Source organism: Tripterygium wilfordii, chromosome 1 (assembly GCF_013401445.1).
Source record: "Tripterygium wilfordii isolate XIE 37 chromosome 1, ASM1340144v1, whole genome shotgun sequence".
Lineage (NCBI taxonomy): Eukaryota > Viridiplantae > Streptophyta > Magnoliopsida > Celastrales > Celastraceae > Tripterygium > Tripterygium wilfordii.
Genome location: NC_052232.1, coordinates 3,629,419 through 3,701,507, shown reverse-complemented (window position 1 = coordinate 3,701,507; position 72,089 = coordinate 3,629,419). Strand labels below are relative to the sequence as shown.

Genomic DNA, 72,089 nt, shown 5'->3' with positions numbered 1-72,089 from the left:
ACTAGCTCTTTTCTGAATGCATATCTAAGAAATCAAAAATAGTTCAACAACCATGTGAACAATACATCAATAACCATGTCAATATTACATAATAAGAATCAATTTTTCAGAATGAATGCAGCTCCAACAAATCCTAGTTTGAAAGAATGAGTGCAGCTCCAACAAATCCCAGTTTTTCACTTTGAGTGCAGCTCAAAAAAAATCTTAGCCAAACTGAAAAAAGCAAAACAAAAGCAATTTTAGTTTTTTAAGACAACAACAAATATATATTTAAGAAAGATAGAATACCTATAGAAAACGTATCATTAACATACGCAGGAATCCACTTGAAACGGACGTCGTACATTAATTTTAACCACTCATTCGTAGACAACCCACTATGCTCGATAACCTCAGCCCATGCAGCCTCAAACTCTTCTGGACCCTCTGAATTCCATATGCATTTCTGGAATTGCGGATAATGACCTCTCCATTTGATTGCATCTAACTTCTCTAAAAATTTGTTCATGATATGCCACATGCAATATCTATGCACACTATTTGGAAAGCATGCATCTATCGCTTTGGCCTTTGCAAGATCCTGATCAGTGATAATCATATTGGGTGGACCTAATGGCATAGCAGACAAAACCTGTTCAAAAGCTAGACGAACGAATCACTCATCTCGTCGCTTAAGAATGCACAACCAAAGAGGGTAGTTTGATAATGATGGTTGACTCCAACAAATGGTGCAAAGATCATACTATAACGATTCATGTTATACGTAGTATCAAATACTATTTCTTCCCCAAAAGCTTCATATGTTTTTCTACATTCTACATCTGCCCTGAAGCAATGGGTAATCCTGTTCTCTGTGTCCATTTCAATTGCAAAATAGAATTTTGAATTTTTTTCTTTTTCAACTTAAAAGTACTCATACAATATTTGTGCATCATGTCCAGCATACAATTTAATCTCATCTTGGCAGCATTATAGAAATCCTTCTCTATACACCCAATATTTTCTATTCCCCCTGCTCCTACCTCCATAATACTAATTTGCTGGTGAATTGGCACATTAGCTGAACTAAGTTGTTGTGTCAATAACTTCTTCGCAAAAGACATTGAACGGTGAGACCGTAGCAAATGTACTTTTCTTGGTGTTGTAAGGACATGATTATGTGCTTCGTGAAAAATCGACACAATGAAACTGTTTTTTTCACTCTTTGTAAGAGCTATCTTAGCACTACATCCTTCTCTAGTAAGACCACATTTTCGAGTAGGAACATATTTAATTTAACCGCATCTCAGATCCCTTATTTGTAGCAAACAAATTCCTTCCTAATAATTTCATTGCTCGTGTTTTTTTATCACTCCACATTCGAATACTAAACCCAGCAGCCTGTGCATATTCATTGTAAAAATTATGGGCTTCAACTAATCAATCAAACTCTTGCCTAATTTTCGGAACTAGTTCAACCTTACTTGAGGAACATAATTAAAGTCATTAGACGACGACGAACCCATGTCCGTTTGTGATTCTGCAGTACATCCGGCACTAATATCATCCATAATTGGACAAAAAATCAACAACAAGTAGCACAACATCACAATAAGAATAAGAAAATCATGTCAATAAACATAAATCCCCAACTTTCACATATCGAAATCACCAACAGTCCAATATAATGATTGTAAACATAATTGCCAACATGAATTCCCAACATGAATTCCCAAAATTAATCCCCAACTCAATCATTATATGTTCATAACCTAACATCCAATTTTTGCCCAAAATCCATTTATTTTTTCAGATATTTGTATCAGATATACAAAATAATAGGAGGCAAATGATTCATGATTACCTTTAGACAACTTGAAGATGAGAGAGTGTGAGCCTATTGTTCCGCATCGACAGTTTTGTCAGTTCGAGCAAGACAAGTTTCTCTCCGGCTAGGTCTTCTAGTGAGAGAAGCAGGAGGTCGCCTGGGTGATTTCTAGAAGAATTGTGGTTAATTTTGGGAAGAGAAGGACTGGAAAGGTCGGCTATGGTGGCTGGTCTCGCGATAGAGAGAGAACGAGAGAGAGCGAGAACGAGAACGAGAACGAGAGAAGAAGACGCGCGTGGGAGTGAATGGAGAGGGTTTAATTTTGAGATCTAATATGGTCCTTTGGTTTAATCCAATGGTTATTAAGCTTGTCCTTATTTTGAGTGCTTATAAGAGAAAACCTGAATACATACATATATATATATATATACATATATTCTATATATAGATATAGATATGCATACTGTCTGTGTATATATATATATATATATATATATATATATGTATGTACAATATATGCGTATTGTGTATATAACGCGCAAAAAACGTATCCAATAAATTTACACCATTGTACAACTCCAAGAGAATCTCTTTTCCATTATCTGTCACATAAACAAAACACGTCTTCCAATATAATTACATCAGTAAAACGCAATTCTCAGTGCATTATAATGTCCCAAGCAAAGAGCAACACTTATAGTGGTGCAAGTGTTAATGTCCCCAACAAAATTAATTCTGGGTCCCACCTCTATTACTGAAAAAGTAAGTCAAACACATATTCTAATATAGCCACATCAACAAAACACGTCTTGCAATACAACCATATCAGCTATACACTTTTTCTTTCCACCCAACATGGAGGCCAACAACATTCCATCCTCCGTATTATCCACAACAAAACTATACCAAAACACAAAATATCAATACATCCACATCAGCAAAACACTTCTCCCAATACAGTCACATAAATAAAACACGTTTCACAATTCAACCACATCAGCAAAAACATCTTTGTTGACTCAATAATTGTATACCATTGCAAGTGCCCTAATTGTCCAGTTTTAATTATTTGACCCAGCAGTCTAGAAGTTTCTTGGTCAACGAAATCTTATCATATGTGAGGCTTTGTTGGCCTTTATACTAGTCAAGTCTAACCATGCTGGTCCAGAACTTTGAATGAAAGTCCAGGCCAGGGTTCACCTTATTATGTATATAAAACAATATATTTGCATGTATATATGTAGGAAATATTGTGACAGGAATAGGATGGTGAAATCAATTTCCGAATGATACTTTTCTACACTCGTTTGTGTGAAACATGGATCAACAACTCCTGTACAAAACTGGAATGTTTGGATCTATTAATTTGTACTAGAACAACCAATACTTAACATATTGGTCCTGTAGTCTCCGTTGATAGGTGGCCCATATCAACACCTCTTTTTTAGGGTCATATCAACATCTTACAACTAATTTCATAGCTTTAAACTCATTTTTTCACAGTTTAACAATTAATGTTGAAAATTAATACAGCTGCTCTATCAAACACACACATAGATAGAACATCAGACCCGCCATATGAAAACGGAAAAAAAAAAGAAAAAAGAAGACTTATATGTAAGATGGGTTATGGGTTACGTTTTGACTTCTGTGCAATGCTAAACAAAATACTAGGTCTATTTTTTCACCTACTAAAGATGTCGAGACATTTCCCCCATTATTCCCATTGACAAGTGTACTTTTATGTCCCATATGTATCAGATAATTCGTAAACCCTAGGGTATGGATGACCTTTACTAGAAAATTAAGACTGAAGTAGGATTTTGATAGCAGACCACTATCTGAGTTTTCAGAAGTCCTAGACGAATTCTAAAAAAATGGTCCTCTTAACAAAAATTTAAATATCACATATTACTTAAATATGATTTTTGTACATTTTGAAATGTAAAATAGGACTTATATGATACTTAAATGAGTTTGGGACTACCATAGTACTAATAGTCTATTGTTTTCTTTTAAAAATATGAGGCCATGGGGATTTGGAGGTCCTGAGCAGTAGTACCCCATTCCCCGGCTCGTCCCACCCTAGGGATGCTCATGCAGGGGCATGTTACGCCCTGCTCATTAGAATTTTAGAATTTTCATGTCTTTGTTAGTTGGTCTAGTATTCTAAGTCCAGCTTTTGATACCGACTTGAGGCATATTTGTTTTTATATTTTAATTGAGGTAGAGTTTCCCTCTTTTATATCAAGTCACCTGGATACTAAAAAAATACAATCATACACACATATTAAAAATAACCAATTAGACAATGAATCCTCAATCCCACATGCACTAATTAAGATATTTGGCCCTTAGGGATGATCACTATAATATCGAACCCAAAACCCTTGTCCTTTTACACAAGATCTAATTCTGACTACTCATCACCAACCCCGTAGAGCATCCACATCAGATTACCTAAACATGAATCTGTCTGTAAAATAGGGAAAGATTATAGAGATTTTGTCAAAATAGAGCTCTGCATCAGATTACCTAGAGGTTCATTATTTTACAGAATATGAACAGTAGTTCCCTACATCTAGAGAACCACTATTCACTTCCCTAAACATAAAATAACATTTTTTACTACTTTACTTTCTCCTCTCTCCTCTCTCCTCTCTCCTCATTTTTCCCTCCTCTCTTTCTCACTCCTCTCTTTCTCACTCCTCTCTCTCTCCTCACTCTTTCTCTCTCCTCACTCTCTCCTCACTCCTTTCTTTCCCTCTCTTCTTTCTCTCTCCTCTCCTCACATTTTGACTCCTTTCTCTCTCCTCACTTTTTCTCTCTCTCTCTCTTATTTCTCTCTCCTCTTTCTCTCTCTTCTTTCTCACTCCTCACTCTCTCCTCACTCCTTTCTTTCTCTCTCTTCTTTCTCTCTCATCACTCATCTCTTTCTCTCTCCTCTCCTCACTTTTTCACTCCTTTCTCTCTCCTCTGTCTCTCCTCACTTTTTCCCTCTCTTCTTTCTCTCTCCTCAATTTTTTTCTCTAATTTTTGATAACATTAATTTATTATTTTAATTAATATATTGTTTTAAATGTAATTAATTTATTATTTTAAATAGAAGTAATTTATATGAATATAATAAATAAAGGAAAGAGAAGTAAATATTATTTTAATGCAATAGAGAATATGATAGGTAATCTGATGCAGTGTTGATTGGATAGGGAATCTGTAAAATAGGGGAAAGTGACATTTTGTCTGTATTTTAGGGAATCTGTTAAGAGAAACTGATGCTCTAATAAGAGGTCAAATTACATCTTAGTGTTTATGGTTTAAATAACTGGGGCCTAAGCAAATATGGACAAAAGTGAAAACTGAAAGAGTTAGTAGGCGCACACCCACCAAGACCACAACCATAAATAGTCTCATGCATATATCAATGTATAGTTTTATCTTTACCCTTCAATTTTTTCCTGCAATTTTCACAAGAATGGTAGTACCACCCATACTTGTTCTGAACTTCTTTGATCCTTGCTTCGAGAGTCATAATTTCATAATTGTCCCTCCCCCTTTGTAGGCGCCTTCATAATTAATTCATATATTGATCTTTTTCCGATTTTCAAGCATGTGATTTTCAAGGGGCATTGCCGCATCATGCTTTCCCTCTAGTACTATTCTTTTTATTTTTATAGTTCAGGTGAAGTTGACCCGAAAAATTATTTCTGGTCAATTGAAAATATTTGGTTGGAGGGAATTACAACTGACTACTGACAACTACAGAGAGATAAATATCCTTAGATAAGAGGGTTTTGGAAAGGTTTACAGCTTTACATAATGCCTTTTGGTTCGACCATTAATTCATAAACAGGGGAGGGTTCAGGGTTGAGTTTATTTAGAAACAGAAAAAATACTCAGGCTATTCCCCAAATTTTTTTTGAATTATTTATTAATTATGTCTTTAAAAATATGGAAAACAATATTAAAAATCAAAATATTATAAGACAGAGTAAGTAATAGTTGAAAACTAATTTGTAATGTTGTCGGTAATTTTTATATTTTTATAATTTATTGTGTTTGGCCCAATAACATATTCATATACGTAAATATTAGTGGGGTCAAAATGGAAATATTAGTTGGGTCAAAAATCAAATTTACTTATATATATGTGAATTTTTTTTCCCAGTCGCTCTCTATAGCTTGGGTCCCCCTGTTGATAAATGTAATTTGAAGCTGGTAAACTTTAAATCTTGAACGGTAGTGCTACATATACATTGGATTTGCATACATAAAACATACATAATGATGTGGCAGTTGACTGAACAAATTCAAAATTCAAAAATCAAAAATAAACACTACAAATCACTTTTCTCTCTCCTCATGTCTCACTTTTCTCTCTCCTCTCCTCTCCTCTCCTCTCTCTCACGCGATTCTCTCTTCTCTTCTCACAGTCAATAACGGACCTCCGTCGTCCGGCCACCGATATGACCGCCGCTGCAGCCAAAAGAAGCGTCCAGCCCCCAGGAGCAACGCCCAACCACCACTTGCCGTCAACGGTTGTTGATTTTGTCGAAAATCCACCATAAAGCCATGGGTCTCCACCGAACAAAAATCACAGATCCGGTTGATTTCGATGTCGGTTTGGCAACCCAACACCACCAATGGACTCCCCTACGTGAGGAGTACTTAGCCCAGCCCTTCGTCGATCGAAACGGCCACCGGAATTGGAGACCCACGTCAAAGGTATGCTCCAGTGCGTTATTACACTATACATTTGGTAGTGTATTTAGCTTTTTATGTTGATTGAACATCTTATGGATTACTTGTGAAGCTTGATAGTGGGTTATTGCACTGTCATAATGAAAAGTGTAATTATTTTGTTTCATGGTTTGTTTCTTGTCTAGTTTACCAGATACTGTATTTTGCAAATAGTGTATTTAACATTTAGTGTATTTAGAGCATAGCGTATTTAACATATAGTTTATGTTGCTGGGCTGCTCCTCGTCATGGTGTACTGGATTGGTGATTTCTTGGTTCCACAAAATATTTTATTACACTTTCATTTTAGTAATGCATTTGTTTTATACAACCCCAAAATATTACATACACTGTAAGTTTTCAAAATGTAGTTGCATTGAATATGTTAGTTTCCTTGCTTGATGGGTTCGATTGGTTCACTGTCAGTGTGCATAATGTTTTTAACATATGTTCAATGTTGTCTTGTTTGGGTATACTTTGTTCGTATTGCCTAATGTATTTGTTATGAGTAATTTTAAATATGGACAAAGCTAGTAAAATTTATAATTATGAACATTGATAGAACTATACACTACCAATTAAATAATGTATTTGGCTTAAATGGTTCTGTTTACATACTTGGTGGGTTTCAACTGTTATAATGCATTGGTTTGTGTTTTGTGATATTTTATTCACGCTTAATGGAAGTGTATTTAGGTATATAGTGTGGTTCGATAGTGTGTGTTCTTCATATTGGTCAAATATTTGATTACACTACTACGCTGTGTAATGTATTTGGTTTAATTATATCCGAGTAATTTTACCTTTCATTTGTTGTTTATAAAATATTACATTACATTTTTGACAATGTATTTGTTTGTCAGTTTATAATGCATTACGAATTACCAATGTATTTAGCACCACTATTTATTGCATAGTCATTTTCCTTGTTAAATAAATTGGTTTCACTTTTTTATGGCATTGAGTTATTACACTATAGTATGATAGTGTAATAATGACAGAGTCATTTCATTTTAGTGTTGATATTATATGAGTTATTACATTATCAATCACTAAATTTATGTATTTATCAAACAAATGTATGTTTCAATATTGTTTTGTAGTGAAGAGATGAGTTTTCAATCAAGAGTAGATCAATAACGAAGGATGCAAATGATGATTACAAATATCTGATATTTACATGCGGGAGGTTGGATAACAAGGCGAGACTTGTTGGTAGACTTTTCATCGATGGGAAGTGGAAGATTACATTGTTTGAAGATATCCACAACCACGATCTAAGTCCTAGTCATTCTAGATTCTTTGTGTGTAACAGGGAAATAATCTCGAGTGTGAAAATGCAACTAGAGATTAATGATATTGTTGGAATTCGATCGAACAAGAGTTATAATTCATTTGTCATTGGTGCCGGGGGCATGATAATTTTACAATGTACTTGTTTTTCAGTTGTGTGCATTAGGAATTATCAATGTATTTAACCAAGCTAATCATGACAATGACTTATTACATTACGTTTTGACAGTGTATTTGTTTCCCATTTTTGACAAGTTCGATTGTTATCATGCAGTATCTTATTACATTATGTTTTTTACAGTGTATTTGTTTTTCAGTATTTAATACATTACATATTAGCAGCGTATTTTACTACTACTAGAGGAGAGAGAAGCGGGAAAAAAAAAAGTGAAAATTTGGGGTTTTATGTCAATATATCTATGTGGCATGCCTAGTTGGCATGCCACATAGATTATATATATTATGTACATGAAAATTATGTATGTATGTCATTTTCCAATCTTCAATAACATGAGCATTTCTCTGGCAATGTGTGTTTCTAAAATCCTCGGGCTCTCAGTCAACGTAGAATATGCATTCATTGATGCCCGGATCTTCGGTACCATGGTTAATGCCGGTAAATACTTATCTATTTAATGTAGATTGGCATTATAGTGAAGCACTTATATTTTCATTAGTTTCATGATTGTATACTACAATATAATTAAAATTACATACCGTGCGAATCACGGGCATACCACCTACTTCAATTTGAATTTTCAGATATAGGGATTTATTCCTAACAAACTTGGCAATTAGTGAAGCAAACGCAATGGTGTTTAGGCTAACTGGGCCAACAAAAACTTTGGAAAAAGTGTAAAGTGGGATATGAGTGGGAAGTGAAATGTGATATCCCACAATAATGCAATTTTGTTAGCCATACTTTTAACATTTTTGACATATTAAGAATAAGCAATATCATCGTGGTTTAGGGATCGTGGGCCCCAACAAATGAATAAGAAGAGTCAATATAGGGAAATGACAATGTCCCTTCTTTACAAATTGATCCAACAAAATCGAGTCAATAAAATTGCATCATTGTATATATCCATTCCTATGTTGAGCCAATAAAACACACTTTTTACCCATCCATGTCCCATTAAATGTGCACAATTGAGGACTATTTATCACTAATTGCCGAGTTTTATTCGACCCAACAGCCTAGAAGTTTCTTGGTCAATGAAATCTATCATATGTGAGGCTTTGTTGGCCTTTATTAAGAGTCAAGTCTAACCATGCATGCTGGTCCAGAACTTTGAATCAAAGTCCAGGGTTCACCTTATTATGTATATAAAACAATATATTTGTATGTATATATGTAGGAAATATTGTGCCAGGAATACGATGGTGAAAGCAATTTCCGAATGATACTTTTCTACACTCGTTTGTGTGAAACATGGATCAACAACTCCTGTACAAAACTGGAATGTTTGAATCTATTAATTTGTACTAGAACAACCAATACCTAACATATTGCTCCGTAGCCTCCGTTTGGTGAGGTGGTGCGTATGGTGGTACCGCTAACGTTCCCGTAAAGTGGGTGGGACCGCCTCACTAAACACCTTATTTTTTTGGGGCGGTATCGTTTGTCAAATACCTTATAGTTTTAAATTCAAATTTTCTTTTCACAACTTAACAGACATCAGAGTCGCCTTATGAAAAAGGGGGATCTAGGGGCTCTGGAATTCGCTAGGAATTCCAGAGTCTCAAATTTAAATCAAACTGTGATGGTGGTGGCGTACTCAAGATTGATTGTAAATCAGATGGCCTTTATGGGGCAAGAGGGAGAGCGAATAATCAATTGAGTTAATGGCCCTTAATGGATGAAAATGAGTGCTAGATGATGTGTCATTTAATTTGACCATTGGATGTGAAATTTGAGAGTCTAGAATTCCTAACAAATTTGAGAACCCCAAATCTTAAAAAGGGGAAAAAAACAAGGGGTTATAATAAACGTCAAAAACACCCCTTTTTTTTTTTTTTAAGTTTCTTCATTTTGTCAGCATGTTTTGACAAATTCAAGCCTCCCCAAGAAGTCAATTTGATTTTGTCTTAGTTGTAAAAGTATTACAAAAGGTTGATAGTGTCATTAACATTAATTAATTCTTGATCCTAAAACTTGAAATTCAAAACAAAAGAATCAAATCAATTTTATTATATATGTAAGATGGGTTATAGGTTAGATTTTTTTGACTTTTGTGCAAAGCTAAACAAATACTACTAGGTCTATTTTTTTACCTACCAAAGATGTGGAGACATTTCCCCCATTATTCCCATTGACAAGTGTACTTTTATGTCCAATATATATGTATCAGATAATTGTTAAACCCAAAGGTTCTGGATGACCCTTATTAGAAAATTGAGACTTAAAGTAGGATTTTGATACCAGGATAGTGGTCTACCTAAGTCTTAAGGGGTCTTAAGACGAATTCTAAAAAAGTGACCCTCTTATTCAAAATTTAAATATCACATATTACTTAAAAATACGATTTTTATAGCATTTTGAAATGCAAAATAGGACTTATATAATATTTAAATGAGTTTGAGACTGTCATAGTACTAATAGTTCTAGTGTTTTTTTTTTTAAATATGGGGTCGTGGGAATTTGGAGACCCTAGACGACGCTCCCAGCTCATCCCACCTCAGGGACACCCATGGAGCGGCATGTTATGCCCTGCTCATTAGAATTTAGAACGTTCATGTCTATGTTAGTTGGTCTAGTATTCTAAGTTCTAATCATAAGATTTTGATACCGACCGGAGGCATATCTGTCTTTATATTTTAATTGAGCTAGAGTTTCTCTTTTATAACAAGTCACTTGGGTACTCAAAAATATAAGCATACACACATACTAAAAATAACTAATACTCATCAGTAATATCATACTATGACAATCAATTGGTTGATTAGAACATACAACTCAAAATTTCGATTACATAATACAAATTACTTTTTTTAGTAACATGAAACCATCCGATACATGGGCCACATTGAATCTTGCCCAATTGCCTTACATGATAAATATTAGAGAACAAATCCTCAATCCCACATCCACTAAAATATTTGGCTCTTAGGGTTGATGACTTTAATATCGAACCCAAAACCTTTTTTCTTTTACACAAGATCTAATTCTGACTACTCATCACCAACCCCTTAATAAGAGTTCAAATTTCATGTAGTTTATGGTTTCAATAACTGGGGCCTAAGAAAATATGGACAAAAGTGAAAGCTGAAAGAGTTAGTAGGCGCACACCCACCAAGACCACAACCATAAATAGTCTCATATATCAATGTATATGAGACGGAAAAGGGTTTGCAATCTGTCCCTCCGAGGCACAATAAAATTGGTAGGCAGCCAATCCATCACCAAACTTAAACTACCATACATTAATTATGCACAACACAACTATAAAACCACCTTTTCCTAACAAATCTTCATTTAACATATCCTTTGAGTCCCCATCCCCAACCGTCCCTAAATTGACAGGTAACAACACACACATCAACACTGATTGCGCAATCAATTAGCTGGGATAGGGGTTCCAATTTAATATCAATTCTCCCCCAAAACTATATTAAATCATGAATTAAAATAAATATGTTATTGAGTATTTTTTGGTGTTTATAATATTAGAATATGGTAGATTTTGGGGAATTTTTTTTCTCAATACTAGATTCTAAACCCTAAACTCTAAACATTAAAAATTAAGTTGTAAACCCTAAATCCTCGACCCTCAACTTTAAATCCTAAGCATTCATTTCCAATTTCTAAACTCTATTATGTCATTTTCACACACAATAATCATGATTTAACATTATTTTTTTAGGGAGAATTGAAGCAGAAATTGGTGCCCTTCCGATTCCCAATTAGCTGAACTCACACAAGGTTTTTTCATTGTGTTTGTGTTAGTGTTAATTTGATCGATTGATATGTACCTTGATTGGTTGCCACTACATCAAGATCAAAGGGCATGCCTAGACATGTCAAAATTGTTTAGCGTCTCCTGTCGTTGATCGGTGAAGTTGATCGCGCAATTATTAACATAAACGGAAGGTCATGAGTTCAAATCCTATGAATATTTACATTATCACAATTTGTGAGACAGATCCTTGCTCAACGCAGCATATACGACTGTCACACTACATTATTTTCCTACACTAAGTGTAGGTCTGAACTGGTCCATGAATATTATGAGTTGTTCCACATACCCCTATCACCACTCAATTGTATGATGGTTTCACGTTACTAAAAAAAAAGAAAGAAAAATCTTTATAGTGAACCAACTCAAGACTATATTTATTCATGGAGGTGCTCATTGTGCTTTCCATCAAAAATTTAATTACTAGTGGAGTCAAGTGATGGAGAAGTAGATGCCATTTTAGTCCTTGAAAAAGTGAACAAATTAGGTTTGGAAGTTGGAACCACGTCATAAACAACAATTGGCAGAAATAAATTGTAAGTATACAAGCTAATTAATTACTACTGTCAGCCTCCATACCTACACAATTATTGACCCAACTCACCTGCGATACCATAAGTCACGACTTGATTGGTATCAATCCCTTCCAGCAGCACAAAGAATCAAGCGAACGAGGGTGTCTGTAGTGGATACTACAGGGCAGTAGATTTACTGACCGTCAGATCTGCTTTAAGTGTGAAAATCACACTGATTTTATTTTCAAAAGGGCAGATTTGACGATTGTAGTTAAAACTGTAGGGACTCTACAATTTCCACTGCAGAAGCACCCTTAACTCAGAATCAAGTTGGATTTTTCATGAAAACAAGGCACAACACAATTAAATTAAAAGTTGAGAAAATCAAATAAGAGTCTAAAAGAGAATTGGCAAGAACAAAAAGGACATGTTTGAATGTATTACATTTCTTATGAAAAACAAATGGAGGCATTTTTTGGGTTTTGACCTAACAAAGATAAAATTCAAACAGCCTACTTTTCTATGGCGTGTTCTCTTGCACAAGGTCTTTCTTCCTCATGTAATCCTTCCAGACTCTATATAGAATATATCAGCAGAGATTAGAAGAAGGAATTAAATTAACAACAATCAACACAAAGAACCTTCTTCAGTGACGTCACAAGGGGTAGGTTCCTTGACTTGGCTAGAATTGATAACAACATATATGTATATATATGTGTGTGTATTCAACCATGCAACCAAACCGCGTTGAATAAGAGCACACCAAATTTGGCAATAAAGCATCCCAACCTGTAAACATATCCAGAAACTAAACCAATTCACATTCTCATCTTCAATGTCAATCTAGTGCCTCCACCAAATGCATCTCAACCGCCTCTGCCTCATCCTGCCAGCGGATGTCGATGAGCTCCTGCCTTATGAGCCATCTCAGGTGCCTTCACATCCACAAAAGAAGGCCGAGAAGCACTCTCATCGCTCTTGTGGTGATCATGTACTTGCTTTCATTCGCGATTCACTATGCCGGTTATATTGCCGGGACGTCCCAAGGAAACAACATTCCGGGGTGTTTTATGACCTGGAAGGAATCCAGTTATCGGAGAAAGTAGGCAGAGACAGTCCAAGAACGTTTAGTTATGCTGAGCTTTATATAGGAACAAAAGGGTTTAGTGAAGATGAAGTTCTTGGCAGTGGAGGTTTTGGGAAGGTGTATAGAGCAGTATTACCTAGTGATGGTACCCTTGTTGCTGTGAAGTGTTTGGCTGAAAAGGGAGAGAAATTTGAGAAGACTTTTGCTGCTGAATTGGTTGCAGTTGCTCATCTTCGTCACCGGAATCTTGTCCGGTTAAGAGGTTGGTGTGTACATGAAGACCAGTTGCTTCTGGTTTATGATTATATGCCTAATAGAAGCCTTGACAGAGTGCTTTTCAGAAGGCCTGAAAACTTGACAGCAGCAGCACCGCTTGATTGGGAGCGAAGAAGGGCGATAGTTGGTGGTTTGGCAGCTGCCCTGCATTACCTTCATGAACAATTGGAGACTCAGATCATACACAGGGATGTTAAGACAAGTAATGTAATGCTTGACTCACAATACAATGCGAAACTAGGCGACTTTGGCTTGGCGAGGTGGCTAGAACATGAACTTGAGTACCAAACCAAGGAGACAGCGACAACACCAATGAAAGATTACCAGTTTCGATTGGCTGAGACAACAAGAATCGGTGGCACTATTGGGTACCTGCCACCGGAGAGTTTCCAGAAAAGAACTGTTGCCACTGCTAAATCTGATGTTTTTAGCTTTGGTATTGTTGTGCTGGAGATAGTGTCTGGAAGGAGAGCAGTGGATCTCACATACCCGGATGAGCAAATCATTTTGCTTGATTGGATGCGGAGGCTGTCCGACGAGGGAAAGCTGTTAGCAGCAGGGGATACACGGCTTCGAGATGGGTCTTACAGTCTTTCTGATATGGAGCGTTTGATACATCTGGGGCTACTCTGCACACTCCACAACCCACAATCACGGCCTAACATGAAATGGGTTGTGGAATCACTTTCTGGTATGATTTCAGGCAAATTGCCGGCTCTCCCTTCGTTTCAATCCCATCCTCCATACATAACCATATCCTCTGATTCCAACACTAGCACAAGCAATACAATAACTATCAGGATATCCACAACCACAGCCAGCTCCAACATGACAGACACGTCAACATCTACCAAATATGTCACGGCAGTTGGAGAGACTATATATGAAACTGCTGAGCCTGAGAATGGCGGTTTCAGCTCTTCCTATAACAAAAGTCAGCGACGCAGCACGCATTTCATGGTTGAAACTCCAAGAGAAATATCATATAAGGAGATCACTTATGCCACAAATAACTTTTCAGAATCAAGAAGGGTGGCAGAGCTGGATTTTGGAACTGCCTACCTTGGCTTCCTTGAGAACCACCAGTCTGTCCTGGTGAAGAGGCTTGGCATGACTAAATGCCCTGCACTGAGGACACGGTTTTCAAACGAGCTCCAGAATTTAGCGAGGCTAAGACATAGAAACCTGGTGCAGCTCCGTGGGTGGTGCACGGAACAAGGTGAGATGCTAGTGGTCTATGACTACTCAGCAAATCGGTTTTTGAGTCATCTCCTTTTCTATCAGGAGTATAGAATTGGACATTCGATCTTTCCATGGTATTATAGGTACAACATTGTCAAGTCCCTCGCTTCTGCCGTTCTCTACCTTCATGAGGAATGGGAACAACAAGTTATTCACAGAAATATTACATCTTCTGCAGTCATTCTCGATCAAGATATGAACCCCCGGCTTAGTAACTTTGCACTTGCCGAGTTCTTGACACAAAATGACCACGACCATCATGCAGCTACTGACAAAACAAAGTCAGTTCGCGGCATATTTGGTTATATGTCACCGGAGTATGTAGAATCTGGTGAAGCAACCACAATGGCTGATGTTTATAGCTTTGGCGTAGTGTTGCTCGAGATTGTAAGCGGACAGATGGCCGTCGATTTCAGGCGTCCAGAGGTTCTACTAGTCAAGAGGGTTCATGAGTTCGAGGCAATGGACAATTCATTGGAAGATCTAGTTGATGTAAGATTGGATGGTGAGTATAATCATACACAAGTGATGAGAGTGATGAAGATCGGAATAGCATGCACACGCTCGAAAGCAGAATTAAGACCAAACATGAGGCAGATAGTGAGTATGCTGGATGGGAATGAGGAATGCTTTATGTTGCAGGAGCAGGGCAAGGAAAGTAGAGACGAGTGGAAAGATAAAAATGCTTCTGCATTGTCATTGGTTCGGAGAATTCAAGCACTGGGAATACAGTGAAACTCAACAAAATCATATACGACAGGAGCAAGTATATACAGGAATTTTGTAGTTAAGAATCATTTCTTCTTTCTTCTTATATTTGTGTATTATTTAACATATACACCATAGCCACGAGAGATACCTTGTCTTTAATTTGATTTACCTTTTGCAACTATGATGTAAAGTGGTTGTTATATTTATCAATCCAATCATATCCTCTGCTATGAGCAACTCCTCACAAAGATGTCCAAATGTAAATTTTACAAGAGTAAAACAAATCAGTCCAGAATAAGTTTATGATAACCAACTTTAATTCAAAGGATTGTAAAAAGGTTTTTACTATAAGAAATTCAAGAAATCTTGTAAAAGGCATAAACCTCAACGACGGTTACATCTTTGAATGGTGAGCTAGGGATCTTTAGAGATATAGACACAAATTTAGCGATCTTACCTCTTATTTGACTACTACCAGTTCACTTGTCCTCTTCTGCATTTGTTCAACTTCCAGTCACAGGGATTTCATCATCAGCATGAATTCCAACCCAGTCGACAAAAGAAAACAGGAACTCCCTGAAACTGACATTACCTTTCCTGCCCCAGTCCATTTCTTCTGCATTGATTAGCAAGAAGGATTGTTAAACTAACTCACATATGCAACTGGTAATTAAAGTAGAAATAGCAAGTGAAAGAGAGCATACTGAATCGAGACTCAGTGACGTGTGAGGGAGATTTCTCCCAAGGAGATGATTCATTCATGGCCTTAATCATATCTTTCTTGTTTAGCTTTCCATCGCCATTCTTATCAAGAAACAAGAATGCTTCGACTATAGTGTCAAACGTGGCCTCAAGCTGTGGAGAACCCATCTTTGATGTCTGAGAAAAAAAATCCCCTCATTAATTCTACTGATTAGTATGTTGACACTGTACGGAGAAAAGGAGATGATGTTGGGTTTATAGTGAATACAGAGTCAGGAGACGAGGAAGGTTCCGCTAAGAGATAGATCAGACACAGAAGAACTATGAACTCATTGAATTGTATCCCTTTACTCTCATCAATGTCACAGGAGTTAAAGAGATCCTCAACTTCCTTGTCTTCGAGATTGACTTGTAGCTTCTGTAAGCACCTTTTAAGTTCTCCATGGTCAATAACACCATTAGCATCTTCATCTACATGGGGAGGGGGGGTTGGCGCGGGGCGGGGATGAGTACAACTATTAAAACACATGCAAAATAATAATCCCCAAGAGAAGGAAGACAGATTCGTAAAATACTCACCACATTGTTCAAATACATCTTTTATGTTTTTCAATCCCTCTCTGAACTGAGGGAACCTCAATATTATGCCATTGATTGATTTGAACTTGTTATGTCCTGATGAACTTGTCTTGAGTTCAATGATCTTTCTTTCAAGCTTTGCGTCCAACCTCCTATATTTGTTAGCCGAACCACAATGGCAGAACATGCCTCCCATTTTGTAGGATAAGGACTTCAGAGAAGGGCAAGGATGAGATGTACCTTCAGAATGAGACATAATGACGAGGAGTCAATTACTGGTTCAATAAATGACATTTTTTTTTTCAAATGTACGGGTCTGATTTTTGTTAATGACAGTTAAAACACCATAGAAGGCATAATGAGATTATGTGCCCAGAGTCCACTAAAAGAACATTGCCATGCATAAAAGTCAAATGAATATCCTGCAAAGGTGGAAAGTAAATGGTGGTGGATGAGATGCATTCAATACAGGATGGTGTTTAGAGAGGTTTTATTGCCAACAACAGCAGCTCAAGTGAGAAGTGAAAAACTATTGCTAAATACAGAACATTTACGCACTGTTGACACACAAAAACGTACATTTAGGGACTGCTTGACACTACCAATGCAGCTAGCATAACAAATACAGCATCTACACCCCCATCAAGTATTAACAACACTTTACTGCCAGCATCACTTCTTGCAGCACAGTAGTCTGCGAAAGTGCAGGCACACTCACTCCACTATTGCCACCACAATATTACCACCCACACTATCTTGACTACAATCACCACCTCAGGTGCCACATACAAACATTTCATTTTCACATTTTCCTATACTTTCTAACTAAAGATATCTTGGGAAATTCGCCCAGAAATATGTCTTTCTTTTTACAGTATCGCTATTATTTTCTGCACCAAGAAAGGAGAAACAAAACAATCAAGTTCCATTTCAAACTTCTGGTAATTAGAAAGGTGACTTTGCATAGTATTTGTCGTTGAAAGTATGTGCCAACAAGAATAAGTATCAATTGCTATAAGATGCAATCAAATTCCAGGGAATGCCGTGAGAAATAATTGTGCAGATTGAATATGAATACCAGAATTTAAAACAACACAAGAATATATACATATATATATATAGATAGATAGATAAATAAGGCTATAAACCTAGGGGTCAATTCATAAGAAATGCAAGAGAGATCATGCCCACTGTGCCCTTTGCCAACTCTGATTCCATCCCAAAATATTAATTGATTATCATTCAACATAAAAGTAGGCTTTAATAAATCCCAAAATATCAAGTTATTATCATTCAATCTAAAAGTACAAGGGGGTTCTATCATCATTTTGAAAACTTTGATATTAATCAGCTTATGAAACCACAGTTGTGCGTGTCAACTGTAACAGTCAGACCTAGATCAATAACACATCTCAAATATGGCATAGCTATCCAGGAATTGTGGAATATAAGTACAGAAACCAACCTTGACAAGATCTTGAGAACAGCAGGGGTTCGGAAATACAAGCAAAATAGGAGCAAACCTTACACCTTTCGACACTGCTCATTTCTTCATTTCACTCCTTCCAAAATGCATTCCTGACCCATTAAGTAAAGTAATACTTCAGGTTAAAAGAAAGGAATAACTTAGACAACTAAGACAAATCAGATCCGGCTATGTGAACTTTCAAATTATTCACTCTTGATGAGCAAGGAAAGCAAAGTATTTACACAAACAAGGGACTAATTTCATTGATGCATTTTACTAGTGCTTGAATATACAAATGTGTAGTGGTCTCCTCACAATTCATTCCATTAGCTGATACACATTAATTTCACCCTCCAGACTCCAATAACAAATAATTAAGCTGACTGCTGACCCATCATTGAATCATTAGCAAGTAACAAAGAATTTAGTCAATAATCTTTGAACAACTCATAGAAATAAACTGCTCAAGCTGAGTTAGAAAGCATACACATTTAATCAATAAACTTCCAATTCACAGCCTACTTGTCATGGTTCAAGCTTATGCGGGAATGCAGAAATACATTCGAAATAGAAGCAAAACATACCTGCGAATCTTTCATAGGACGAGGAGGAAGGAGCTGGTTCTTCCGAGAAAGGAAAATAGTGGCAAGTACGAGTAAGAATAAAGAAACAAAATGAACCCAAAACAAACTAAATAAAGCAAAATAGAATGTATTTCTCCAAAAGTCGAGATGCCAATGAAAAAACCAAGGTTTTGAAAACCGGACCGGACCGGCCGGTCGGACCGGTCCAACCGGTGGCCGACCACTTATCCGGTCCGGTTGAGGTGCCAAACCGGTAATTGATGAATCGGGATATTTTCGGTTGAGCCGGCCGGTTCTTCGGTTGAATCGGTCAGAATCGGGCCGGTTTTAACCGGTTCAGTCATTTATTAAAGTTAATAAAATATTTTTGAAATTTTGTTATTTATAGGGTTTGAACTCATGACCTTTTATTAATTAAAAAAAGACTTTAACCACTATGCTATGAGATTTTCTTTGTTTAAAATATATTGTATTTTTATGAAGTTTTCTTATATATTATATGCATATAATATAAATATATATATAAATAATTCATTACGTTAAAACCGGTTCGAACCCGGTTTGAACCCCGATTGAACCTTTAAACCATGAATCGAAGACTTTTCCGGTTTGTTGACCAGTCCGATTTTAAAAATCTTGGAAAAAACAGAAAAAGAAAAGTCGAGATGCCATTCTGGCTGTTGGCAAAGAAGAAAATCTCTCTGTCTCTTTCTTCAACACTAAACATGCATTTATTTTTTCCTTGAACCTTCAACTTTGGACTTATTGCAAGCCGTCCTTTTAGAATGGGCTTCCTTTTTATTGTTCTGTAAATCTGTGTCATTGAGCATAAAACATCCATATCCGCACATTACTGAGCATACATTTTTAGTTTTTTACTAAAATGTTAAAGCTTTTTACCTACTTTTTAAAGCTAAGTTATTGAGTTGCAAGATTACGGTCTATTATAATTGTATAACAGATATATAAGTGCTTCTCTCAGGTGCGGGATCCCACACTTTAAATAATTAAGGTGCGTGATCCATCTAACACTATTCACACACGGATTTCAATATTTGTGAGAGCCACACTTATACCAAATAAATTACACTTACACCAAATAAATAGTATCAGTGAATAATGTCAATATCTCTTTAAAAAATTCTCAAAAAACAGGGGAGAGCAAGAAAACATAGTGCACAAAATACAATAACAGAAAACATAGTTGAATTGACCAATTTAGAATCTCCAACAAGGATACATCAGTAAAGATTGTACGTTGCAGCCTTTCATGGAAGGTTTCCAGGTAGATTTTAACAAGCATAAAGACCAGCTAGAACAAAAAATTTCGTTCCCACATAGCCTCAACGATTTCTGCATCTAACTACTCTACGTTCAATTTCCCTGCTATGGATATTACTTAGTAGCGTATATGCATACACAGCAGAGGCAAACCATGGGCCTTCCAATGTGCCCCTTTCATGAATAAAGGGAGGCAACATTAAGTTATAATTAAAGGATCTTTACGAATGTACAGACTACAGAGATGGTCGAACAGGATGAACAATTAGACTAGAAGGAACTGAATAAAAACCTAAATGGTGAAATGGAAATTCTCAATTCAGGGAAGCTGGCATTAAGCTCATCCAATATTACTCATCATCCATCCCACTTCTTGCCGTATGTCGCCCTCCAAGGGCAATTCAGCATTACCAAATACAGGTCTTGTTCTCTTCTTCAAAGAAGCAGCCTGTGAACCCACACCCGAGGAAGAAACTGGAGTTCCAGCAGAAGTGAAGCAGCTCTCGACAGAGCAATCACCAATGCGAGTAGGCGTATTAGAAGCAGTTTTGCTTTCTAAAGTAGCAGCTAGTTCAGATAGGGAATGTATTTTCATGGTATCAAGAGGGACCACTCCTTGACGGTCATTTGAAACTTTGATAGCTAGCTCGGAAAGCTCCTCCCTAGCAGCGTCAAGCCCAGCAGATGCAGTGGCCTGATCACTTAGAGCTTTACAAGCTTTCTCTAGTATGGACTGAAGGTACTTTCCTTGAGCTTCAATCCGAAGTTGGAGATGACGCTGCACCTGCTTACAGTGAAACCATCAGAGACTACGATTCAGAATTATTATCCAGTTGCCAGCATTAAAATCAGTAACACTTTCAGACTGACATTGGTGTAGCTTATTAGACGCCTCTTATTACCATGAAAAAACAAAATAATGTCCCCATTACAAAAATGGGTCACGTCAAAATATTTGGAAAACAATGTCCCATGACCTCCACTACCTTCTTATTAAACTGACAAGGTACCCAGTGCTTTTAAACACTTATTTATCTGCGATTGTATATGAACTTACCATCCAATCACACAGGACAATAACTGAAATAAATTCCTAGAATTGAACGAACCACAAAGGACAAACACATCAAAAAGAGGCACTCATCACATACCACAGGAGGCATCCCCAGAGGCAACTTACATTGTCTCTCACACAAGTGGATTGTATTGATTTGATCCTACTTTTGATGTGTAATATCTGAGGATGACCATTTTCACAAGTACAGACAGGTGAATACCAATTCTACAAGCCACTTCATAAAAGTCAAACTGGGAGCAACAACAATCAAAACTAACCTCCAGCTGCTCATGCAGCCGTCGCTGAACTTCCATCTGTACTCGCAAAGCCTCAGTAACCTGGTAACCACTGTTTAAAGCCAAAAGGTACAGTAACATGCAGGGAGATGGAGTAAGGACTTGCGAAAATAAAAGGGGAAAGATAACATACTCGTTCAGCTCTTGTCCCATAATTCTTGATGAGGTTGATGTAGATGATCCTGTATCATGGCTCTCGGCAACACACAATGCTGCAATCCAAAAAAACATCAGCTGATGAAAGAAAATCTTATGGGGTGCTCTTGTTGGAAAAGTTTTATCATTCGTGCTGTGCGTTACCAAACAAATAGATTTGTCTATCTGCCTAATTCATTCAAAAGGAAGCGAAATCTATAACATATATGCAGTAGAATTCAAAAACTCATAATTCATAAATGTATTCAAGGTATCAAATTTCATACCATCCTTAGAGTTGTCAGTTGATTCCTTGCATGATTGCTTTCCCAATCTGTATTTCTGCAAGTGCAAAGAAATTAGGTAACAAAAAATTGTGAATAAACTGTTGAGAGAGAGAAAGAAAGAGAGATGATAGGGGAGGCATAGGGAATGGAAACACACCTGAAGATGAGACTTCAAGTGATATAGGGTCAAGCCTTTCACCCCCATTGTTCTCATAATAGTCTTGGGTGTTGCCTCTGCAGTGCATTTAATCACAGTAATCAGACACCATAATGAACAATTGATGACATGAAAACTCAAAACCAACCAAACATAATGATCACTGGCTCAAAGTTTTTGCGGGTGAAATTAAAAGTGCTAAGCATGGTCCATATACAAATCAGCTCGACTTAAAATGGGAAATGACAAAATATATATATGTCATATGAAACGAGTACGCTTTAGTTTTGAAATTTATCAATAATCACCTCAATACCTCATACCCAACAATATCAGAATTTCTGGTTGAGCAAGAACCAATCTAGGACCAGGGGCAAATGCCTAAGCTCCAACTTCTGGTACAGCCAAGCATACCAGAATGGGCAGCAAGGCAATGGAGAAATACCGCAAACCAATTAGTATTTACAAACGACATTGCAGCTAAGACATTTAACTTAAATTTTAAATCAAAGTTAAGCATAATTAATGGCCCAGATGTATCATTTGCCATAAGCATTGCAAGATGAAATCAGGCTGTGCAAATGCATATGCCATATCGATTAATAAATTATTAAATTCCCAACAGCAACATTTATTGTAAGCTACAGCCTCCTACACACGAAGATGTACAGCCTTCTCCACACTTTAAGTCATCTGCAAATGCTGTTCCTGAATGACCTCTAATTTAGCTTTTAATGACCCTACAAGAAGTAGGTCCATACATATGCCCTAAATGGAAAGGTGTGTATGCTAAATCGCAAGCACTTGCAGCTCACATGTTTTCCCACCACAAAAAGGACAGTAAGAGTGAACAACATGTCAACGCCAGCTCTCAATGATAGCATCTCTTCATGATTTGTTGCTGCAAAATATGATTTATTTTCCAATATCCCTTCCATACTTATGAGATGTTGTAGTTGAATTAAAAACATTAAGAGAACGTCGAGATAGCAGTGCGACGAATTGAGAGAATTTGTATAGGAGAGAGTAGGAAACCAAGAGGAAGACCTAAAAAGATACAGCTTGAAGCAGTAAGAAAAGCGCTAGATTCAATAGGAGTTGATGAAAGTATGATACTAGATAGAAATAAATGGTGGAAACGAATACAAGTACTACAGTTGATTGTCTCATAAACTCATGTAGTTGACCTCACACTTTTGGGACAAAGACTTGGATGATGATCAGTAGTGCAGCTTAAATTGACTAAAGTATTCTACTAAGCCAAAAAAATATCAAAAGATGGTATCAAGAATTTATTGTTGTGACATGGTATCAGAGCTAAACTCTTCCTTTAGCTAAATCTCTGTTCTCCATCATCTACTACTTGTTGCTTCAACAATCAGATGGACCACCAAGATGCCATTTTACAATTTTTCAGAGATTTCAAAATACCGTTTTCAGGGACACAGTCTTCAACTGTTTGCTACAAAATTTTCTAGGTCACTGGAATCATTGCTATAAATTTTCTAGGCTCCAGTTGTTCCTCCACTATTCGCAAGTCAACTAGTCCATCATACCCTTGTTCTAGGTATGGTATTCTCCTAATCATTATGGTTTTTTTCCAGCAACATCTTTAGTAGCTACATTATCCTAACACATTATTCCTGGTTGAACTTTTATAATTGGTTTGATCCCCACTTTTCAATTTTCTTTCTCTTCTTTTTTTTTTGGGGTTGGGGTTGGGGGGGGGGGGGGGGATTGCCAATGGCAGCTACTGCATACCACCAACACTGGTTGCTCTAAACAAGGAAGGAATTTGCTTTAAATATCCTTTACATATATATAGGCTATAGTTTTACACAAACTAGGAGCCTTCGGGATGTAGTTGACCATTGGATTCTATTTAATGAGAGAAGCCTCTAGGAAGAAGAAATCAGGGATTTCCAACAACCATTGTTCTTCGTTCTGACAAAAGATTTATAGTTCAATGCAATAATAAAAACTGCACCTCAGCTGACTCACCTGATGGACATATAATCAAGCTTCATTAGTCAAGAAATTGACGGACAAGCATGGTTTAAAAGGAGAAGATGTCAGAAACCAATAAAGGCTGCATAACTGAGAATGATAGCCATGAGCATTGAAAGGCAACTCCCGATCAGTTGAAATTTTGAGGAGAATGCTATCCATAGTAGTTCCTGTCAACTCCATGGGATGTCACCACCTCAACTTTGACAAACTCTCTTTGTCTCTTGGATCCTCTCCTTTTACGACCATGCTTGCCAACCGATATCTTGGGAGATTCAAGCATGGAAGAAAGTCCATCAGATGAATAAACTAGGAAAAGCTTTTATTTTTGTCCTTCCCAAGGCTTCTTCACCGTTAAAACAGAGAGAAGAATGATTGCTGAAAATTCCTTATTTCTTCTTTCAAGAGCTTTTCTCAAAAAATATTATAATATCATCAATTGCAGCTGCCAACGTATAGCAATAAATCTTGATGATATACAGTACAGCTGAGGTTACTTCTCCAAAGAAATTGACAATAATACATCAAAACAACAACGTTTTGTTCACAAAAAAATTGTGCCTTCAACAAATCAAAGTTTTGATAAGGGCATCAGCAACACAAAGATCAATTGAGACGTGTGGCAGTGAAATGATTTGATTGGTAAAGGCTACACAAGTTGGGTAGAACCACCTCTCTCTTTTGGGCACTTCAATTGATCTTTGTGCATGTGTTGAAGGCAAAAAAAAAATTGTGCCTTCAACTGATCTTTGTGCATGTGTTGAAGGCACAAAAAAATTGTGCCCTCAACAAATCAAAGCTTTGGTAAGGGCATCAGCAAAACAAAGATCAATTGAGACATGAGGCAGTGAAATGATTTTATTGGTAACGGCTACACAAGTTGGGTAGAACCACCTTTCCCTTTTGGCACTTAAATTGATCTTTATGCTCCTCACGTATCAAATTTACTAACTCCCTAATAACTTTTTAGAACAACAACACTGTTAGGCGAGCTTGTAACCTAATGGTAGAAATGCATAGGTTACGTAGAAATGTATGGGTGCAACCTAGAGGTCACAAGTTTAATTCCTTTAAACAGTCACTTCACATGTTCTGTGGGTGTCAGATATGTGTACGTCATGCTTGTCCACGACTCCGCCAACTGCGGGAGTCTTGTGCATGGGATTTGTTTAGCTTTTGTTGTTAGTCAGAACCTCTTTTCGTAATCACCATTCAGAGGTTGAAATACGTATTACCACATCCTTGAAACGGATAATGTTTCTGGACAGAGTGCATGGTTTCCAATTTTTCTTATAGCTAAACCATGCAAAAGAACATTATTAAGGAAATCCACTTAACAAAATAAGTTAAAAAAGAGGAACAAAACACCGGTAACTCAAATTCAGTGAATATAATAGTTACCCAAGAATGAGTGTGCCAGCTAAAATAGTCACTTAATTCCATGGCATTGGAGTGACCTTTTCATAAAGGTCGGGGAAAAAGTATTAAAAAAAACAAACGAACCAACAGCCACAAAACTAGAAAGTACATGATTTGTTCCAATTTTATTACAGCTAAACGATGCAAAACAGCATTATTAAGGTAACTCAAAGAAGAAGTTAAAAAAGAGAGACACATTTCAAAGAACCAAGAACCCAAATTGAATCTAACCAAAATACCTAAATACTGAAAAAACAAATCCACATTGTAAGTTCCACGTTCGGCAAACAACAAGCCACATATAGAAAAACCCCCAAACTCCAAAATCAAAACGAAAACTCACATGAACTGAAAAAAAGGAGTGAATGAATGCATATATAGAAGTATATACTTACTATCGGGCCCACCGAGCTGCGTGACGGCGTCGATGAATCGCTCGTGGAGCTCGGCAGTCCACCGGAGTCGGGGCTTTGGATCCGAGGTGAGAACGATGCACGCGTCCCCGGGCAGATTAGTCCCTTCCAAAGAACTAGCGAATTCCACACCGAGACCCCCGACACTGCTCCCGTCGAGCGTCAGGGAGTGTATCGTCGAGTACATCGACTCTTTTGAGGGGAAAATGCGGCAAGATCCAATGGGTGAAATGGGCATTCGGGTCCGGGGCACGGAGCCCCCACGTTTGGGCAAGAAAAGATGTATCTTTTGAGTGAGAAAAAGGGCGAGTCGGTCGGAGTAGAGAGTAGGAGAGAGTCTGTGGCGTGCAGCGGTTGCGACAGCGACTTCTCTCCTCAAATTTTCTATTTTCTTTTATTTTATTATATTTTCCCTCCGTTTCTTTCTATAGGAGAGGTTATGTAATGTGTGTGAGAGTGTAGGCTAACGAGAAGTGGTTGGCACACGATGATTTGGTGTAATTTTAGATTTTGTTCATTGTGTTTATTAACTAATCATGTCTTCTTTTCCATATGATTTTGTAGGACTCTTAGAAAATTACTCGAATAATCGAATAGACTGATAATCAAACCAATCGGTTGATTTAGAATCGATGGATAACTAATCGAATAATTGAAATAACTGCTCATAATCGATCGATCGGTTAAATTCTTAACAAAAGCTCAACCATAATTGACCATTCCCACCCCTATGATTTTGATTTTGTGTATGAACGGGTTGTCAATTGGTCTGAGTTAAGATATCTTATCCCTATATAGTTTGTGTTGTTTTTATAATTGAAGATGTGATATCTATATTGCACTATTACAATTCTATTACTGTGTCATATATTCATTTGTGGTATCTTTTACAAATTAGTCACGCTAAATTAAGTTCTCTCATCTCTTGGGAATCAGGGGATAGCCCAATAGCATACTATCCCACCTAAGACAAAGAGGTCTTGGTTTTGAGTGTCATCGGATGGGTTGAGATATGAAATTTATATGGGGTGCATAATGGTATGGGTGTAATTACTTCCATGTAAGTCCTTGTTAATGAAAAAAAAATTACATACAATTGGAAGCTTTTTCTCATAACAACCTCTATACTCTTTTTTTTTTTTGGAGGTTTCTTCTTAAGTTGACACCTAAATTACATGTGTTTGTCGCTTTGTCCCTTTGTTGGGTTTAGTATAAATGATGTATAAACAACAATTGCACCTATAGGTTATAGGCCTATTTGTGTTAGGGTTGTTTCAAAATTTTGTTTTTGTGGTTGTCTTGTTTAAATAAAATTAATTGTAATTAAAAGATTAAATAAAAGAATCATTATCATGTTTTTTAGATAGCTTTAAACATGTTGTCGTATGCAGTAATAAAGCAGCAGTTGTAGGAGATAAATAGAAGAAGATGCAAAGAAGCAATTTTATTGAACACAATAAAGATTCAATACAGATTGTAATACTAAATAATATAAAATAGAGGCAAAACAGAAACATATCATGGTTTTCGATTCTGTAAGGCGGGGTACAGGGAACTCGAATATCCTTAAGGCGATAGCTCCTGCCTATCGCGGTGCTCAATAGGTTTTCGAGGTTCACCTCCCAAGATACAACACCTCTTAACTTGATCGGTGCAACACTACGTGGATTTAGGCCTCAGTCAAATACTTTTGAACCCGGCAGCACTCAAGAACAAAACAGATGAAAAGAATATTTTGAGAGAAATTTTTTATGATCTGTACGAAAAAATAATTTTGAGAGAAAATCTTCTCTCTTTTGTATGTATATGAGAAGTCATCTATCATGTGAGTTATATAAACCAAGAGTTTGAGACGAGTTAGAACTCCTTTCTAATTGTAAGTTTGACACAAATTAAAACTCTATCTCATGTTAAGAGATAAGAATTTGATTTGAGATGGAACTTTATCCCTTTATGAGATAAGAATTTCCAACTTAATCACTTAACCAATTCTTATTGAGTTAGGACTCTAGTCAAACTATGAAAAATATTATATATTTTTTTATTTATCTTAGACCAGGACTCATGTCTGGTGCAGCCCAAGCATGTGTGGTTCGGCCCATTAGCCCATGGTGGTGGCCTTGGGACCAAATGTGTAGCCCACTACTCCCACACATCACACATATCTATTTGCGTTATTGTGCCATTCACCCTATGGTTTTTCAACAATCCCCCACATGAATGGATCAACAAAATATTTCATTTTATCTCAGGAAGTTTGAGTGCGCCTGAGAAGAACCATTGCATAAAGATAGGTAGCTTTCGCTTTGAACCTTCTCTAGTGAAAGTCTATTGCATCCACTTAACTAGTCGTTGGATTAAAGTCTTAAATTGCCAGTTGTTTGTGTAATTCCAAACAATAGACCTCACACAATGTCTCAACAAATCAAGATTGGTTCTCGATTGTGTTCATTCTTTTGGCCTTGAACTTCTTGGGATTCTTGCATGTTTTAGAAGTCTAGACTTAAGAACCTTCATAAAGACAGTCAGCTCTTCACACATATAGGTGATCTCCTATCAAGAGTATCCTACGATGGTCTACTTGAATATTCAAGATATAGGAATCATCAAATGCATAGTGTACCCTAAATAAACATCGTAGGATGCCCTTGTGCATCTAAGGAGTGAGAAGAAATTAACTCCTAAGTCCAAAGATAATGGTAAGGAATATCTATTAATGCTCATCCTCACCTTCAAGTACCAACTTCTATTTTTGACCCTAAAAAATTTGGGTTGGCTCCTTACTTTGTTGGCTCTTTTCTTGAATCTCTCCAGCCTTTCTATCCCCTTTGTGGTCAGAGGCTTCTTTTTACTCACCCCATGTCTGGTACACTTACTTCAAAACCTCCCAAATTCGTCTATGGCCTATAAAGGACCTATGGTATGGCATACCTATGGCTGGGTCACCTTTACCCTCACCTAGAAAACTAGTGGAAAGGGTTAGGCATCCATCACTTTTTGCTGCTTAGTGAACAAAAAATCCATATGGATAAAACACTTCTTTGTGTCACAGCTCAATTTTGGGACGTGGGGACCAACTCCTTCAATTTTGTGGAGGGCAATAGAAAATGGGCCTTATGTGCCTACCAAAATTGAGGGTGGTAAAGAAGTAGAAAAAGAACTGAGTGAGTGGACTAATGATGATGATGATAAGAAAATGTCCATGTGTGAGAAAGCTATCAACTTGTTGCATATTGCATTGATTAGAAGTGAATATAATAACATCTCTACTTGCATTAGTGCACAATAGATTTGGACGATGCTTGAGTTGAGGCATAAGGGGACCTCCCTAGTAAATGATTCCAAGATCAACATGCTTGTCACTAAATATGAGTTGTTTAAAATGCTTGACAATGTGAAAATTAGTGATATGTATGCTAGGCTTACTTGTATATGCAATGAATTATGTTCTTTAGATCAACCATATTCAGAGCGGGAAAAAAAGTCTAAAAGATTCTAAGGAGTGTTGAAGATGGAGGAGCTTCTAAGAAGTCTTATGACCAATGAGCTTGAAATGCGAAATGATATAGATGAAGTACATAGAAAGAAACCCCTAACCCTAGTCGTGAGTAGTGGTGAGAGTTTTTCAAGTGAGGATTGTTCAAGTAAGGATGAGAATGAGTGTGTCATGGTGGCAAGAAAATTTAGAAAGTTTATGAAGTTTAATAAAAGGGGAGGATTTAGAGATAGGAATGCCTTTAAGGGCAAGAGATATGAGAAAAGAGAAAGAGAAGAGTGCTTGCTTTAAGTATGGCAAAGTATGCCACTTTATGGCCAATTGCCCTAAACTTCAAAAGAAGAAGCATAAGAACTATATAGAGCAAGATAAGAAGAGAGAAAAAGGGAAGAAGACACTCAAGGTCACTTGGGATGATTCTTCATCATCATTCTCAAGTGAAAGTGAAGAAGATCTCAAGGCCAACTTGTGCTTCATGGCAAATGAAAAAGAGGAAGTATTCTCATCCAATCCGGATGAGATGGTAACATCTTCTAATCCTTCCTATGATGAACTTTCTAGTATTTATGATGAGCTATATGATGCTTATAAATCTTTAATGCATAAAGAGGAAGTATCTAGGTTGTCCAAATTTGAAAGATGCATCTTGATAAATGTTGTGATTCTAATGCTACACTTGTAGAAATAAATCATTGTGATGATGCATGTTTTTCATTTGATGTTCTAATCCAAGAGAATGAGGATTTGAGAGCTAAATTGAACATACATATTAGTTCTATTAACATTGCATCATCAAGCACTTCACATGATTTAGATGCTTTTTTCGATAGGGATGTGATGGAAAGCTACCATTTTCTTACCAGACTTGAATGACGATCGATCTTGACAATTTTCGATCGATCAAAATATGTGTAGTGGCCAATTTTGTGAATTCAAAGAGGAAAAGGAGAGAAGGAAAATGGATCCAAATGGTTGACATACAAAGCTACCATTTTCTCAGTGGTCCAGATTTGAATGTACAAATGGATCCAATGGTTGACATACAAAATTGCCAAGATATCAACTTTGACACATTGATAGGAAAACTTATGTGATGAAAATGTTTAATGTGAATGCATATGTATTTGTTGCTACTAACCCCAAAGGATCCAAAGTTTGGATACCTAAGGCATCTTGAACATGTGCTTGTGTAGGTGTGCTTAAAATTTAAATCCAAATTCAAACTATGTAAATGGTACTTGAATAGCAGATGCTCTAGACACATGACGAGGGATGTTTCATTGTTCACAATCTTTGAAGCAAAGAAGAATGGAGGCTTTGTGACCTTTGGAGACAAAGTCAAAGGTAAGATTCTAGGCTTGGGATCCATAGGTAACTCTTCTTTCACCCTTAGTGAAGTTAGATGGTCGAAAATTTATCTTTTAATTTGGTATGTGTTAGTCACTTAGCCAATCAAGGCTTTGACATTGTATTCAAAAATGATAGGTGTTGTGTGTTTGATATTAATGGAAATATTGTGAAAATAGGAAATAGAAGTGGTGACATGTACGTGATGCATTTTGATTTTATGAAAGATTTTAGCATATCATGTCTTCTTGCTAAACATGATGATGCATTGCATTGGAATAGGATATTACAGCATATTGGTATGTCTACATTGAAGAAATTGTGTGCTAATGAACTTGTTAGAGGATTGCTTAAGTTAAATTTCAATGATTCTCATGTATATGATGCATGTTTTAGGGGGAAACAAACTAAATAGTTGTTTAAACCTAAGCTTGATATTAGTACCTCTAGACCTTTAGAATTGTTGCATATGAATTTATTTGGACCTAGTAGAGTTAGAAGTCTAGGTGGAAAATATTGTGCATTCATTATTGTTGATGATTATTCTAGATTTACATGGTGTTTGTTTCTTATGCATAAAAGTGATGAATTGCATAATTTTGAAATCTTGTTAAAAAGATTGCAAAATGAGCTATATGCTGAAGCAAACACCTTATGAACTTTTGTATGGTAAGAAACCTAAAGTAGATTTCTTCAGAGTTTTTGGTGCTAGTTCATGTTCTTAGTTTTCTAATGACCTCTAGTCCATCTATCTGATTGTTGGTACAATCAAAATCCAACTGAAATGACAAAAGAGTCTTTTGACCTTTAGGGAATATGATGATGATACCGCACCCAGACACAAAGTCTGTTCTAGAACCGTCAAACAAAAACATCCAAGGAGTATATGATATGAAAATGTCCTCAACTCGGGAGACTATGTTTCTTCAATGTCTAGACAATAATGGTCAACAAGAAAGTTTACAAGTGTCTACCCCTTCACTACCATCTGAAGTATATGTTGAAAAGGGAACTCCATCAAGGCAATGAACCATTTACCAATCTTGCCTCTAATGATCGGTCTAGATAGCAAATATTTGATGAGGTTTGTCTTGGATGGAAACAAAACTGTAACTGGCAACATATAGTGTTTGAGCTTGGTAGCTACAAAGAAAAGACTCAGGCAAAGTTTCTTAATAGGGGAGTATCTCTATTTTGTAAGAGATAAGAGTCTACTGAGATAATAAAGCGTATGCTCTCTATCACTTTCATTGTTTTGAGCTAAGAGGCATCCAATAGATCCTTCTGCTATTGATATATAGAGATTCAATACTCTATTGGGTATAAGAGGGGTAAAGACAGAAGGTTATGCTACATACTCCTTGATCTTTTGGAAAGACTACAGATGTTTCTCCTCCCACATGAATCCTTCTTCTTGCTTCAATTATAAGAGTTCAGAGAATACCTGGACTATTGAAGATGAATCTTCTGAAAAAATTGATATGTCCTAGGAATCTTTGAAGTTCCTTCTTGTTTCCAGGAGGTTGTACTTCAAGAATGACTTTGGATTTGTTCTTGCCAACCTCAATGCCTCTTTGATGAACTAGAAATCCTAAGAAATTTCCTGTTGAAACTCTAAAAGCGCACTTTAAGATTTCAAGGGATTCATCTTAAATTCGTACTTTCTTATTCTAACCACTGCTCGCCTGAGATATGTAAGGTGCTCTCTGTGAGAATGAGACCTGACTACTACATCATCAATATAGATTTCCATGAAACGGCCCAACATGTCATAGAAGATCAAATTCATGACTCTTTGATATGCAAATCTTACGTTCTTCAGACTGAATGACATAATCACCCATTCAAAGGTTCAAAGGGCACCTGCCATTTTGGGTGTATCTTCTTGCTACTATGAAGATATGGTTGTATCCTGAATGCCCATCCATGAAGGATAGGACTTGGTGTTTGGCTGCTCGGTCCACCAGCATGTCTGCCATAGATATAGGGTACTCGTACTTTGGTATAGCAAGATTCAGATTCCAAAAGTCATCGCAGGCTTTGATCTTCCCATTCTTCTTGATTGTAGGGGCAATGTTAGACAATCATTTCGCGTATTTTGCAATTCTAATGAACACAACTTTGAGAAGTTTCTCTAGTTCGTTCTTGACCACCAATGCCACTTTCTTTGACATCCTTCTAGATTTGTGTGGTTTATTGCCTTCCTTGATTAGTAACTGATGTTCCAAAAGCTCTCTAGAGAGGCATGAAATCTCCTTGTATTCCCATGCAAAATAATCTTGAAACTCTTCAAGTAGTTGAATCATTTCCTCTCTGATGTTAAGGGACAAGAGTTGACTGATGAACAACGGTCTTGGAGATTCTTTTGTTCCAAGATTAATTTCATCTAGAGGATCTTGAACGTCAACTTTCAGGTCGTCTAGCTTTGTTGGAGCTGCTTCAAGTTCTTCTATTTGGATGGTATCATCTTCTGGTTGGTCTTATTCAAAGACTAATTCTGCTGCGTTGATTGGGGAGTTCGCTTGGAACAAATTCTCCAAACGTCTTTCTACTAAATAAGAGGCCATCTTCTGCATGGTGACCTTCAAGGCTGGGTTTGTTCAAATTCTGTCGATTATCTCGACATCATTGATTTCTAGTATGATATGGGTTATCGGCTTGCAAATTCTTGTCATTAGGGCCAAAAATCTGAGTATAGAAATATTTTACCTCTTCCTAAGATGAATCCTTGCTAAAAGTAACTAATTTGGGTCTGTCGTGTTTGTCCAGGCCTGTTACTCAGAGATTTCCAATGTCTTCATCATAAAGTATGGCTTCTACTCAATTTGCAAATGCCAAAAAAGAATTCTTATCTGCCTTAATCACCTCGATTTCGTTCTCATTTTAGAATATCATACACAAGTGTAGAGAGGATGGAGCCGCCATACAAGAGTGTATCTAGACTCTTCCCAACAGAAGATTATATGAAGAACGTGAATTTATCAAAAAGAATGGAATGGTCATGGTCTTATTGCCCATGGTGAGGTTTACAACTAGAATGTCTTGCGCTATAGACATACCTTTTGCAAAGTCTGATATAGTAGTATTAGTAGAAACTAACTCAAACTTTCGCCTACCAATTTTGTGCATGGTGGATCGAGGCATTAGATTAGCTGCTGATCCATTTTCCACCAAGAGCCTATTGACTAGCATCCCATCCAAATGCCCTAAAAGATAGATTGATCATAGGTATTGAATTATGCTATGTGTTGCCTTTTTGAACATAACAAAGGATGCTACCTCATCTTTTGGATTTGTGGACACTTTTTCTTGAATAATCACCACTGGAAGGTTTTTCTAAGACACCTCTAAAGGAGGTCTTTGAGATTCATCTTTGATTGACTTCTATCTTTCTTCTTTGATTGGTTTTCAGGATAGTAGCAACCTCTACCTGATCCGTTATAGATAGACTTTCTATTTGAATGCCTTAAAACATTTCTAATATCTCTATGCAGAACATAAATCATGTTGCAAGAAAGATTTTCGAAATACCTTTGGCTTGCAGAAGAGTTTAATTCTTGCCCCCTGAGCCTTGTTCCTACTGTGTAGTCTAATGCTTCAGGAATGTTATCTTCTTTGAGTCAAGATTGTCTGTCTTTTGAGTCCTCTGTTGGCTTCAATTTGTTTGTTGAACATGAACTTTATGTCCTGGAGATTGAGTCGATTGCCAAAAAAAAGATTGAAAATTGATCCAATCCAAAGCTAAGGATATGAAGTCACCAATAACAAACTACGCATCTTCTTTAGTGGGCTACCTAAATGGGATCATGGGATCTGAGTAGGACTTCTGAATGGTTGTTGGGGATGCTTGAGAGAATTCAGCTATTTTTACCGTTTCTTTTGCAATCTTCTTTTTTGAGTGTTGGTTTATCCTTTGGATGTTGGACCTTTACCCAAACATTAACAGGAGAAACTATAGGTTTGACTATCTTGGACGTAGGTTGGGAAGAGCGATGATGGACTGTTCTATCTTTTGTTTTTTTGGCTTTCCTAGTATTTTTTTCGTGAACATCCTACCGAAGAAAGTTGGAGCCTTCTAAATTTACCTTTCTTGCATTGAACTTGCCCCCCTCCCCAAGCTTGAAGCTTCTAACTTATGAAAAAAAGTCTTCAGTCCCTTCCCGAGAATTGGGATAAATCTTTCTTCTTTGTGCAGAACCTGCCTTTGATAGAATAATATGTGTCCACATTCGAAGAAAAATATTAGTTTTCCAGAAGGTCTCATGATCGTCGCCTCTATCAAAGCTCTCAGTAGTGCCACAACTTCTTGGTATTTGATGTCAAGACAGAAGGTATCTTTCGTCTGCCTAGAGGTCTAGCCTTCTAAACATCTTCCAGAATCACCCACTATCTTGGAGTTGATCTAGACATTTGGCCTATGTTGACTGAAACCATGTGTGTTCCCATCTTTGGAGGGAAAGGATTGTCATCCACTCTCATTGTTGGTTTGGGAACAATAAAGTCTCCTTTCTCTATCATGCCTTGAATTTCGTTCCTGAAAGACACACATTATTGCTAAAGTGACTCCAAGAATTGTGGAACTTACAATATGTCTTTTTCTGGATTTCTTTTGGAGGAGGAATTCTATGCCCAAGAGGTAACTTGATCATCTTATTTGCTAGGAGGCAATCAAAGATATTCTTTTTCTTGGATATGTCATAGGCATAGAAATTGGCTGGTTTGGATGACCCTAGTGCTCTTGGATATTTAGGAGGTTATGACTTGACAATATCTTTGTAGACGTAGGAATTCTTACTAAGAATCTCAACTACAGCCACTTCTTGATTAAGGCCATCCTCGACATTGGCCACCAAGTAATCGGAGTCTCTGTAGTAGGTTCCTTTTGATGAGTTTGTAATTTCTTTCTCAAGACTATTTCGTAGCAAATAACCCTGACAGTTAGGTGAGAGAAATCATGAAAGTCTAAATCATCAAACTTCTTTTTGAATTGGACTGTCATGCCTTTACTGCCAGCGCTACCACTTCACCTTCTAGTATTTTAGTATTGCATCAAAGTTTGGCTTATTTGAACTTGGTGAGGAATGGCTCAATTGGCTCTCCTAAAGCCTAGCATGTCTTCAACAATGTTCATAACTTGAACCCTATTCATCCCCTGTTGAGGTTAGCGTTGGAACAACTGTGGCGAAAGGTAATACTGCTAATAGCTATACTAACCCTACCCTCGAGCTCAGTCTGACAATAATGCTGGTAATACTACTATTGTGGTTGGATATACAATTCTCTCCAAGGTTCTATAGGAGGTGTAACCTAAGGAATACTCTTGTTGACATCATCCATTTTTCTTTGCTCATTCGATCTGATCCCAAGAGGAACGGTTGGACTTCCAATGATAGGAATGGTAGTTAGAGAAGGTAAAAAGGTAAGGCCAGGAAACTTCTTTCTTGCACTTTAGAATTTTGAACAGTTTGCACAAGAGTTAAAGGAATGATTGCGGAAACTGAAATTGAATTGTTCAATACGGAGTGGCCATTGCTGCTACTAGGATCTGATGCTGATTGGCTAACCTTCAACATGGTAGCCAGGTCCTTTAGAAATTCTTGTGAAGATTGAGGTAGAACTGGATACTGAATGGTCTGGATAGAGTGTTGTGGAGTTGGAGCAGAATGCACTACTTGTTGTGAGCCTTGCATAGATTGAAGAACTAGCCGAAATTCTTGTGAATTATGTTGAAGAGCATCATGATTCCGCAATAGAGTTTACTAACATGCTTGTTGGATATTCTTTGATATTTGCTCTATAGTCTGCATCAAACTGTTATTTGTCGAGGAGATTTCTCATTTTAAGAGTTTGACAAGAACGAGACTTATATTTCCTTCTCCTTCACCTTCGTTGGAACGAGTAGACTGAAGAATGTTATGTGATTCCCTTGGTGAAAGAGGTAGAGACGGATCTCCAACTAGTTCACCTATGGCTGTTTTTCTTGTTCTCTTTGTCATGACTACAAGTAGTTGACATAACACGTCCCACCAGGTGTGCTAATAATATGTTTGATGTCTTATGTGCTAGGACTATAGGCCGATATACTCTGTTGTGGTTAGATTATGTGTGTTATGGTGTGCCAGGACTTAGTGTTAGTGCAGGGATTGCACCAAATTTGATATTTTCACCAAATGGACTATGTGCAGGCTGAGAACGCAAGGCTACTAGTTCGAGGTTGCCTTTCGTGAAGGACTTAAAATTTTAATCGTGCCAAGCTGGAAGATAGGACATAGAAGACTACATCACTAGAATGAAATAACTTCTATTAGAAAGAAATGAAAAATAACACATTGTTAGAATGCATCATGAATTTCATTGAAAAGGAATACATCCTGGAATGTATCTGGCCTGCTTTACAAGCTAAAACGAAAAATAGCTACAGAGGCTTTGAAAAGTAAAGGGCTAAGCTAGAAACTAGTTGGCCAGAACCATGCTAATTGGAAAGATAAGTGATCAAAGTCATTACCTAAGAAAGTAATAAAGAAACGTAGACGCGGAGTCTGTGTTTGATGTGGGGTGACTGTAGGCTTCTCTTATTTCTTCTTTTATACTCTTCATAATGACTATGGTGATCTTCTACTCCTGTTTTCTAGGCACGTTCTTCACATGTGCGAAAGTAGGAAGTTGTGGGTAACTACCATCTTACTTGTTGCTCAAGTTGGTAGGTCAGAATTCTGAATAATCGCAACTAACTCCGGGAAATGGGGATGATGGCAGCATCTCTCTAGTCGTGCTCCTTCTTTAGGGTGAATAAGGGCACTTTAGGAGGCTATGGTACGCTCTACCTTCTTGGTTTGCAAGCTTCGTGCTTGACATTGTGGAAACATGGCTAACATTCGTCATTCTATTGTTACTCTTCCACGTGATGTTGGTTTCTTAGTTTCATGTAGTAGCTGGAAATGTGTTTGAGAAAATTCAAGGAAGTAGGGTTAACAAACTCCGACTTCTCTTGTACTCCCTTTGAGTTAGTTCTGCAACAAACTCGATTCTTCTTAAACAAACTGATTTGAAAGAGGATAAATCGTTAAGACATTAATTTCCCCATTTGTACCCTTTTGGATATTGATTTTCAGACACTCTTTATCTCCAGCAACTGATTCCTAGATTTTAGGCTAATAATCACCAGAAAATCTGTAAAAAGAACAAATATTAGAAATAAAAACGTACGTCCCGCTCTTACTACCTGTCAACTGGAGGTTGGATGCTCCTTACAAAATGTGGGGCCCAAATTGTCACGTGTCAATAGGTGTGTGAGGGTCATTTACAGTACAAACAAATATACAATTAAGACAACGATTTTAAGGAGATGCAGGGGCATCTTTATGTTGATGTTTTTAATAAAAATCATTTAAATAGATTGAATTATTGTTGTAAATGTTCAATGCGAGAGTCATTGTTTCAAACTTAATAGTAAATAAGGTCAAATCGGTCAAAACCTCTGCTTTTGCCAACATAACAACAACCACGTAATTGGAACTTTTATATATCTATCGAGTTTGCACATTTTTTTTGACCTGAGAGAAAGAAAGATGCTTATATTCACAACATAAAAAATGACCTCTTCATAAATATATAATCGTTAGGGTTATATTATATTTTTAATAAAATATATTTTAAATAGTTTGAATTATTGTTGTACATGTTCAATCGTTGGGGTTATATTATATTTTCAATAAAATACCATTTAAATAAATTGAATTATTGTTGTACATGTTCAATAGTGGGGCTATAATATATGTTTAATAAAATAACTTTTAAATAGGTTGAATTTTTGTTGTACATGTTCAATCATCAATGTTCTTATTCTCGTATTAAGAATTTAAAATGATCATGCAATTATGTTATTTTAATTATTAATATTAATTTGTGCAATAATCATCATGGACTTCAAAATTAATATATTTCATTTTAAAAATTGAAATTGCATAGATATTGGGTAGGTGACTGATTGGATATCTATTTTGAGGTTCCAATGTCCTTTAATTAGGATGTTCTAGCACTTAGCTAATGTATTTGATTGTATTTTAGCTTAGTTTTACACTTACAAATGTTTCCCCTTGGTTTTGTAGGAATCGGACCTTGTTCGGGCAAGTTGGAGCACTTTTTGTTGTGAGGTGTCGGGACACCTCTCAAGGTGTCCGGACACTTACTGTCCGGACACCCACATTATGTGTTCGGACACTTCCTTTGAAAAATGAGACAGAGCCTATAACGAATACTTGATGAAGCCCAGGTGTCCGGACACCTTCCGAAGCTGTCCGGACACCTACCGCGGATCTGCAATTTTCTGCACCAAAATTTCAAGGGCATTTGGGGTAAATCATGTATGTAACCAATGGGGAACGATTTTATAAGGGTAGTTAGGTATTTTCTATTGTAAAAAAGAGGGGAAAACCCTAAGATTGGGTTTTCTTCCTCATTCATTGACTTCTCCAACATGAAGCCACCATAGGAGTAGTGTAGATCTAGTTTCTCTCTCTAAGTTTTCTTTGTTGTTTTTGGTGCTTTCTCTTGATTTTGTATAAACTCTGATTTAGATGACAATAGATTGGATGTTTATTGCAACAATCATGAGTGGGTAGTTCTCTTCTCTAGTTTCTAATCCCGAAGGGTGGATGCAAGGTTTCGATTACTCAAGATATGTTCAAAGAATCGTAGCTTCGATTCTTCTCTTTTAATTTCGTGATAGTTGTGTGAGTGGATATATGAGAATGACATATTTGATTGTATTCTTGGATTGTCTAGTCTAGGGATTGCATCTAATGTGTTTGATTGAGAATTGTTAAATCCATTGCATGATTTCCTTAATTAATTGAGTTTTCCATTGCATAGCTATTAATTATGTGTATTGATGATGGGGTTTTGGGTTAATTTAGGAATGTGCATGGGAGAGTTATGGTTAATTGATCTTTGAGTGTGAAACTAGGGTGTTAGCCAAGCCGAGCCCCAAGGGGGAACATTAATCCATAATATTAGGTGCTTATCCCTTTGTGTTCATCGTAGATTAAGAGACCCGATGGCCTACATGTATGAATTGAAGTCTTATATCCTAATTCTCTTTGCATATGCATGATTGATAGTATCACACAATGCATTGTGTATGGTTGTGTGTGTTTGCAATGATACCTTGAGTATGAGAACCGAGTAGCCACCGGGACGGATTAGAGACTAGGTTTTTAATTAATTGTTTTAAATCCAATTCGTGCTTACTTTGATTACAAATTTGCTCATGCTACCGAGTCATTCGGCCCATTTCATTTACTCGCTTTTATTTGATATTCATTGCGTTTATTAGTGTTAGTTATTCATTTGCATATCATTCACTTCAAATTTGCATTGCTTCCTCGTGGATCGATACCGGACTCACCGGTTTATTACTTGACGATACCCTACACTTGGGGTAAGTACCTCGTGCATATGATTCATCTTTGACCTCTGTCGGAAGCTTCTTCTCCACCCCTCTTGGCTTATTCGAGAGTTCTATATATGAGATTTTTTAGTGATTTGTCATTGCGATTTTGGTTGTATTCGAACTAGACTTATTCATACTCATCACCACGGGACCTATAGATCTTGTTGTTTTCCTTCGATCTATCATCACATCATTATTTTCGACATTTTCTGTGGTGATTTTTTGGGATATACAGACTGCGGGTGATATGTTATTTGTTTCGATTAATTTGATATCTATCATAATGTTATTTGTCTTGTTAAATGTTATCTGTATTGTTAAAATGTTATCTGTATTGTTAAAATGTTATCTGTCTTTAATGAAATGTTATCTGTTTGAAGTTTCGAAACAGATAACATATCATAATAGATCCGAAATAGATATAATATCTGTAGATTTAGATTCAATTTCAGAAGAAGAAAAAAGAGTTCGCAAAAGCAATAAAACCTCAAAGGTGATGCGCCTTGATCCGTGGAGTTGATTGGGGGCGTTCATAGTAGCCAGCATTGACCATATTGGCCGGATTTAATTCTTTTTCAAACGGTGGCTGTGAAATCATGGAGCCTTTTCGGCGACTCAAGTGATAATCGACTGTGGGTGATTGCTAGGCTTTCATCGGGCTGACGTAGAGCTTCTTTTCGGTAGGTGGTTCATCGAAAACGATGGTTAGATGGCTAACTTCAGATATGGTGGAGCAAGGAAGAAGGAATAAGGAGGAATGGTATTTTGGTAAGTTGGTAGCTCTTGTCCTTTTTTCTAAAGTTTTTTTTAGGTTATCTTTGTTGTAATACAACTTTTAGTTTTTGTCCTTAAGAGTAAAAATCTCTAATATTAATACATGATCATTAGGTTGCTTAGCTTACAATTAATTTGGACATCTTTCCATCCGGCGAGGGGGACAATGCTGGTTGTGTAAAGGATTACAACATGAACAAACTTTATTTTGTAACTACATGTTGAGAGAAATTGAATTTTATTAGTTAAACGATTAGAACATGAACAAACTTTATTTTTTGATTCTTCTTATTAATTACTACAAATGAATGAAAAGATTGGGCCTGCGAGGGGTTTGCTGTGCACACCATTTCAAGGGCAATTGGGCTTCTTCCCAATCTCCGGTAATCAAAATGCAAACTTTTGTTGGTATGTCTCCATCAGAGGAGGATCAGATAGATGGAGCACATGGAGGGCTCAAAGCAGTCCAAGCTAGAGTTTTGGGCAACAATCAAACTGGCAGAACAATTAAAATAAAAAAAAATTTACACCCCACACAGCCAAAAATCAGTTGGAAAATCAGCTCAGAAGAACCCTACCAACACCTTCCTTCCTCTTCATCTCCCTCAGGCATCAACACTCACGTACACGGTCGTCAGTCCTTTCTTGTTGCATTTTTTTTCTCAATAACTTGTTGGACCTAAGTTACACAAGAGGGGGGTGAATTGTGTCCCCAAATTCAGAATAGAAATCACCTTATATCGATTTCACAAATCAAGCACTATACCAAGCACACAAAGTCATGAGTCTTACTAATACAATTGTCCTAATTTTTTTCCGAGCAAATCAAATTTTATCTTTAGACTTGTAACTTAAGTGTATAATGTGTCTAGATGCGAAATCCTATCAATTTAATCAACGCCAAAGTATAATTGCACACAAATGGGCCTATATGAGCAATATGAATAAATTGCACAATAGGAACCAATTGAAGCAAAGCTTCTAACAAGATAAGCACTAGAAAGTACTTAACTTGCAATTTTACAGAACAATAGCAATGTGAACAGAATAAACAACAATATAAAATAAAGAAAGATTAATCAAATATAATTATGGTTAGAGTAGATTAGAGCAATAGAAATAAAATAAATAAATAATATTTGGTTAGATTAGTGTTATGTAAATAAAGTAAATAAAATAAAGCAAGTTATGTTAGATTAGAAAAGTTAATGAAAGTTGTAAAAGTAAAGCAAGTAAAGAGCACACAAGTAGTTTATAGTAGTTCGGAGACCCTTCTCCAATGTCTACTATCTAGGTTCACCAACCTAGGATTTTCAAGAGCTCAGGTGTGGCTTTTCAAGAGCTCCACAAAACTCTTACACAAAGATTTCAAAATTACCCCAACTCTTCCACAATCTCACAAATATAGCACCCGGTTTGGGTTTTACAAAGATAGGCTCAATGATTCACTCACTCAGTGTTTGCACTCAACAAACTAGGAGGAACTCTCAAGAGATTTTAAAGTGAGGCTCACGGATATAAAATCGGATTTGAGTTTAGAAGAGCTCACAAGAAGACATGATTCTTCACACCTGGAATTGCTATAGCAATCGATGAAGATAAACAATAAAGATCAGTTATTCACACCTGGATTAGCACTAAGCTAAAGGTGAAAATATGAAAGAATGTTAAGAGACTTTTGTAGCCGAGTGAAGGAAAAGATGAAGTATAGCTCTCTGATTTGAAACAATAGAATATGCTTGAGAGTAAAAACTTTTCTTGTGTCTTTGGTGGCGTCCCAAGAGCTCCTTTTATAGTCCACAAGGACTCCTTGATTCCTCTTCATTTTCTCGGTAATTTGATTCTTCTCAAGCCAAATGAATCAATCAATTAATAGCTTTGAATTGGTTCATATGATATCCTTCAATCTCTTTCACGTTTTTATCTTTGATAAGAAATAATCTCCCTATTTGCAACTCCACCACTTTAGAAACATCTTGACTTTTGCTTGAATGAATCATTAAATATTTTAATGAAGCTTGCCATATTAGAATCATAGCTTGCTGGACTGCCGTTGATTCAAAGCTTTATAAATGGAAAATGATATCACACTTTATTCTCCAATCAACTTGATAATTTTCCCACCAAATCACGTCCCTTGAATTTAGGAGTTCAGAAAATCAACATGTAATAGTCTTGATTTTGTTTCCCTTCACAGACAATACTTGAGTGCACCATATAAGGCCTTTAAGACTTGATATAATTCTCCATAATTCTTGGCTTAATGGCTTCAATCAAATATGGTAAATATTTCTTCATTTGAAATCAAATGCCGGCTATCTTTCCATTTAGTCTCTGTAATTTGGCAGCACAAGTAGGAGATTTGCTTTATGAGAGATTGACCTCCAGCTCTCCATGATTTCGGACAATAAGGAAAGTAAACCTTTTGCTTTTTATCTCCAAAATATCACCAAGTCAAAAATTTTCTTATGGAAATTGAATCATCCTCTCTAATATAGATCACACGTCTTGCATATGTAACGAAACATTTTATAATGAACTCTTGATGAAGTCCCTCTCAACTTTCCTGAAAATTTACTTGTAAGCTCATTTGAGCTTCATGCTTGAATCATAGGTTAGTTGAGGTTAATTAACTAAAATCTAAGCATATAATATCATAACATATATGGACTAATGTACATGCAAGTTTTCAGCTCAATAAAATATCATATAGTCACATAAATCAATCGGATAATAACATTGCACAACAATTTCGGACAGATATTGAGCAACGATTTTGAGCAGGAAAAAGTCAAAAATTTTTAATCATGTCTCATGAAAAATGTTCATCATGACATAAATAATGTCTCTGTCAAATTTCAGCTTAATCCAAATTCATTTGATCTAAAAATGATCAGTGAGTTCACAAGTAGGTTTACTAAATACAATGGTACTAAAACGATGTTCTCTGGATTTGTAGATGGAATATTTGCAACTCTAATGCCGAAAAAGGGATATTTTTCAAATGCCTTGTATGCGTTTGACATCGGCTAGAATGATCTTGTTGGACCATTTCTGGCTAACTTCTCTGTACAAGAAGTTAATGCCTCTATTCCTAATATCATCAATGACTTTGTTACTAATGTGAAGGTAACTTTGAAACTGAGTTTTAAGTTCGTAAAGTGGAATTTGAGTATCTAATCAAGAATTGAATCAGTGACAGTTTAAATTTTGCAGAATACATATAACTTAGGAGGTAGATCGTTTTGGATTCATAACACAGGACTATTAGGTTGCTTAGCTAACAGTTTGGCAATCTTTCCCTTGGGTGAGAGGGACAATGCTGGTTGCGTAAAACCTTACAACCAAGTGGCTCAGTATTTTAACTACATGTTGAGACAAGCAGTATTGCAACTAAGGCACAATTTTCCGGAGGCTGCATTCACATATGTTGACGTTAACTCTGTCAGGTACTTTCTCTTTGAACAACCAGAATGATACGGTATATATAAGCGACACATGCACTTATATGTTATTTTATTAATAGTTGATGAAAATACAACCTTAATTGTAATTCAACATTCTGGATTGTAGGATTTGAGCATCCACTTGTAGTATGTTGTAGCTATGGAGGCAAGTACAATTTAACTGTTGGTGTTTTGTGCGGAGACTCAATAATAGTTAATGGCACCTAAATATTTGTTGGTTCATGCGAGCGCTCTGATGTTCGGATAATTTGGGATAGCAGACACTACACAGTTACAGCTAACAAGTTTGTTTTTGATCAAATCTCGACCGGAGCTTTCTCAAACCCTCCCATTCCCTTGAGAATGGCATGCCACAGAAACACAAGCTTCTTCAACGACTATATGCACTAAATTGCCGATCTGAGAATATTTCATCATTTATATCGAGCATGCATGTATTTAACTTTGCATTCTATGAATGAAATTGTATCAAGTTATTAGTTGAATCATATATCATCATCATTAGTCAGATCATTATTTTTTAGGGTTACATATTAAGTTGAGCCTTTAGTTTGTTAGTGTATTGTCTATGCCCACATTATGTTGTCGGGATTTAACGAAACAAAGCTGAATATATAAAACTTGCGGAAACAAAAAGAGAGAAAGAAAAGACACAATGTTTAACATGGTTCGACACAACTTGTCTACATTCCTGAATGAAGAACAACGAAGAATTCCACTAATATAAAAAAAATTATAAAAAATATGAGTTCTTGAACTCCAAAACTAACCAACAAAATCTCTATACTGGACTCTATCACACAAATACCCTCGGCACTCCTCAAAACCAGCAACTCACTAATATTATAAAGGGAAAAAAAAAAGTCACATAAAGAGACGTGTGATAATAGGAAACTAATTGCCACAAAACTACAAACACAATTTGCGAAGACAACACGTCTTTTATCAAATTGCTCCACCTTTTCCTTCTTCCAACGTGTCCCAGGTGGTCCCACACATATTCTTGTTATTCAATTCCTTGGAGACTTTGAACAAAGAAACAACGCCGTAAACCAAACTTTGCGTCAAATACTAACATATGTAACTAATCTTTTTTTAGTTAAGGGGTATTTATTGCGTGATTCACTTGATCTAATACATATGAATACATAATTTGTTATTAAAAAATTACTACTTAATTTTTTTTAGGGAGGGGCGACTAGTAGGGGTGGTTCCGCCCCTGCACGACATGAGTCCTTGCTTGTTGCTTTTTTTTTCCCCTAAATAGGACACCACTTTATTACGCCACTTTTGAGCCACTTTTGATACTAAAGTAACTAAGTTCGGTTCTTAGAGCACTTGTAATGGTGACAATTTAACGAGACATGTATGGGGTTTTGAGGGGGCATGGATACAAAAGTGTACACAACAATACAATTTTGTTGGAAATAAAATAGAGGAAGGGAACATTGGTGACCTCCATGTTGGCTCTAACATATGGGGTTCATTTGTATTACACTCACAACTACATAAAAAATTAATATTAGGCTCCATCTCTATTACATCAAAAATCAAACTAACAAATTTATATAATTGTATCAATATATCTTGTTAGTCTAACCACATCATCAAAATACAAATAACCACAACAACAAAACACATTTCTCATTGTATTATATTGTCCCAAAAAAAAATCACACCATCGTGGTTGTTATTAGATGTAACCTTTGATGTGATGTCGCTTGCTAGTGAATTACCCAAAAGCTATGCCAATGGGGGCGGGGCCAGATATTGAATGCTCTTAGTTCTCCAACTTGTCACCGAGAGAGATGATGAATCACGCATGCAGTCATTTCCTTTTGCCATCCACTGAATTACTGTGGACGTACGAGGTGATGCTGTATCCAACTATCCATTGTCATTGTGATAGTTGGGCTCTCCCCACTCCCCTTGAGGTTTATAATATAGGGCTCGGTCCAAAGGATCGGGTCTTGTGATGATTTCTCAATGGTTACTAAAAAAAAACTATCCATTGTCATTTCCAGTCACGCGAAAAAAAAAAAAAAGGAAGTATTTTCATAAGAAGAATAAAGCCACATCTCAATTATTGTGAACACTCCAACTTGAGTTGCTCGAGCGGTCTGGTCACAAACTTCTGTACAGTCAAATTTATTGGTGTTAAGCGATATATCGAGTGGCAATGAGATTCGTATTTTAAATCTCACATCATCTAGGAGAAAATGTGAATCTGCCTACCTTTTTAGATAAGGGAGGCTTCGTGAAGGACTGTGTCCTCTTTAATCTTGTATAAACGATACTTGGGCATTTCACTTCGACAAATACGCAATAACAAAACCTACACACTACATGTTGAGTTTCCAGTTTCCGGATAGTTTGAGGATGGAGCTCCCTTTCATGAACATCTTCCTCTGTGTGCTCTTCCTTTGTTTAACTTGGACCTCGAATCCCATCTTCTCTTTGGAAAGTTGCAACTTCCCGGACATTTTTAACTTCGGTGACTCCAATTCAAATCCCACCTGTTCTTTGGCAAGTTGCAATTTCCCAGCCATATTTAACTTCGGGGACTCCAATTCGGACACTGGTAGCCTATCTGCAACTTCCCTAATCACTTTCCCTACTCCCAATGGAGAGACATATTTTCACATGCCTGCGGGGAGGGGATCCGATGGTCGCCACATCATCGATTTCATTGGTATATATGTGTGTGTTCACTTTTTTATCATATAAGTTAATACAGAGAAATATAGATACATTCATGCATACTTTAAGCACTAATGGTTTGATTTTCTTTGTTTTTTTTGATGTGATGATAAGCACAAAGTTTTGGCCTGCCATTTCTGCACGGATATCTTGATTCTTTGGGGGCTAACTTCTCCCATGGTGCAAATTTTGCCACGGGAGGAGCCATCATCAATGGAGGACTACTGAAGCTAGGAGGATTCAACTTCTATCTTAGTATACAGTACGACCAATTCAGACAATTAAAACTCAGATCGCAAATAATAAGAGAAAAAGGTATATATTATTATGAATCAAAACTACGGCTTATTTGTTGCTATTGTTTCCCTTTAAAAAAAAAAAATTATTTATGAAGCTCTACAAGCGAACATATAGTCCAGCGATCGAATTGCAAGCGTGCAACATAAAAGTCGCATGCTCAATTTCTCGAAATAATCTCTCCACATATTTTGTTACATCTTGTCTATCGCTATCCACTACGGAAGTCTTATCCACGGTAGTTATTTACCTTCCTTCTCAACTGCAATGGTACTAAAACGAGATTCTTTGTATTTGTAGGTGGAATATTTGCAGCTCTAATGCCGAAACAAGAATATTTTTCAAATGCCTTGTATACATTTGACATCGGCCAGAATGATCTTCTTGGACCATTTCTGTTCAACTTTTCTGTACAAGAAGTTAATGCTTCTGTCCCTAATATCATCCATGACTTTGTTACAAATGTGGAGGTAATTCTTTGAAACTGAGTGTCAAGTTCGTAAAGTGGAATTTTACTATCAGATCATGAGCTGAATCAGTGGTAGTTTCAATTTTGCAGAATATATATAAGTTAGGAGGTAGATCGTTTTGGATTCATAACGCAGGACCTATAGGTTGCGTAGCTTACAGTTTGGAGATGTTTCCCTCGGGCGAGAGGGACAATGCTGGTTGCATAAAACCTTACAACGAAGTAGCTCAGTATTTTAACTACATGTTGAGACAAGCTGTATTGCAACTAAGGGCGGATTTTCCGGAGGCTGCATTCACATATGTTGACGTCTACTCTGTCAAGTACTCTCTCTTCGAAGAACCAGAAAGATACGGTATAAGCGACACACTTATATGTTATATTATTAATAGTTGATCAAAATACAACTTGAAGTTGTTATTCAACATTCTGGCCGGATTGTAGGATTTGAGCACCCACTTGTAGTATGTTGTGGCTACGGAGGCAAGTACAATGTTACTGTTGGGGTTTCCTGTGGAGACACAATAACAGTTAATGGCACCCAAATTTTTGTTGATTCATGCGAACGCCCTGATGTTCGGGTAATTTGGGATGGCGGACACTATACAGATGCAGCTAACAAGTTTGTTTCAGATCAAATCTCGACTGGAGCTTTCTCAGACCCTCCCATTCCCTTGAGAATGGCATGCCACACAAACACAAGCTTCTTCAACGACCATATGCATTAAACTTGGCTTGCCGAGAATATTTTCATTATTTATATCGAGCAGCATGCATGTAACTATTTAACTTGGCTTTCTAGGAATGAAATTATAACAACCTTTCTGCCTTACCTATTATTGAATTTGTGCTAGTATTCCCATTACTTTAGTGGAGCTCATTATAACTATTGTGGTTTTTTTTTTTTTTTTTTCCTTGTGAGTTAGTACAACTAAAAAAATGCTCAATTTTTTATATTAATTATTTGATGGTGGTGAACAACTTTGAGCTGTTTCCGCACAACAATCATCAGACTACCCAATATTTCAGATTCGATTCTAAAAGAAAATAAATAAATAACAACCAAACGTGTTACATGATATGTACCCTAGTTTGATTTTCTTCTCTTTCTTTTTAGTTTTATGGTTTTGATGTGTAAATAGGACCCAGACAGATGGACCACAGAGTTTATTTTTTTATTTTTTTTATACCAATATAACACTCTTGGTGTAATTATATACTCATATAACACTGTCTTTTAATTATTTATGAATATAGCACTTAACGCCAGTATGAATGGTGTGATTAGTGTTGTATTTTTCAATCACACCATTGTGATTGGCGTCGTGATTGAAATTTTGCTCAATCCTGTGACTCTGAATGGCGTAACTAGTCAAAACTGGTATTCATGATGCCATTGTTAATGACATCAATACAAATCTTGTCCAATCACGTCATTTGTAACGGCGGAATTACTCTGCTTCACAGATATAGATTTGGACGCTTTCCATTGCCACTGATGCCTGTTCCAAATAGCTTTGAGTTCCGTCTAACTAACAGGAAATTCAGTCAAGCTAACAACGAAGCCTTGGGCAGTCTTTAGAAAAGTGAACCTGGAAATCGCTGAATCGGAGGCGGGAGCGGTCCTGGTTGGAAGAGAGAATAGAGAGGGAGGAGAAGAGGAGTCGCGACAAATCAAATCTAGTGAGCTCCAGCCCAGATCCGACGGCGTCACAAACGCTGAATTTCTTCTATTCCGAAAATGGGTTTCTTTGAAAATGAATCTCTGAAGGTGAAATACTATTCATGCCACCAACAATGACGTAATTAGCATTTTTGTAATAATAATATCATCATCATTTGCGTGACTAGTATTTTTACACTTATCACGCCACTGACAATGGCGTGATTGTGTCAAAAATTATAACACCAATGACACTGGCATGACTACAAAATCATAGCACTAATCACGCCAATGACACTGGTGTTAAGTGCTATTATGGTAAAAAAAAAGTTGTGGGTTACGAGTGTTGTACACGTATTTAATTATAGCTGGAGTGCTAAATAGGTAAAAAAAAGAACTCTGGACCTTGTGCAATCTTTGATGACTGATATGTTATGACTTGCTAGTTACTAGTATATTAGTCAACGAAAAAGATAAAGATCCCAGAAGTTGTATTTCAGTTTCTGACTTGACACACAAGATTCAAGTGAATTCATGAGTTTCACATGTACCACATAATGGACATAAAAATCTATAGGTACAATTGGGATAACTAGAATATCTTTTGTTGGAATCCCTATCATAATCTTTAGTGAATTCATGAGTTATGATGATGGTTCATGGATCACGAATGCATAATATTCATTGTGCTTTCCTTTGTACATCCACTCAAATTATTGTGGAAGTAGAGTCGTTTCCAGCCACTCAAATTGGAATTGATAATTCACTAAAATTGTGGAGTTCAATAGAGCCTCTTCAACACTCATTTCATGTGACATTATCCACAACAGCACATAAATATTTTAATAATCTATTAACTTAATTTAATCTATGCTAATGTTAAAAATAATTTAATTCAATTTCTCCCACCCTCCTTATCTTCTACAAGGTATATAAAGCTAATAAAAACTAAAATTACAATAATTTTTTGCCAAGCCACCGGTGATTCCATGTAAGGACTTTTTTTTGGGCAAGTATATAAGGACATTAAATGATAATATATATATTTTTTAAAAAAATATGAGGCAATAAATCCAAATCAATCTCCTTAAGTTGTCCAAATCATTAATACAGATTATCTTCCATATTTATTTTTATCTCTTTTTATAAACAATCCAAATCAATCTCATTTTGTTCACTTGGGAACATGAGTATTGTGTCAACCTTGTATTGTGGTTGAACATAATGAGGATATTAGTCCCACACATGTAGCTATATAGTAGACTTGTTCCCTAGTATATAGATATAGTAGACAACCACATAAGAGTAGAAAAATAAATTCGAAGAGTATAAAATCACGATTGAGGAAGTAGAGAGGGAGTTGAAATGCAATACAACAAACTTACAAATATTCTCTAGCGTTGTTGCCAACCTCTGTATTTGGCATGATGGTATGACAGATGGAAATTCGAGCTTTCATTACAAATAACCAAAAGCCCAAGAGCAATACTAGCCAAGGAGTGAATTGGTAAAAAAAAAAAAAAAAAAAAAACTCTAACCAGAATTTTGGTATATAATCGACAAATAAATGGACAACAATATAATTCTAAATTTACGTTAGCAAGAAAATCCCTCAAGTTCTAAGCTTGACTGATGTAGTATAAAAGAGGGAGAGAAAAATACATGGAAGGGTTTGAGCGCATGCATGTTTGAGTGGGTGCTTGAGCGGAGGTTGGACGTGCAAGTCAACGTGCACTTCATTAATTATTATTTAGTTATTTTGGTTTTAAAATACTTAAGATTGTGGGCATTTATGTCTTTTGCTTGATTTTTTCCTTTAGGGTTTCTACATGGACCTATTTATTTCTCTTTTATTGAGTTGTGGACATTATTATCATGAACTTGAATAGATAAGCCGTCTTTGAGATTATTCTCTAGATTTCTGGTTACCTAAGGTATTAAAGACAATCATACCTTTATCAGTTTCCTTTCTACGTTAGTTGGTATTTGATCAATACTTTTTATTGCAAGAAATACTTGCAACTCAATACCGACGGGTTTATCCCACTCGCAAGTGTACGTGCTGACTGACAGTAAAATAGTGAATGGGGTCGAATCCACGAAGACTGTATTAATTACCAACTAATTACTAACAATAGTGTAAAATAAATATCAGGTGCTTCTAATATTAACTAACTAAATAAAATTGAACTAAATATCAATGGATGAAAACTAGCTTGTGTTTGGCTTGCAAACTACCTCCACCTGTGCACACAAATTAATACGCAATCACACAATTTAAAAGTTTAACAATGTCAATTGAAAGGCCTTGGTCCAGCTGCAGTCAACTAGATTTCCCTAAACAACGATCCTGACTTTGGTCCAGTTGCAAGATCTTTTCTTATCAAAGGAGTCTTGGTTGGTCTATCCTAAGAGTTTCCTAAGACAAGCATAAGCACTAGGAAATCGACAGTTGCACAATCTAGGATAATGGTTTATTACCCAATCAATTATGTCCTATGTTCCCAAAACTTGGATCTTACTCAAGTTCTTGTTACTTCATCAAACATCGGGTCATGGTCGGCCGAATATGTTTAACTAACAATTCCTAGAATTATGATGTTGATCAGGCATGCATAAAAATAGGAACTAAGCAATCAAATCAGAGAACAAAGAATTAAACTTAGTCTAATTGTCAATCAAATATGTGCACAAGGTTTATGGTAGAAGAATTACCAAACCCTAGCTAGAAAAGAGTTTAGCTACACATAATCATAATTAAAACCATAAAACTACTCATGAACAATGTTCAAATCAATGGAAGAATTGAAATCTGCCGAAGAAATTGGTCTGCCGAGTTTGATGTTTCTTCTCCTCCTTCTTGCCGTCACACGCTCTCCAATATTAGGTCTTTAATCGTGCAGTAAAAAGTCTCCCTTGTCTCAGCATAACACTGCTTATATAGTCTTTAACAAGCCCTAAACTGCCCCAACTGTCTTTGCCACATCAGCCACTTAGACATGCAGACTGATTCCTGCGTTCTGCGGCCGCACAGGTTGCAAAACAGGTTACAAATTTTGTCCAATGCCAGCTTTACTCTCCAGCAGCACCTGTGCATAAAAATACCAATATGGGTAGTATTTTGCGCTAAACATATTGAAAAAATAATAACTTTAAGCCCAGAAAAATAGGTGTATTTTACACCTAACAAAATCCCACAAACTTCAACCTTGCTTGTCCTCAAGCAAGCAATCAAGAAAAAGTTTAAACCATTTTAAGAATCATTTGAAAAACTTCAATCAAGAACTGGCAGTACAAGTACTTTCGCATTATTTCAATGCAGCATTGACGTCCGGTAGAGAATTGCACAGCCTTAACTCTGCTCACAACCACTTTAGTTTACACAATTATTCTCACACACCCTCACCAAGGTACACACATAATATATAGAAGAAAATTTTCACTCAAGTGTTGAAGGGTAGTGTTTACTCTCTTATGAACTCATAACCTGCAACCATATGCTTGCATGTCCACCAACCCTACTTCACACTAAAATTCTCATTCAATGAATCGGAAGGACTTTATTGGAAGCAAGAAAATTCGACTAAGGAAGGATCAAAAACACACAATATCAATATAAATTGGATTCAAACTAAAGTCATCATAATCCAATCACAATTAAGTTCAATGTAACAAGGATAAGCTTCAAGGAATAGCATAGGCTAGATAAAGGTACGGTTTAACAAAATATGTGATGATCATGCCATATATCACAGAGTCTCAAAAATAGGCATTTATCATAAGACTAATCCTAACTTCATCTAACCATCCGAACATAATAAAATAACAAAAATCTCCCCTACTCTAAAATAACAAGTCAGAGTGTTACTAAGCCTAGTCAGAACATCAACATATCATCCGAATAAAATCAGGGTAAGGTCCCATCACGAATCAAATCAAACATCTCCCTTTGCTGAGCTTCAAATCTCTGCTGAGCCTCCTTCATCTCATGAATATGCATTCCAATACTCATCTGAAGTGACTCAATAGTTGACTCAAGATGCTCCAGTCGGGTTATCACTTGCCCTGCAAAATCCCAACTTGCTTAACCTCAACACCCAAATCAGTCTCCCTCTCCTCAACAGCTTCCAACCTCTCTTCCAAACTACCACGACCTGCACCATCATTCCCCTCTTCAGTGTTATGAACCCGAGATTCCTCAGCTGTACCCAAAGATTTCTGTTGCTACCTAATTAGCTGCACCTTACTTCTATCAAACCAGAATCTGTTAAGAGGTGCTTTCCTTCTCTCCTGCACATCACCCAGCTCCTTTTCCACACTTTCAGCAAGACATAAAGTAGTAATCAGCACCCCAAATGGCAGCACCTGACCAGGTTTATTATCCAATTTCACCTTGACAATGTGATCATATATAGTACTTGCCATTCAAAAATAATTGCATACATCAAATAGCAAGATTTTGCATTGACAGTGGAGAGATGAGTCACAGGTCTCACATTCCTGGTCACAATCTGGGCTAACAGTCTATAAGGCTGCATCAAATCAACATATAAAATCACATTCTTATTCGGCTCATCACTACTATTCCCAATCAAAGTTTCCATCACAATTCTCCAATCAGGCCACACAGTATCAACATTTGAGGTTCCAAAATCCCTAAATTTGAAACTAGGTTTCTTCAATGGTTCAGGTAAGCTTAATACAGATGAAACCCTTCTTGGGTTGAAAAAGAATTGCTTACCACGGACATATGCTACACAATGGTTATCATTGACTATTAAATTTGCATAAAATTCATATACCAGTTGTCGAATAGCCACACCTGGAACACTGGTGATGCCGAGCCATCCCCTTCCTTCAATTTGTAATACCAGTCAACTCACTGGAGGTGCTCTACCACAACATGGCGTTCCACATGCAAAGCCCTCTTCGACCACACTTCCTCACACTCGGTCTGAACTTCAGGGGAGATGAATCAGTCAAAACCTTCTTCTTCTTCTGCAGAGACATCCGAACTCTCAACTGTTTTTCCCTTCTTCTTGCTTGTCAACTCCTTCTTCCTCTTTGCACTCCTAGTAGCCATTGATGAACTCTGTGTTGTTACAAGAGTCAAGAGGAGCAACCCAGTCCAATTTCTCACGAGATTGGGCTTTCTCCTTCCTTTGGATGAAAAAGGGTAAGGAACTTGGTATTTGCGGCTATAAAAAGGGTTTACCAAACCCTACTCCGTAGATACACATTTATGTATATGTTTTTTTTTGACCTACGGACTTGGGTCACTGGTTTTTAACTAAGCTTCAGTAGCACTTAGGTCACAAACAGGTTGCAAATTCCCCAGAACTCTATTTATACACTTCTCCGAATATTCGGACCTGCCTCCCTTCAACACCACACTCAAACTCCTCCTCACCTTATCAACCACCTTCCAAACACCTCAAACAACAGTCTCATAATGGATTCTATTTTTGTGACTTATGACACATGCATAACACATCACAAAGATGGGAAGGTGTATTGCAAAGGAAGAGTATTCATTTAAAAGATTGGGAACAGAAGTAAGGTTCAAGGTAGGCCAAAATTGATAAAGAATGCCTTCTTCACTTTCAAAGAACAAAAACATATTATTTACTTTTGATGGTCTAATGCAAGTTCTAGCTATACAAAGTCATGAAATTCATAGCACACAAAATTTTTTGAAGGCTCCTCACAAGCTAATTGGTGCTGCAAATAATATGTAAACTAAGCATACATTCATTGCAAAAGATCATGTAAATAATCACACCATCAGTCTCAAAAGCACTTCATAATAATTAAGCACAAGTATGCCAATTCTCTTCTCAAAACACTTTCAAAAATTTTCGGCAAAAGCAAATTCCCTCTCCCCCAAACTTGAAATCGACATTGTCCTCAATGTTGAAAAAGAGAACAAAAACAAAAAGAAAATTTGTGATGACGAAAATAAATACAAAATTAAGTGAATGAAAAGGAAGAGAGACTCAGCTGATTGAAGTTGTCAAAATTGCGCTCCTCTCCCACGTGGGTTACCTCCCATGAAGTGCTAAATTTATTGTCTTTAGCCAGACATAGACTTAGATTCTGTCAGAGATCAATAGAGTGGAAATAGACCACTTCATCCACAGTAACTTGTACATTCTCCCGATAAGGCTTCACTCGATGGCCATTAACCTTGAATGTTTGATCAGAATCTTGCTGTTTTAACTCTAATGCACCATGAGGGAACACAGCTTGTATCACATACGGGCCATGCCACTTTGATTTGAGTTTTCCCGGAAACAGTTTCAAACGAGAGTTATACACCAGCACCTTCTGTGCCACAGAAAAAAATTTCCGCACAAGCTTCTTGTCATGGTACCTCTTGGCCCGCTCCTTATATAACTTGGCATTCTCATAGGCCTCTTGTCGTAATTCTTCGAGCTCGTTTGGTTGCAAGCGACGCCTATCTCCAGCTGCCTTTATGTCAAAATTGAGCTTTTTAATAGCCCAATAAGCTCGATGCTCTAATTCAACTGGCAGGTGACACTATTTCCCATAAACCAACCGGAACGGAGACATCCCTATGGGTGTTTTGTAAGCAATTCTATATGCCCACAAAGCATCAGTCAAACGAAGAGACCAATCTTTCCTGTTTGGATTCACCGTTTTCTCAAGAATGACCTTGATTTCTCTATTACTTATCTCCACTTGCCCACTCGTCTGAGGATGATATGGGGTTCCCACACGGTGAGTAATCCTACATTTCTTCATCAACGCAGAACAGGCATAATTATTGAAGTGACTTCCGCCGTCACTAATGATAGCTCGTGGCATCCCAAAACGAGAGAAAATATTGTCCTGCAAAAACTTGACAACCACTCGATGATCATTTGTCGTTGAGGGGACTGCCTCGACCCATTTGGACACATAATCAACACCAACTAGAATATATTCAAATCCAAAAGAGTTAGGAAAAGGACCCAAGAAGTCAATTCCCCATACATCAAAAAGTTCAATGACCTGAATATTTGTTAAGGGCATTTGATCTCTGGCAGCTATGTTACCGGTCCTTTGGCATCCGTCACAACTCTTACAAAAAATCCAAGCATCTTTAAAAATAGTAGGCAAATAAAATCCAGCTTGAAATACCTTAAGTGCAGTTTTTTTAGGCCCAAAATGGCCGCCACATGCATAAGCATGACTATGCTTCAAAATTTCTTGTTGTTCAGATTGTGATACACATCTGCGAATAATTTGATCCAGGCATATCTTGAAAAGGTAAGGATCATCCCATATGTAATCTCTTGCCCGTGAAATTATCCGTTTCCTTTCCTGATAAGACAACTCAGTAGGAAAAGAGTTAGTAACAAGATAATTCACAATATCAGCATACCATGGCAGTGTGTGTATGGATAGGAGCTGCTCATCCGGAAAATAGTCACCCAAAGGAAGTTCTTCATGCTCGTTGTCAGGTAGCAGCCGAGAAAGATGATCGGCAACTACATTCTCACTTCCCTTTTTATCTTTATTCTCTAATCAAACTCTTGCAACAAGAGTACCCATCATATTAACCTCGGCTTGGTATCCTTTTTAGTCATCAAATACCTCAAAGTAGCATGATCTGTATACACAATAACTCACGAGCCAATAAGATAAGATCTGAATTTTTCCAAAGCAAAAATCACCGCCAACAATTCTTTCTCCATTGTTGAATAATTCAGCTGAGCATCATTCATGTTACAAGAGGCATAATAGATGGCATATGGCATCTTATTTTTCCGCTGACCCAAAACAGCCCCCAAAGAATATTCGCTTGCATCGCACATTAACTCAAATGGCAGCTCCCAATCAGGTACTTGCATAATAGGAGCTGAAGTGAGTGCTTCTTTTAACTTGTCAAAGGCTGTTCTACACTCATTGTCCATAAAAATTCAGCATCCTTTGTCAGCAATGCACACAACGGTTCGAGAAATCTTGGAAAAGTCTTTTATGAATCTCCGGTAGAACCCAGCATGACCAAGAAAACTCCTCACACCCTTCACTTTAGTTGGATGAGGCAGCTTTGATATGACTTCAATTTTTGCTTTGTCCACTTCAATTCCACGGCTGGAAATCAAATAACCCAACACAATTCCTTCTTGCACCATGAAGTGACATTTTTCCCAATTCAAAACAAGGTTGGTTTCTTCACACCTCTCTAAAACCAACCTCAGATGCTCAAGACATTCATCAAAATAAGCTCCAAATACACTGAAATCATCCATGAAAACTTCAATAAACTTCTCTACCATATCAGAAAAAAATACTCATCATGCACCTTTGGAATGTAGCTGGTGTGTTGCACAGCCCAAACGGCATCCTTTGGTATGCAAAAGTGCCATATGGACATGTGAACGTGGTCTTCTCCTGGTCTTTAGGTGCTATGGCAATCTGATTGTATCCACTATAGCCGTCAAGAAAGCAATAATGACTATGCCCGGCTAGTCTCTCCAACATCTGATCAATGAATGGTAGTGGAAAGTGGTCTTTTCGTGTTTCACTGGTCAACTTCCTATAATCAATACACACTCTCCATCCCATGGTCATTCTCGTAGGTATCAACTCATTATTTTCATTCTTCACCACAGTGATGCCACTTTTCTTCGGGACTACATGAATTGGACTGACCCACTTGCTGTCCGAAATCGGATAAATTACCCCCACATCAAGTAGCTTAAGAACTTCAGCTTTGACAACATCCTTCATAGTGGGTTTAACTTCCTTTGTGCTTCTCGGGTGGGTTTTGTATTATTTTCCAGAAAAATCTTATGCATACACTTTGTTGGGCTGATTCCCTTTATGTCAGCAATGGTCCAACCAAGAGCTGTTTTATGCTTCCTCAAGATCCGAATCAACTTCTCTTCCTCCCCCAAACTTAGATTGGAAGCAACTATCACCGATAAAATGTTTTGCTCACCCAAATAAATATATTTAAGATGACTAGGCACCTGCTTCAGCTCCAAATTAGGTGCTTTAACTGTTAAGGGAACAAGAGATGCATTAGTAGGCGTCATCTGCTCAAAAGGGGGAGTATTCTTACCACCATAAGGCTGGTCCAACAGGAATGCTTGGATAGCCTCCTCTATTCGGTCATCCTCCAACTCTCCTTCAAAATTTGTTTTCTCATTCAAACCATACGCCACCACTGCTTCAACTGGATCAACACTAGTAACCTGAAAAAGCCCACTCACAAGATCATGTGTAGTATCGACATTAAAACAATCACTATGATCATCATGAGATTTAAGAGCATCAAACACACGAAATTCTAATTCTTTGTCATTCACTTGCATAGTTACGGTCCCCTTTTTCACATTAATATTCATGTTAGCAGTAACCATGAAAGGTCGTCCAAGAATGATAGGTAAAGATGAGGATCTAGGACTGTCCTCCATATCTAACACAACAAAATCAGCAGGCAAGAGCAAGTCATTTACAGTTACCAAAACATAAAATCATAGCACTAATCACGCCAATGGCACTGGTGTTAAGTGCTATTTTGGTAAAAAAAAAGTTGTGGGTTGCGAGTGTTGTACACGTATTTAATTATAGCTAGAGTGCTAAATGGGTAAAAAAAAGAACTCTGGACCTCGTGCAATCTTTGATAACTGATATGTTATGACTTGCTAGTTACTAGTGTATTAGTCAACGAAAAAGATAAAGATCCCAGAAGTTGTATTTCAGTTTCTGAGTTGACACACAAGATTCAAGTGAATTCATGAGTTTCACATGTACCACATAATGGACATAAAAATCTATACGTACAATTGGGATAACTAGAATATCTTTTGTTGGAATCCCTATCATAATCTTTAGTGAATTCATGAGTTATGATGATGGTTCATGGATCACGAATGCATAATATTCATTGTGCTTTCCTTTGTACATCCACTCAAATTATTGTGGAAGTAGAGTCGTTTCCAGCCACTCAAATTGGAATTGATAATTCACTAAAATTGTGGAGTTCAATAGAGCCTCTTCAACACTCATTTCATGTGACATTATCCACAACAGCACATAACTATTTTAATAATCTATTAACTTAATTTAATCTATGCTAATGTTAAAAATAATTTAATTCAATTTCTCCCACCCTCCTTATCTTCTACAAGGTATATAAAGCTAATAAAAACTAAAATTACAATAATTTTTTGCCAAGCCGCCGGTGATTCCATGTAAGGACTTTTTTTTGGGCAAGTATATAAGGACATTAAATGATAATATATATATTTTTTAAAAAAATATGAGGCAATAAATCCAAATCAATCTCCTTAATTTGTCCAAATCATTAATACAGATTATCTTCCATATTTATTTTTATCTCTTTTTATAAACAATCCAAATCAATCTCATTTTGTTCACTTGGGAACATGAGTATTGTGTCAACCTTGTATTGTGGTTGAACATAATGAGGTATTCGTCCCACACATGTAGCTATAGTAGACAACCACATAAGAGTAGAAAAATAAATTCGAAGAGTATAAAATCACGATTGAGGAAGTAGAGAGGGAGTTGAAATGCAATACAACAAACTTACAAATATTCTCTAGCGTTGTTGCCAACCTCTGTATTTGGCATGATGGTATGACAGATGGAAATTCGAACTTTCATTACAAATAACCAAAAGCGCAAGAGCAATACTAGCCAAGGAGTGAATTGGTAAAAAAAAAAAAAAAAAAAAAACTCTAACCAGAATTTTGGTATATAATCGACAAATAAATGGACAACAATATAATTCTAAATTTACGTTAGCAAGAAAACCCTCAAGTTCTAAGCTTGACTGATGTAGTATAAAAGAGGGAGAGAAAAATACATGGAAGGGTTTGAGAGTGGGTGCTTGAGCGGAGGTTGGACGTGCAAGTCAACGTGCACTTCATTAATTATTATTTAGTTATTTTGGTTTTAAAATACTTAAGATTGTGGGCATTTATGTCTTTTGCTTGATTTTTTCCTTTAGGGTTTCTACATGGACCTATTTATTTCTCTTTTATTGAGTTGTGGACATTATTATCATGAACTTGAATAGATAAGCCGTCTTTGAGATTATTCTCTAGATTTCTGGTTACCTAAGGTATTAAAGACAATCATACCTTTATCAGTTTCCTTTCTACGTTAGTTGGTATTTGATCAATACTTTTTATTGCAAGAAATACTTGCAACTCAATACCGACGGGTTTATCCCACTCGCAAGTGTACGTGCCGACTAACAGTAAAATAGTGAATGGGGTCGAATCCACGAGGACAGTATTACTTACCAACTAATTACTAACAATAGTGTAAAATAAATATCAGGTGCTTCTAATATTAACTAACTAAATAAAATTGAACTAAATATCAATGGATGAAAACTAGCTTGGGTTTGGCTTGCCAACTACCTCCACCTGTGCGCACAAATTAATACGCAATCACACAATTTAAAAGTTTAACAATGTCAATTGAAAGGCCTTGGTCCAGCTGCAGTCAATTAGATTTCCCTAAACAACGATCCTGACTTTGATCCAGCTGCAAGATCTTTTCTTATCAAAGGAGTCTTGGTTGGTCTATCCTAAGAGTTTCCTAAGACAAGCATAAGCACTAGGAAATCGACAGTTACACAATCTAGGATAATGGTATATTACCCAATCAATTATGTCCTATGTTCCCAAAATTTGGATCTTACTCAAGTTCTTGTTACTTCATCAGACACCGGGTCATGGTCAGCCGAATATGTTTAACTAACAATTCCTAGAATTATGATGTTGATCAGGCATGCATAACAATAGGAAATAAGCAATCAATCCAGAGAACAAAGAATTAAACTTAGTCTGATTGTCAATCAAATCTGTGCACAAGGTTTATGGTAGAAGAATTACCAAACCCTATCTAGAAAAGAGTTTAGCTACACATAATCATAATTAAAACCATATAACTACTCATTAACAATGTTCAAATCAATGGAAGAATTTAAATCTGCCGAAGAAATTGGTCTGCCGAGTTTGATGTTTCTTCTCCTCCTTCTTGCCGTCACACGCTCTCCAATATTAGGTCTTTAATCGTGCAGCAAAAAGTCCCCCTTGTCTCAGGATAACACTGCATATATAGTCTTTAACAAGCCCTAAACTGGCCCAATTGTCTTTGCCACATCAGCCACTTAGACATGCAGACTGATTCCCGCATTCTGCGGCCGCACAGGTTGCAAAACAGTTTACAAATTCTGTCCAATGCCAGCTTTACTCTCCAGCAGCACCTGTGCATAAAAATATCAATATGGGTAGTATTTTGCACTAAACACGTAGAAAAATAATAACTTTAAGCCTAGAAAAATAGGTGTATTTTACATCTACCAGTATCGGAATAAGGATTTGCCTTGTTCAATGGTAGAAAATGTATACAGGAACAACAACCTTGTTGACGGAGATCGAGGAGTTGGGGCACTATGGGAGGCATTTGAGGATTTTTGGGATGAGCAGCATGCACAATTGCAACAGATCACGGATTTGCTCAATGGATTGAACCTCAACGGTAACGATAGACAACCCAAAATAGGCAGAGTGAGTGCCAGAGAAGTTGCCTGGGGGCCACCTATTAAGAGGAACAGCTGTGGACGTCCTCAGTGTCATCCTATTAGTATGATGACTCGGAGTTTGACGAAGACGAAGAACTCGATGATGATCCGCCTAGGAGAAGGCAAAGGGAGCATGATGACTTTTGTGTCAAAGCAGATATTCCCCCATTCAACAGGAATCTATACGTAGAGGAATTTCTTGACTAGATGTCAGAGGTCGAGAGTTTCTTCGTCATGATGGAGATTCCGAAGAGCAAGATGGTGAAATTGGTGGCCTACAAGCTGAAGAATGGTGCAGTCGTATGTTGGGACCAGTTGTTAACAAGTGAATTGATTTGGAAAGATGTATGTTAGCAAAGTCAGTTGAATTAGATAGGAAAGAAATATGTGATAGGTGATACCCGATTGTCATACTTACTATAATCCCGTAATTGTAGTACCTTTGATTGAGTTGTAATCTCCTTGTAATATTCTTTTCACACAAGGAAGCTCTTTGTATATATTACGAGATATGATAATGAGAATACATACAAGCCAAATATTCTTTTCTACATGGTATCGGGGCAGGAGATCATTAAACCCTAAACTTTTTTTTACCGTGTCCTTCAACATGAGTGATGACGGCTCTAGTGGCAGCAACGCTGCCAAATCTTCAACTGGCAGTGATGCTGCCAACCCTTTTTTCCTGCACTCTTCGGATCATCCTGACCTGATCCTTGTCTCAAAAAAACTCAATGGCAACAATTACAATACCTGGTCTCGTGCTATGCGTATTGCCGTTAGAGCAATTGCAATGGGAACAATTTGCTGGGCCAGCAAAAATCAAGACTGGGTCCCATCTCTATTACATAAAAAATCAAGCCAAACACGTATCTCAATACAACCACATCAACAAAACACATCTCTCAATATAGCCATATCAGCAAAATACAAATTCCTATACATTTTTCCTTCCCACCCAACATGGAGGCCAACAAATTCCCATTCCCTCCATATTGTCCACAATAAAACTACAGCAAAACACAATTTTCCAATACAACAACACCAGCAAAACACATCTCCCAATACAGCCACATCAGCAAAACACAAAACCCAATACAACCACATCAGTAAAACACAAAACCCCATGCATATTTATTGGCCCAGACAAAATAACACCATTGCAAGTGCTCTTAGTGCCAAGAACAAGCTTGGCCTTATTGATGGTTCCCTCAAACAACCAAATCCCGACAATGATAACGTATGGCAGAGATGCAATGATATGGTTCTTTCATGGATTTTGGGCTCTTTGGAGCCGGACCTTGCTGATAGTGTGATCTACTTGCCTACCGCCCATGAAATATGGGTTGATCTTCACGAGCGTTTTTCTCAAGGTAATGCTCCTTATCTCTTTCAGATTCAACGGGAAATCAACTCTCTTACTCAAGGTCAGTTGTCTATGGCTGCCTATTTTACAAAACTCAAAGGACTTTGGGATGAGTTAGCTGCGCACAGTGATAATGTTTCTTGTACATGTGGAGCAAAAAATGAAACCAACAAACTTATGCAATTCCTTATGGGACTAAATGAGTCCCCCAGTGCAATACGAGGTTAGCTCTTGTTGTTGAAGCCTCTTCCTACGGCTCGACAAGCCTACTCTTCTGTTTCTCAAGAAGAAAAACAACGCGAACTTGGTGCCATCAAACTGCCAGATACTGCTGCCATGGCTGTTCGCGCTGATGCCCGATCCTGTCAAGATCGGCCTCCGCTTTACTGCTCTCACTATGATGTTGATCACCACACCAAGGAGACTTGTTGGCAGCTTCATGGTTACCCTCCTGGTCACCCACGGTATGGAAAGCAACCTCAGTTCAACCCACGCAACAACAATCGTTCTCACAATGGCAAAGGGGGTCCAATAATCGTTCTCGTGGTGGCCATGCATCTGCTAATGAAGTTACTTCGAACACCATGACTTCTCTCCAAGATATTCGAGTTGCCATGCCCCACCTATCCGATCAACAACATCAACAAATCTTTTCTGTGATGACGGAGAAGTCTGACTCATCATTGCCTCTACCACAAGCTAATTCTGTTGTCACTGAAGGTTTGTCACCGCTTGCTCCACTTCATGGTCAATGGATCATTGATAGTGGGGCAACGGATCACTTTACTCATTCTTCCAAATTTTTACCACTAGCTCTTCTAATACCACATTGCCACCTGTTTCTTTGCCTAGTGGAGACAAAGTCCCTACTACCATGACCGGCACCATCTCTTTTAATTCCAAACATCATTTGCATAATGTCATCTGTGTTCCTAGTTTTAATATCAATCTTTTGTCCGTAAGCAAATTTACAGATGCATTACAATGTTCCGTAACCTTCTTTCCCTCCTGGGTTGTTTTGCAGGACTTGGTTTCGAAGACGACGATTGGTGTGGGTAAGCGGCAAGGGGACCTTTATCACCTAGTTGCCTTGGCCTCATCTTCTAGCCAACCTACATGCAATCTTGTTACCATCTCACCTCAACTTTGGCATCGTCGTCTAGGACATCTTTCTTTTGCTCCTTTGAAAGTTTTAGCCAACAATTCCTTAGGCTGTTCTTTTTCTTCTAATTTTGTTTGCGATGTTTGTCCATTGGCGAAACAAACTCGCAAGCCTTTTGGGTTAAGTACTATTTCCACTTCAAGACCTTTTGCTCTTTTACATTGTAATATTTGGGGTCCTAATAAATCTCCTTCTCTTACGAGGGCTTATTATTTTTTGTCTGTTGTTGATGATTTCTCTCGTTTCACTTGGATTTTTTTAATGCGCCATAAGCATGAAACTCAACACATTCTCCAATCATTTTTTGCATTTGTTGAAACACAATTTAACACCAAAGTTCAACAAATACGTGCCGACAATGGGGGAGAATTTTCCTCTATGCGTAATTTTTTTTTCCAAACATGGAATCATCTATCAACATTCTTGTGTTTATACGCCACAACAAAATGGCGTTATCGAACGCAAACACCGTCACCTTCTCACCACAGCTCGTGCCCTCCGTTTTCAATCTCATTTACCCATAAAACTCTGGGGGGAATGGGTTCTTACCGTTGCATACCTCATCAATCGTCTTCCCACCCCTCTTCACCATCATAAGACCCCATACGAAATTCTCTACAAATTAAAAACCTCCCTCCTATGACCACCTGAAAGTCTTTGGCTGCCTTGCCTATGCAACCAATGTTCATCCCCAGTCCAAATTTGATAGCCGCGCTCATAAGTGTGTATTTCTTGGCTATCCAATTGGTCAAAAGGCATACAAACTATACAACCTTGATACACATAAAATCATCACCAGTCGAGATGTCCTCTTCCTTTCATCCACATTTCCCTTTCATCCATCACCAGTACCCTTACCCATGCCATCTAGCGCACCTGGTCCATCTCTTCCTCTTATTCCTATTGATACTATCACATTGCCCGACCCAACACAATCACCACCTGCACTCGAACCCTCACCTCCCACCATCATCATCTCTTCGGTCGCACCACCACTATCCTCTACACCAGATTCGGCTCCAACTTCTTCTTCACCTATTGCCCAACCATCGTCCCCACCCCCACTCCGCACCTCTACCTGCCTCAAGCAACCTTCTGTCATTCTTCGAGACTATGTTTGTTCCCAGGTCATGCTACCACCCCACCACTCTTTGTCTTCGGCTCCCGGCCCTGTTAAAGGTACCCGCTACCCTCTTTGTAATTTTTTATCTTACCATCACTACTCACCGGCACATTTTTCTTTTGTGCATTCTGTTAGTCGTGCCGTGGAACCTACTTCTTTTGCAGAGGCTAATGTTGATCCGAATTGGCGTGCTGCCATGGACTCAGAACTTGCTGCTTTTGCTTCCAATAACACTTGGAGTCTCACACTGTTACCACCTGGCAAAGTACCAATTGCTTGCAGATGGGTTTACAAAATCAAACATCATGCTGATGGTTCCATCGAGCGTTACAAAGCGTGACTCGTCGCTAAGGGTTTCACTCAAATAGAAGGTGTGGACTATCATGAAACTTTCTCTCCGACCGCCAAGATGATAACCATTCGTTGTCTGCTGGCCATTGCTGCAAGTCAGACCTGGGTCATTCACCAGCTCGATGTTCATAACGCTTTCCTTCATGGCGACTTACATGACCCCTCCTCCGGGACTTCGACGACAGGGGGAGAATTTAGTGCGTCATCTCCACAAGTCACTCTATGGACTCAAACAAGCATCAAGGCAATGGTTTGCCAAGCTCACCAAGGCCATTCTTGCAACTGGTTTTATACAATCCAAAAATGATTACTCACTCTTCACACGCAAGGATGCGAATTCATTTACAGCTCTATTAATTTACGTTGATGATATCTTGCTTACAGGCAACAATATTGAAGCTATCAACTCCATCAAAGCCTTTCTTCATACTCGCTTCCGCATCAAAGACCTTGGTGATTTGAAGTACTTCTTAGGTATAGAAGTTTCTCGATCCAAGAAAGGGATATATGTTTCACAACGAAAATATGCCCTTGAGATTTTAAAGGAACATGGCTTCCTGGGAGCACGACTAGTTGAGTTTCCAATGGAGGAAATCAAGCTATCTGAAAAGGGTGAATTATTAAAAGATCCAGAGAAGTACAGAAGACTAGTTGGTCGCTTGATTTATCTCACCATCACAAGACTGGATATAACTTACTCGGTTCATGTCCTTAGCCGTTTTATACATGAGCCGCGTCTCTCACATATGGACGCTGCACTCCGAGTTGTTAGTTATCTCAAGTCCACGCCAGGCCAAGGTTTGTTATTTCACAACAATAAATTGGAATTAATTGCTTATTGTGATTCGGATTGGGCTGGTTGTCCCATAACTCGTCGTTCAACTACAGGGTATTGTGTATTTCTTGAAAATTCTTTAATTTCTTGGGGGACGAAACGACAAAAGACTGTCTCTTTATCTTCGGCTGAGGCAGAGTATAGAGCCATGGCTGGTACGTGTTGCGAAATAACTTGGTTACGTGCATTGTTAAGAGATTTATTTCTTCCTTTATCCGGTCCATCTGTTATGCATTGTGATAACCAAGCTGCACTACATATAGCAGCAAATCCGGTGTTTCATGAGAGAACTAGGCATATTGAAATTGATTGCCATTTTATTCCAGATAAAATACTTGACGGCACTGTTACTACTCGGTTTATCAGCTCTACACACCAGCCTGCAGATTTGTTTACTAAACCGTTGGGTAAAGAAAAGTTCTCCATTTTGTTGCGCAAGTTGGGAGTTCTTGACATCCACTCTCCAACTTGAGGGGGAGTGTTAACAAGTGAACTGATTTGGAAAGATGTATGTTAGCAAAGTCAGTTGAATTAGATAGGAAAGAAATATGTGATAGGTGATACCCGATTGTCATACTTACTATAATCCCGTAATTGTAGTTCCTTTGATTGAGTTGTAATCTCCTTGTAATCTTCTTTTCACACAAGGACGCTCTTTGTATATATTACGAGATATGATAATGAGAATACATACAAGCCAAATATTCTTTCACCTGATTACGAACAACACTTTATTCCAGTCTTAGCATAATTGTTCGCAGGGTACCAAAACTGTCCATGATTATACCATAGAATTTTTTAGGCTAGTGGATCGTAACAATCTACAGGAGACAGAGAGACAGCAAGTGGCAAGATATTTGAATGGGTTGAGGGCTTCAATACAGGATAAAATTGGTCTTCAAGTAGTTCATACCGTGGAAGAAGCTTGAAATTTAGCCTTAAAAGCTAAAGCCTTAGAGAGGCGTACTAGCAATTCAAATTTTTATCGAAGGCCCCCAATAGAGCCAGTGCAACCAGTAGCAGATAGATCCAAGAATGTGCAGTCTCCTACACCAGCAGTGCAGCCAAACGCCCAGCAAAATTCTGTGCAAACTAACACGACAATGGTGCAATCCAGCGGCTCGGATAATCAAAACCCTCCCGAACCCAATAATAGCTATCCATATACGAGATCTGCTATTGGAAATTATTTCAGATGTGGTAAGCCTAGCCATAGTTCTAACGTCTGTCCGGAGAGTAGGCTCGTGAATCTGGTTGATGATGTGGAGGATAAGGAGTTCAGGGAAGATGTGGCTTATGGAGAGGATGAGATATATAAAGACGTGGAGTATGCCAAGGAAGAAGGAGAACGAGTTCATTGCCTAGTACAGCGGATCTATTTTCTACCAAATAATCTGATTAGTGAAATAGTATATTTCGATCGTAGTGTTCTATCGACAAGAAGGTTTGTGACTTAATTTTAGATAGTGGCAGCTATGACAATTGTGTGGCTAAGAGGTTAGTAGAGCATATAAAACTGCGAATTGAGAAGCATCCTTCACCATACACTATTGGTTGGATTTAGAAGGGACCAACAATGAAGGTAAAAGAAATATATCACGTACCAATTTCGAATGGTAAACTCTATAAAGATGATGTGTTATGTGATGTGATCGACATGGATGCAAGCCATGCGTTATTGGAGAGGCCTTGGCAGTACGATGTGAATATCATGCATAAGGGCAGGGACAATTCGTATTTATTTTGGCAAAAAATCCAAAAAATAATATGATGGTGAAAGAGTCATTTTTTCATTATAGTCAAGTCTGAAGAAGAATTTATCGATGAGATGAGGGCTACAGAAGGGGTGTATGTGATGATGGTCCGGGATTTGAAGAAAGACAATCAAGAACATGGCCCGAAACAGGCTGTTAAGCCTCATGACAATGTGCAGCCATTATTGTTCGAATTTCAACATATTTTGTTGGACAAGTTGCCCGACAGTTTACCGCCAATGAGGGATCTTCAACACCATATTGATCTTATACAAGGAGCTAGCCTCCCTAACCTGCCACACTACAGAATGAGTCCGAAGGGGGAATATTCTTCGAGAGAAAGTGGAGGAATTGTTAAAAAAGGGGTTTATCAGAGAAATTATGAGTCCATGTGCCGTGCCTGCCTTGTTGGTGCCAAAGACATATAGTAGTTGGAGGATGTGTGTCGATAGTAGAGAAATCAACCAAATTAATATCGTTTTCCTATTCCATGTTTAGACGACATGCTGGATATGTTGGGAGGTTCAAAATTATTTTCGGAGATTGATTTGCACAGTGGTTATCATCAAATCCATATCCAGCAGGGGGATGAGTGGAAAACAACATTCAAGATAAAAGATGGGTTGTATGAGTGGATGGTCATGCCTTTTGGACTGTCAAATGCTCCAAGCATATTCATGCGAGTAATGAATCAGGTATTACGACCTTCTGTTGGAAAATTTATTGTAGTTTATTTTGATGATATTTTGGTGTATAGTAGACATTGATCATCTACGACAAGTTCTAACAGCTTAGTAGGAGAATAAGTTGTTTATTAATCTCAAAAAGTGCAGCTTCCTGATAGATAGTTTAGTCTTTTTCAATTTTGTAATTAGTGCAGAGGGAATTTGGGTTGATGAAGAAAAGGTGCGAGCTATTCGAGAACAGCCCACACTTAAGATGTCATGGAGGTTAGGAGTTTCCATGGGTTGGCTATTTTTTATCGACGTTTTGTCCAGCATTTTAGCACGATTATGGCTTTCATTACTGAATGTACCAAGAAGGGTAAGTTTCTGTGGGGTGAAAAAGCGGAGACAAGTTTTGCTGTTATCAAAGAAAAATTGAGTATCGCTCCAGTTTAGCGCTACCCAATTTTGACAAATTATTTGAGGTGGAGTGTGATACTAGTGGGGTTGGCATTGGGGTTGTTTTATCCAAAGAGAAGAGGCCAATTACTTTTTTAGTGAAAAAATTAATGAAACCAGCCGCAAGTGGAGTACATATGATTAAAAAAAATTTGCCGTGGTCCGCACATTGAAGCAGTGGGAGCACTATCTTATACAACGTGAGTTTATTCTGTATACTAACCATCAAGCACTTAAGTTCCTTTACAGTAAGCGGAACGTGGACGACATGCATGTGAGGTGGATGAATTTTTTACGGAAATTTCCATATGTTATTAAACATAAGAGTGGGGCGCTGAATCGGGTGGCAGATGCATTGAGTCGGCGTGCGGTGTTGCTCACCACCCTTAGCGAGGAAGTAATGGGACTAGATTGCCTAAAGGAGCTTTACGTGGATGATGTGGATTTTTGTGAAGTCTGGTCTAAGTGCTTAACACACCAGCCTGCGAAAGATTTTCATGTCACTGAAGGTTCTTTATTTCGTGGAAATTGCTTATGTGTACCACGTACTTCTTTGCATGAGAAATTGATTTGCGATTTGCATGGCAGCGGACTAAGTGGTCACTTGGGGCGAAGAAGACCATAAGCAGTGTTGAAGAGAGGTTCTTCTGGCCTCAGTTGAAACGAGACTTCGAAAAGTTTGTTAGTAAATATTACATTTGTCAAGTTTCAAAGTGACAGTACAAAATACTGATTTATACATGCCTATACCTGTATTGAATGGTGTTTGGGAAGACTTTGAAGGACCTAGGCCACACAAGAGGGGGTGAATTGTGTCCTCAAATTCCTACTCGGAATCCTCTTCAACAAAATCGTCACACAGATACAACACAAATACGATTTGGTCTCTAATGATATATCCTAAACAAATTTAAACAAATTTCAAATATGAATTCTGGCAAATTTACAGAGACACTAGTAGTGCAAATATACTAAACTACGTAGACGTCCACAAAGTAAATCATATACAAGTTCAAAGCTTGACAATATAAAGAATCGAACACTCAAAACTATGCAAATATACCAACTAGATTTAATCAAGTAAACAAATGGTCAATTTTCTGATAATGAATAAAGAATATAACATTTTAAGTCAGTGTATAACATGCAATCAATATATATGAACAGAGATCAAGAGCTAAGCAATAATATCAATCGTGTATAGCCTAGACAGATTAGAGCATATTAAAAAATAAAATAAGCAAAGCAATAAGGAAAGCTTTAAAAGTATAAGGAAGAGAGATGCAAACAGTGATTTATAGTGATTCAGTGACTTCACCAGGTCCTCCTACTCCACTCTCTAAGCACCTTTGCTTTGGAGATCAATCCACTATGGAAATGGCTATTTTCCGGAGTTCACCACCGTAACTCAGAGGTTTCCACAAGTTAACCCTCTTAACTTTTACACACGTGGTTTTAAAGACAAACCACAAAAACTTTATCAACTCACTATGGTTCCCTCACAAGGGTTACACGTTTAAGTACAAAGGTTCCTCTCAAGATAGATTTGAATGAAGTTTAAGAGTTAGGAACTCTCAATCATTTAATGTAGCTCATAGGTAGGATAAAGAAAGAAGTGTATAGGAGCTTTTTAAACAAGAATGAATAAGCTAGTATGTTCTCGGGTAGCAGAAGAAAATATTTAGAAAAATAGTACTAGGCTTGCTTGCACGAGAATGTGAGAGAGATGATGAAAGTTGACACAATAGAGTTGCAAGTTTTCTTCTTACTCTCTTAATCTTCACGGCTTGTCTTACAGTGCACCAACTAGGATATTGGTATTGACAAACCCTTGATTGCATCTTCAATTCCTTGATTTAGGTGGCTTCATAATTTTCTCCTTTCTAAAAGTCTTCTCAATCTTCCCATAAGATCAGGAATTTCAATTTGAATGATCTCCACGAAATAGGAAATAGATAAGCTCCCTTGGGTGTAGAGAATATCAGGCACAACCTCCATATGAGCCTTTGAGATCAACTTGTAATGGAGATATAATATTCTTGATTCACCTCATTATCTTCTTGCCTTTCATAGAAAATATTTAACTCCACTTGAATGCATAGAGTGATCGGTTATGAC

At 37.4% G+C, this 72,089-nt stretch overlaps 6 protein-coding genes and 1 pseudogene across 8 annotated transcripts; 5 read left to right on the top strand and 2 right to left on the bottom strand.

The window, feature by feature from the left end:
- Positions 1-12,749: 12,749 nt before the first annotated feature.
- On the top strand, positions 12,750-15,860 carry LOC119998824 (receptor like protein kinase S.2). Its single transcript, XM_038846272.1, has one exon. The coding sequence runs from the start codon at positions 13,174-13,176 to the stop codon at positions 15,652-15,654; it is 2,481 nt and encodes an 826-aa protein (XP_038702200.1). The 5' UTR covers positions 12,750-13,173; the 3' UTR covers positions 15,655-15,860.
- LOC119998833 (probable calcium-binding protein CML22) lies at positions 15,801-19,120 on the bottom strand. 2 transcript variants are annotated; one of them, XM_038846283.1, is made up of 6 exons: positions 18,964-19,120; positions 18,377-18,489; positions 16,912-17,151; positions 16,601-16,803; positions 16,335-16,509; positions 15,801-16,246 (listed from the first exon to the last, which is right to left on the bottom strand). In XM_038846283.1, the coding sequence occupies exons 2-6, from the start codon at positions 18,456-18,458 to the stop codon at positions 16,134-16,136; spliced, it is 813 nt and encodes a 270-aa protein (XP_038702211.1). In that variant the 5' UTR covers positions 18,459-18,489; positions 18,964-19,120; the 3' UTR covers positions 15,801-16,133. The 2 variants fall into 2 exon arrangements, with proteins under 2 accessions (XP_038702211.1, XP_038702220.1); XM_038846292.1 differs by having other exon boundaries at positions 18,435-18,489.
- Positions 19,121-20,152: 1,032 nt separating this feature from the next.
- Positions 20,153-26,408, bottom strand: LOC120002725 (protein PHR1-LIKE 3-like). Of its 2 annotated transcripts, XM_038851545.1 has the most exons (7): positions 25,998-26,408; positions 22,177-22,253; positions 22,020-22,074; positions 21,731-21,809; positions 21,580-21,649; positions 21,425-21,481; positions 20,153-21,028 (listed from the first exon to the last, which is right to left on the bottom strand). In XM_038851545.1, exons 1-7 carry the CDS (start codon positions 26,251-26,253, stop codon positions 20,585-20,587), a joined length of 1,038 nt encoding a protein of 345 aa, XP_038707473.1. In that variant the 5' UTR covers positions 26,254-26,408; the 3' UTR covers positions 20,153-20,584. The 2 variants fall into 2 exon arrangements, with proteins under 2 accessions (XP_038707473.1, XP_038707555.1); XM_038851627.1 differs by lacking the exon at positions 21,425-21,481 and having other exon boundaries at positions 20,585-21,028; positions 25,998-26,405.
- A 14,602-nt stretch (positions 26,409-41,010) lies between these two features.
- LOC119995633 lies at positions 41,011-45,027 on the top strand (annotated as a pseudogene).
- A 1,765-nt stretch (positions 45,028-46,792) lies between these two features.
- Positions 46,793-48,855, top strand: LOC119995157 (esterase-like). The gene is made up of 5 exons (XM_038841565.1): positions 46,793-47,242; positions 47,365-47,565; positions 47,848-48,017; positions 48,107-48,371; positions 48,461-48,855. Exons 1-5 carry the CDS (start codon positions 46,897-46,899, stop codon positions 48,742-48,744), a joined length of 1,266 nt encoding a protein of 421 aa, XP_038697493.1. The 5' UTR covers positions 46,793-46,896; the 3' UTR covers positions 48,745-48,855.
- Positions 48,856-62,866: 14,011 nt separating this feature from the next.
- On the top strand, positions 62,867-64,210 carry LOC119995625. Its single transcript, XM_038842138.1, has 3 exons — positions 62,867-63,088; positions 63,506-63,757; positions 63,866-64,210. Exons 1-3 carry the CDS (start codon positions 62,867-62,869, stop codon positions 64,208-64,210), a joined length of 819 nt encoding a protein of 272 aa, XP_038698066.1.
- A 2,191-nt stretch (positions 64,211-66,401) lies between these two features.
- Positions 66,402-68,022, top strand: LOC119995616 (uncharacterized mitochondrial protein AtMg00810-like). Its single transcript, XM_038842130.1, has 2 exons — positions 66,402-67,439; positions 67,855-68,022. The coding sequence occupies exons 1-2, from the start codon at positions 66,402-66,404 to the stop codon at positions 68,020-68,022; spliced, it is 1,206 nt and encodes a 401-aa protein (XP_038698058.1).
- The last annotated feature ends 4,067 nt before the right edge of the window (positions 68,023-72,089 follow it).

Coding starts and splice junctions, on each gene's coding strand:
- LOC119995616 (XM_038842130.1), top strand. CDS start 66,402: ATGGCGACTTACATGACCCCTCCTCCGGGACTTCGACGACAGGGGGAG. Junction 67,440..67,854: donor ATAAAATACTTGACGGCACT/GTTACTACTCGG, acceptor AATTGTTCGCAG/GGTACCAAAACTGTCCATGA.
- LOC119998824 (XM_038846272.1), top strand. CDS start 13,174: ATGCATCTCAACCGCCTCTGCCTCATCCTGCCAGCGGATGTCGATGAG.
- LOC119995157 (XM_038841565.1), top strand. CDS start 46,897: ATGTTGAGTTTCCAGTTTCCGGATAGTTTGAGGATGGAGCTCCCTTTC. Junction 47,566..47,847: donor GCAAATAATAAGAGAAAAAG/GTATATATTATT, acceptor TTGTATTTGTAG/GTGGAATATTTGCAGCTCTA. Junction 48,018..48,106: donor ACTTTGTTACAAATGTGGAG/GTAATTCTTTGA, acceptor TCAATTTTGCAG/AATATATATAAGTTAGGAGG.
- LOC119998833 (XM_038846283.1), bottom strand. CDS start 18,458: ATGAGCAGTGTCGAAAGGTGTAAGGTTTGCTCCTATTTTGCTTGTATT. Junction 16,510..16,600: donor CTTCCTCGTCTCCTGACTCT/GTATTCACTATA, acceptor TTTTTTTCTCAG/ACATCAAAGATGGGTTCTCC. Junction 16,247..16,334: donor CGTCACTGAGTCTCGATTCA/GTATGCTCTCTT, acceptor TAATCAATGCAG/AAGAAATGGACTGGGGCAGG.
- LOC120002725 (XM_038851545.1), bottom strand. CDS start 26,253: ATGCCCATTTCACCCATTGGATCTTGCCGCATTTTCCCCTCAAAAGAG. Junction 22,075..22,176: donor ACTTGAAGTCTCATCTTCAG/GTGTGTTTCCAT, acceptor TTGCACTTGCAG/AAATACAGATTGGGAAAGCA. Junction 21,650..21,730: donor ATGGGACAAGAGCTGAACGA/GTATGTTATCTT, acceptor GGCTTTAAACAG/TGGTTACCAGGTTACTGAGG.
- LOC119995625 (XM_038842138.1), top strand. CDS start 62,867: ATGAGTGATGACGGCTCTAGTGGCAGCAACGCTGCCAAATCTTCAACT. Junction 63,089..63,505: donor CCAGCAAAAATCAAGACTGG/GTCCCATCTCTA, acceptor AACGTATGGCAG/AGATGCAATGATATGGTTCT. Junction 63,758..63,865: donor TAGCTGCGCACAGTGATAAT/GTTTCTTGTACA, acceptor TTGTTGTTGAAG/CCTCTTCCTACGGCTCGACA.